General features: G+C 32.7%; 2 protein-coding genes and 1 long non-coding RNA gene across 3 annotated transcripts; 1 reads left to right on the top strand and 2 right to left on the bottom strand.

Annotated features, from left to right (window-relative positions):
• Positions 1–22,885: 22,885 nt before the first annotated feature.
• Positions 22,886–25,249, top strand: LOC110825915 (uncharacterized). The gene is made up of 2 exons (XR_015818426.1): positions 22,886–23,233; positions 24,852–25,249. It is a non-coding gene; the product is annotated as an uncharacterized LOC110825915 (long non-coding RNA).
• Positions 25,250–31,886: 6,637 nt separating this feature from the next.
• Positions 31,887–37,924, bottom strand: LOC110812385 (uncharacterized). The gene is made up of 4 exons (XM_022039153.2): positions 37,651–37,924; positions 35,852–36,027; positions 35,175–35,239; positions 31,887–32,288 (listed from the first exon to the last, which is right to left on the bottom strand). The coding sequence occupies exons 2-4, from the start codon at positions 35,994–35,996 to the stop codon at positions 32,220–32,222; spliced, it is 279 nt and encodes a 92-aa protein (XP_021894845.1). The 5' UTR covers positions 35,997–36,027; positions 37,651–37,924; the 3' UTR covers positions 31,887–32,219.
• Positions 37,925–49,819: 11,895 nt separating this feature from the next.
• On the bottom strand, positions 49,820–50,164 carry LOC110812367 (uncharacterized). Its single transcript, XM_022039132.1, has one exon. The coding sequence runs from the start codon at positions 50,162–50,164 to the stop codon at positions 49,820–49,822; it is 345 nt and encodes a 114-aa protein (XP_021894824.1).
• Positions 50,165–65,475: the final 15,311 nt, after the last annotated feature.

The following is a 65,475-nucleotide window of genomic DNA, read 5'->3' as shown; positions in this document are numbered from 1 at the left end:
GGCCTTTATCATTTTGTACTTAGAGACCATTATATGAGATAACATATATGCATTCTTCCTATTGAGGGCATCGGCTTCCACATTACCTTTGCCCGGGTGGTACAAGATCTTACAATCATAAACTTTAAGGAGTTCTATCCAACACCTCTGACGAATATTGACGTCCTTCTGGGTGAATATATGTTTTAGACTTTTATTATCCGTTTAGATTTTAAATGTCTCTCCACACAAGTAATGACGCCAAATCTCCAAGACATAGATAATCGCGACAAGATTTAAATCGTTGGTGGGGTAATTCTTTTTATGAACTTTTAACTACCTAGACCCATAAGCTATGACATTCTCGTGCTGCATCAAAACATAACCCAACTCTTTGTATGATGTGTTAATGTATGCTATATATCCACCTGTTCCATTTGGCAGAGCCAACACTGGTACGGTATTCAGTTATTCTTTGAGTTCAGTAAATCTTCTTTCACATTCCACATTCCAATCGGACTTGTCATTTTTCGTTGTGAGTCATGTCAGGGGGCTGATATACTTGAAAATTCTTCTAGAAACCTGCAATAATACCTTACTATACCCAAGAAACTTCTAATTTCCTTGACCGAGATCAACTACTTTCAACTCATCACTCCTTCAATCTTTTTGGAATTCACTAACACTCCATCTTTCGATACTACTTGTCCTATCAAAGAAGTCTGCTCAAGCCATAATCTACACTTACTCAACTTTGCATATAGCTTTTTCTTTCTGAGAACCTATATGACTTGAGTCAGATGTTGACTGCGTTCCTCTCTACTCTTAGAGTAAACCAGGATATCATCAATAAAGACTATGAAGAACTAGTCCAAAAATGGCCTGAAAATCCTGTTCATCAAATTCATAAAGATTGCATGTGCGTTAGTCAATCCGAACGGCATAACAAGGAACTCATAATGCTCATACTGGGTCCTAAAGGCTGTCTTAGGAATATTTTCTGCATTGATCATTACTTGATGGTATCCTAAATGTAGGTCGATCTTGGAAAACATCTGAGCACCATGTAACTGATCGAAAAGATCATCTATCATGAGAAGATGGTACTTGTTTTTAATTATGACATTGTTCAATTCTCTGTAGTCTATACATAATCTCAAGGACCCCTCACTCTTTTTTACAAACGTAACTTTGGCACCCCAAGGGGATATGTTGTGTTGGATGAACCTATTATCTTGTAACTCTTTGATCTATTTTCTTAGTTTTTTCATTTCAACACGACTCATTTGGTATGAGGCAACCGAGATGGGTTGAGTGTCAGGCTGAAAATCAATGACGAATTCTACTTCTCGATCTACTAGCAATCCTGGTAGTTCATTAAGGAATACGTCCAAGAAGTTTTGGACAACAGGAATATCTTAAATACAAATCTCTTTCTTGGGTTTGCTTAACGCAGAAAAAGAATAGTTAAATTAAACACATTTGATAAACAATACTACCACCATATGCCAACAATATTTAAGATTTTATTAATTAGTAAAAGACTCTTCGTTAACAATGTTGAATACAAACTTCTTGTGATAACAGTCAACAATAACATGATACGTTACTAACCAGTTCATCTCTAGGATTATATCAAAATTTTTTGTATCTAGTGCTATTAGATCTACGCTCAGTTTCCTACCTGTTATCTCTATGATACAAACTTTATATATAACATTCCCAATAATGTTCCATTCGTAGGTGTAGACACCCATAATACAGAATCAAGACGTTCAAGTAACACATTTAAATTTTGAGTAAAAACATGTGACACGAAAAAATGTGAAACACCAGTATCAATCAAAATATGTGCAAGGTGTTTGCAGATAGTATACGGATCATGTATCAGATTTGGTTTAGCTTCGACATCCGGTTGGGTGAGCGCATAGACTCTGCCATGGATCGCGGGTTTGGTCTGATTCTTATTTTTATTCTTCAGACACTCTCTCGTATAGTGTTGGGCACTCCCACATATGTGACAGGTGTTGTTAAGACGATAACAAGGCTGGTCTCCATGATCATTGCTACAGTGCTGACAAATCTTACCGTGTCTTGCTATCGGGGCCTGGGGAAGAGCTTGAGGTGTGGACCTTGGTCTCTTGTTCTACTGGTTCAATGTAGTATATACTGGTCTGCGATGCAGAATCAGAGGCTTGGAGTTGCCCATTGTTGAGGGGAAGATACAGAGGTTCATTTTTATTAATTGTGCATTGGCTAAGATTACTGAATAAGTGTCAAGCTCAAATACATATAGTTGCTGTATGATCTTAGGGCCAAGACCCCATTCAAACCTTCTTACCTTTCTGCCTCATACTTTCAGGGGAGTACCCGTGTAACTCTAGAAATTTCTGAGCATATTCTAATACTAACAAATTCCTCTAGACCAAGTATGCAAACTCCATTTCTTTCAGATATTGGAGATGTTATGGAAGATACTCAGCATTGAAGGCCGCCAAAAACTATTCCCAGGTGACTGGAGTTGGTAGAGTAGCCTACTTAAGTTGCCACAAATGCCTTGTCTCACCTACAAACATAAAAATGGCAAGGATAACCTTCTGTTCAGGAACTACACCAAGAGTCTCGAATACCTTCTCTGTCTCTGCTAACCAGTACTCAGCTTCTTCAAAATTAGATGGGTTAAGTCTGTTTTACCTCTTGATGTAGTTTGGGTCCATCATAGACAGAGTTAGGTCCTGTTAAAGGAGAAATGGATTATGCTAAGGAGGAACTGTGTGGCTCTGTAGCAGCACCAGATTGTACGGTGGAGGCACCAAATTATACTGCAGCGATGCCAGATGGTGCTGTGGGGGAGCTAGGTTGTATTGTGGGGGTACTGGATCCTTTCAATGTAGAGGTGGCTCACATTGTGGTAGAGGTAGAGGGGGATCGAATAACTCCCTTCTCTCCTCCTTGATCTGCTGGGCAGAAATGAGTCTCTTAAGTATCTTGAATAACCGATCAACATCGTCTCATAGCGATCCCTCCCGGGCGGCTCTATTTAGCGGGGTCTTCATCTCTTCATATTTCTTTACCTACATTTCATAAAAATGGTTTGAAATTTAGGTTGCATTAAATTTACTCTAACCCTATGTGCAATAAATGGTTTTGAGGAACGCGACTTTGATACCAACTGTAAAAGCCCAAACCCCTATCAAGAATGTTGAACGTATAACTCATTAATAGTAAAATGACAATACTGAGATTTATTATTTTACTTAAAATACTCAATAGAATCTATGAGAATGCCTTTGAAACTTAATTAGGGAAAAACATAAAAAGAAAATAAATATGCTAACCTCTACTCGAAACTGACAAAGCGAAATAGGTAATTCCTTAACTGGTCTCTTGTTGTTTATGATCTAGGTCTTGGTCGTCCTGATATGAAATGGTTAATAAGAAATGGGCAAGTTACACTATCTTAATAAGAATATCAACACCTTACCATTGATACGAAAAATCAAATGGGTGTAGAAAATATAAAATAACCAATGAAGCCCATTCTTAATAAAACTCGAATGCTAGTGTATTCATTATTTATTTTATTGAAAACGTTAGCATTTTCTCGACTAACCTTTAACTTCTCAAATGTCATTCATTATGATAAAAATCAGAATAACAATTTAACAGTATACATTCTAAAAGATGTATAACAATTGACCATTTGCTATTTCCCAAAATCAGATTCCTTACTATGTTTATTTCTACTTTATCATTTTATATTTTCTTATACTAGGGGTCCATAGCGATCCCCACTACACGTGGACATGAACATTTTTCTTAAATCAAACGGTCGTCCCCATATCCCATTCGGTAGTGGGCGCCATCATACACAACTGCCTCAATACCACATCCGGTAAGAGCATAATTAAACAAATTCCTAACTTCATCCAGTATGAGACTTTCCAGCCCAGTACGGGTGAGGGTAACGTCCATGATAGGGTTCACCCTATACACCAAGTCTGTACACTCTTTTTTATGATACCCAGTAAGCCTATTTATGCAATACTATTAGTTCACACATATCATTTCTTTTATTTACTATTTAATATTAAATGACACATATATCCTCTTCCTAAATAACACGAGTACGAAATCCATATTACAGAGTATGTGAGTGAAATAAATATGCATTATGCTGACTGAAATGTGTTATGCGCACAATAAAGCAACAAGAAACATTGTAATAGCCAGGTTCAGAATTTGGCCCGATATCAATTTTTGTGTTTATAAAAATAATTAAAAACATTATTTTAATTTTATTTTATTAAATTTTTTGAAAAAAAATAGGTTAGGTATGTAATTGAAAGTAATTTTAGAGAAAATAAGTGAAAATTTGAGTTTGTATGGTGTTTTTGAAAGAAAAAATAGAAATATGGAGTCAAACTACAAAAAACAAATTCAGCCATGTGGGACGGCCTAGTTAGCAGCCCCGACAAATAAGAGCACACCGCGTGGCAAAACACGCTGACGTCAGCACCACGTGGGCGATCCGCGTGCCTAGCGATCCGACGATCTAGATTCAATTACGTGCGCATGAATGGCTCAGATGCATTCACTCCTTAGGTGGGATCATACGAACGAGATCAAACACGATGAACGGTTCAGATTCGCCCACACAATCGGCCTAAACAAGCAACGATTAGATGACTTTCCTCGCTCCACATCAATGCGAATAGACGTGCCAGATCAATGCGATGTGAGTATATAAACATCGCATCGCAGGGGAACCCTAACCATAGCCGCCCTACCCTTGCCGGAGAATAAGGACCAGCTATCGGAAAAGGAGACCCACCCCTAGCCGCCGCTGCACTGGAGCCACCGTCGACTGTCAAAAAAGATAAAATTCTCCCCTAACCACTTGAAATTTAATTTTGAGTCTCCCCATGGCCATATTGGAGTAAAAGAGATGGCGGGTGAACTAAAAACTGCAGGCAAATTTGGACAGAGCCCTCGCGACCGAAACCCTAAAGCCCCTCCGATAAGCCCCTTTCCGTTTTTCGTTTTACAAAATTTTTTGACCATTGTGTTCACCATCCTTTTATGTGCATATTAGATGAAGAAGAAACCTCAGCCGCGAAGGAGAACCAGTAGAGCCACTGCACCCGGAGACCCTCCTTCCCCCCCGCCGATAGGTTTGGTTTTTTATGATTTTCTGGCCAACTGAGGCTCCCTAACGTGTTTTTTTACAAGGATACGTGTAAATTCGGCTAAAATCAGTTAGACTGAGGTAAACTGCTATCGCGGGCTCGGAGCCGGCGTTGGAGCACGGCAGTACTGCCATGCTAGAATCCTAAAATTGGTTGAAAAGGATTTTTTATACCAATTTAGAATTTTTAGGGTATTTTTAGTTGCGTGATGAGTATTTTGGATTTCACAAGAAAATTTAGGAAACCTGAGGCCCATAATAGATAGTACATCATTTCGAAACACTAATATAGTTAAGGATCTCTCATCCTATTCTTAGTTACGATAAATTGAGGATTAATAATTGATAATTGTGTGTTTTGTTAAAAATTAAAAAAACTCTAAAAATATTACATGTCACCAGTGGAGCCAGAACTGGTTAGTTCACATTTGTCCTGATTCCCTGTTTATTTTCCTGTACTGTCTATATTTGTTTACTATTATACTATGCATAATTGAATTGATAGCTTTTAAGATCTCTTCGATTATTTGGTTATTTGGTTCCTCATGCATTGTTTATTCGGTATTCTGATTATTTGATTATTTGACTATACTAAACTATATTGCTTGTTTAAGTGCCCTTAAAATTAATCAATGAATATACAATGAGATGTTGGTATGTTTTTAGTGGTTGTTTGGATTATGAGAATATAAATAAATGAAAGCTTACTGGGCATCCTAGGAAAGGGTAGACGGATCTGGTACATAGGAAATTTTACTGTGAATATTACCTCTATCGGATGTGGCTGAAAAGTCCCATACTGGATGGGTTTTGGAGAGATATGGTTCACTCTTATATCGGACGGGGTATAGAGGTGATGGTGTTTTTGGCATCCATTACCGGACGGGGTATAGGAACAGCTGGGTTAATTGTCAAATCATGATTTTGGGTTCACGAATAGAGGGATATTCCTATGAACCCCACGGGTCTCAGTAAGTAGGGTAAAAAAGAAGGATTACTGATACTATGTATGAAATTGAAATGTTATTTGGTTAATTGTCTTCATAGGTTGATTTTGGAAAAAAATCATAGCAGTAAGTATCGAATAAAATGTTTCAAAGTTAAATGTATTTATTTAAAGCAAATGTTCCATTAGTTATTTTATGATTTTTACCAACCTTCAATTTTTTGTATCAGTGATTAGTGTGATATTCTTATTAAGCTAGTGTAGCTTACTATTTCATTAACCATTTCAAATCAAGAGACTAAGATTCAGATCCTAATCAATAAGAGGGTTGTGAGTAGTCCACCTCCCGGACTCCCTTCAAGTGCTAGTGAAGGTTGTCCTATGATACTTATTCTTTTTTTTTTAATTATCGTTTGTCTTTTATGAACCACATAGAAGAAACATTCCTGTAGTCCTATTGGGTGATTCAATTTATTGTGTAAGGAATGTAAACCCTAACATTATTATTCTCTTCCGCATTTAAAATATAAATTCATTTCCATTTAAGTTTAAGGTCTTTATAAACATAGATTAAGAAAACTGTATTATATTAACCATAGATTTAAATCGAATAAATTGAAATAAATAAAACAGTAAATAGATAAGCACAATATAATGACTGAAGAAATAACTAACACAATTAAACTAATAACAAACATAGATTGATCAGTTATTGACTCCATCAGCAACCTGTACTTAATTAATCAAGGGGTTGCCAATTATCTAAAATTTCTATTTAATATTAATTTAGCTTTAATTTAACCATAATAGAGAAAATAGGTAAGGGATTCTTATTTTGGGTTGGTGTCCAGAACACCTCTTTTTTCACTACGGTTCATGTTTCTTGAATTTCTTGAGTTTTCCTGATAAGATTGAAATGTACATTAACATGGCATGAAAATACGCAAGTAACAGCGAAAAAAAGACAAAAAACTCGCCGGGATTGGGTTGGGCTTCAGGTGCGATAGTGCCGTCGTGCTTCGCCGCCTAATCATCCTTCTATGACGGCTCTTCCTCTTGGTCAGACTAGTTTCAGCCGGTTCTTGGTGAAAATCTATTAAATCATGGTTAGGGGAGGTGTTTCTCGGCGAAAGGAGGGAAAAAATAGGTGTTTACTAGCGATTTTGGTCCTCTAATGCGTTGTCCCTTCCTCACAGTTTGTTGTTTTTCTTGGTTATCCTACACCAAAAACACGTTAGACGGTTAAGGGTGAAGAAACAGGAAGAACATAAAGAATTTTTTGGCTTACTGAGTGTCATAGGAAAGAGTGTACAGGCTTAATGTATAAGGTGAACCCTACCATAAACGTTACCCTCAATCATACGGGGTTAGAAAGTCTCATACCAGACAAGGTTGTGAATTAGTTTAATTACACTCACACCGGACAGAGTATTGAGGCGATTGTATGTTGTAGCGCCCATTACTGGACGGGATGTAGAGACGACCATTTGATTACAAAGAAAATGTTCGTGTCCACATATAATGGGGATCTCTATAGACCCCCAATAACACCAGTAGAAAAAAGGTAAAATGATAGAGTAGAGATAAACATAGTAAGGAATTTGATGTTGAGAAATAACAAATGGTCAATTGTTATACATCTTTTCGAATGTATATTATTAGATTATTATTCTGATTTTTATCTTAATAAATGACATTTGAAAAAATGCTAATGTTTTCAGTAAAATGAATAATGACTGCACTAACATTTGAGTTTTATTAAGAATGAGCTCCATTAGTTGTTTTATGTTTTTTACAACTCTTTGATTTTCCGTATCAATAACAAGGCGTTGATATTCTTAATGAGATAGTGTAGTTCACTCATTTCTCATTAACTATTTCATATCAGAACGAGCAAAATCCGAATCTTGAATAACAAGAGACCAGCTAAAGAATTACCTCTTCCGCTTCGTCAGTTTCGAATAGAGATTAACTATATTCGTTTTCTTTTTATGTTTTTTCCTGTTTAAGTTTCAAAGACATTCCCATATTGAGCATTTTAAGTAAACGTGCAAAGAATGTAACATTCGAACTTTAATTGTTTCCGCTAAAATAATAAATTTCAGTATCGTCATTTTACTATTATTGAGTTATACGCTCGAAACCCCTGATAGTGGTTTGGATTTTTACATATTATATATAAATAATTATAATATAAATTATCATATTGAATATACACAAACTTTAAACTAGATAATTATCATGTGTACAAAATATAAATTTCATAATTATATAGAAATTAATATTAATGTTATTTTACATAAACAAAAATTAAATAGAAGAAAAAAATAATAATTTTTGATGGAAGATCTACATGATAAATTAGGTGCATAAAAAATAATAGGTGATTAAAAATTTATGTAGTGTATAATTTCAGAATTTATAAGCAACTATACAGCAATCACATAATAATATTATCATATTGACATTCTAAACTTATATTTAAAATATTTAAATAAATATCATCATATTAAACGGAAAGATAATTATTATTTATATAATCATATTAATTTAATTTTATATATTTAAACATTATATTTATATTTTAAAATGTTAAATGAATACATATATATATTAATCATATCAATAGGAAAATCACATGTATTAATAAAATATCAGTACACAGTTTTGATTATAGTATAATTTTAATTAAATAATCAATTGAATTATGATAACCTCCCTAATTATTTATTTGCTAACATTAATTTATAATAGATTAGAGAAAATACTTGAATGGTCACCCATAAACATCAAAATTATTTATGAACCCCCTTCGAAGATCAAATCTGCTACCGATCTAAATTTAAAGATGAAGAAGTCCAATAATGAGTTAGAGCCTTATGGCCCGCCCTACCATGCATTTACAGTTGTCATTTGGCTTAGCGCATCACTTTTTCTTTTCTTCCTAATCTTCTATGTTGGAAGAATTAATTCGATTTGATTTTTTTTTTTATTCCATTCAATAAGAGTTTATGGTAAATTGCTGATTTAGGTCCCAATTATAAGTTATGTCGTTTTCTATACAATTACAGAATAAAATAATTTTACAAATTTTAAAAAATAAATTTTTAATAAAAAAATATTTTAAAACATAATTATAAATATCATGAAAAGTTAAGGAATTAAAATTATAATTTAGGAACTTTTGAGTAAAAAGTTGAAGAGGTGTTGTGTTGGGCTTGATCAGATGTGAAAAAAATAGTAGAAGTCAATTGCCAAATACATTCATAGACTTGAAATTAATTGGAGTCAAGCTGGTGTAGTGGAAAAGTAAAAGCGCGTTAATTGGAGTATCATTTTCATGTCATTAGAATTTTAAAGCATACTTTTCAACATGTCTCGTACTTAATTTGATGATATAAAATAAAATTAATGTGATAATATATAAATAATTATTTTTTTTTATTTTTAAATATTATTACTCACTCAGATTATAAAATAAAAAAATGTGTATATTAGTTATCTATTTGATTTTTTAAAAATATAAAACAAAAATTTAATTTTTAATTAATTACAAAATATGCAATATATAAACTCTTAATCACATATTTCTTCATTCACATTCTCATTTAAATTGTAGATATTTCGGAAGTTAAGATATACCATAGCAGAAAATTAAGGTACCTTCTTTATTTGTATCTCACATTTTATCTTCCAGTTATTTGATTATAGTATGTACTTTAAATTTTTTAATTTAATTTAAATAAAAATAAATTTTAATACATTTCTCAATTATTATATAATTAATTCAATATTTTAATAAAATTATAATGTGTATAACATATGATAAAGTTAATAATTTAAACAATATTAAAATATTTTTTTACATGTTATCTTCTTAATTTTGAAATGCTTGTTTACATAATAAATTAGTTTTTAGAAATATTATAATATGTGACTAATGACTTCTTAATTTTTCATCTACAATTGATAAACATCTTAATATATTTATAATTATTATAGTTTAGTACTCAGATAAATAACCATATTATTAAAAAATATATATATATATTTGGTATTGCCATAGTTGTAGGGCATAATACATGTGAGTTAATAGTTGACAAAAACACGATAGTTGGTAGCAAGTTAGCTGAGACACCTATAAAATCACTAATATGAGCTTAGTCACCTTTTTAAGAACAATAATTATCATTTTTTTTGCCATTCAATAACTTCATGTATACATAATGTATGTTTGTGATATTCTTATAGTCATATTCTTTTATGGTTAAAATATTAATTTAGTTTATGTACAATTTTAGAATATTCAAATTGGTTTCTATATTATTTTTTCTTTTTTACTATTTTAGTCCACATTTTTAAAACATTTATGTTTCAGTATCTGATCATTAAGACGTCATGTAACAAAAACTGTAACTCAACTAAAGAGTCATAATGAAAAAAAAATTCAAAAAATACAAAACAAAAACTTACTTGTTCTCTTTAGTTTCTGAAGTGATTTTTACTAGTATCATGGTTTGTGAAACTCCAAAAGAGATATTATATTTGCTTAAAACTGAGTATTTAGGCAATGACAAAACCAGGTTAAGTTTTGAATCTTAAGAGAGAATTTGGAGAGAAGTCCTCCAATAAATTTTTGATGAGAAGTGCATTACATAATTGTAGATTGATAAGAAATGCATCAATAATTAGAGGTTTGTGAGATGTGCATCAACAACTGAAAAGAAATATTTCAAAATATGAAGATTATACAAGAAATATTAGAGAGAAGTACTCTAACAAAATAAATTTAGTGATCATAATTTTTACATTAAGAGAGAGTGTTAAAAATAAATGTAGAAATTATAATTTATTTTATTTATTAGTTTGAATTCAAATAGAATTTATCATTAGTTAGATTTAGAATATATTTATTTTTTAAAAAATTATGTTATTAGTTGAAGTTTATTTTTTAGAAGATTTGATTTATATTTATTTTTTAAATTATGATAGATTATTTTTAGAAAATCTGAATTCGATGTAATCTTATTTAAAGGTACTTTAAGTTGTTAAATGGGGAGAGAGTGAAGTCAATAAAGATTTAAGTTTTCTTCATCCTTAAAAAAATCGCAACAAATGATATCAGAACTTTGTTGGTCAGAGATATGTGAGAAAAAAAAAAATTATAGAGAGAAAACAAACAAGTCTCATACATCAAATACGACTTCAACTACCTTTCCTTTAGCTTTACCTCCCATTTTTACAGGAGAGAATTATCAATTATGAGCTGTGAAAATGCAAATATATCTACAATCTTTTGATTTATGGGATGTGGTTGAAAATGATGGTGAACTCACCATTGCCATCTCATCTAATTGCAGCTCAACTAAAGAATCATAACATAGAAAAATCTTAACATAACACAATCTAGTTGGATCTTTTTCCACGTCAGACGCTACATGTTCGATGATATGGCATAAGACATGACTTATTTTTATTCTTATAACAAATAAATTGGTCCAAGTTAAAAAATAAAGAAAATAAAACCACCATGGCTCTCACTTCCTTCTTCGACCCACAACCTCTCACTACTATGATACTTTCTGCAAGAATTCTTTGCAACAACCCCTCTCATTGGCACTACTAGTTGAGAGTCATTTTCTAGCATGCCTCGATTGAGAGTCATTTTTTGGTGGCACAAAACTCTACAGCATGCCTCGATTGAGTCATTTTTGTTGGTTTTTGTGTCTAGTCCTTAAGGACAAATTACTAAATTAAGAAAAAAAAAATAGGGCTGTAAGTTTTTTAGTGGGAATGGTTTCTTCTCCCGCACACATATATTTTTAGGCTGCATGGAGTTTGAAGAAGGAGAGTAGCACAACAGCACTAGAAAAAGCAAAAAAAAAAAATGGTTCTCTCTCACTCTCACGCACGCAGATTGAGAAGGGGGAGAAATACTTGGTTTGTTTTTTCAAAAAAGAAAAAGGAAAGCAAAAGATATTCATATTTTTCTTCTCTGTGTATAGGTATTAGGGCAGAAAATGAAGGTTGTTTGGTTATCTACACAGAAATCGAGATAGAGATTGTTGACAAAGATTGATAATTTTTCTTTGGTATTTTTGAATCAGTCTTTGGAAAATTATTATTTCTAATTATCTTGGTATGATCATTCAAGATAAATTAAGTTTGGTTAGAGAAGAGTTTGAGTATTTCTCCAGCATATTGTGTATTTAATTTTTGTAATAATAGATTTGATGCAGAATTTATTCAGTGATTTTTTCCTCTACACTGGAGGATTTTTCACACAAATTTTGCGTCTCTTTGTTTTATAGTTATTTATTTGCTTGCATAAATATTGATTTAGAGATTAATTGGCTTGGAATTGATAATTGGACCATCTGAATTAATTTTAGTGATTGTCTTAATTTGCACAAGTGAAAATTAGAATATTTGAAGACCTAACAAGTAGTATCAGAGCTAGGTTGATTGGTTTTTAGTTTGAGATTAATGATGTGAATTAGGATGGAAGAATTTACTGGTACAATAATTAAATTGTCTCTTCAAATTATTCAATTTAGAAGTCAAATATGAAAAATCTTCTTTATTGTAAGGATTTACATGATCCAATCATATTAAGAACTACTGAGCCAATGGAAAAATCATATGATGATTGAGAGTGAATAATAATGTCTAGTCGACAGTGAGTGAATAATAATGTCTATCATTATGTAAACAAATAAGTGAATGCACATGTTTTACGGAATAAATTAAAAAAATATGTATGAGAGAAAAAAATATTCTGAATAAAACTTTTGTCATTTCAAAGCTTGTCACTCTGAAGCTGAGAGATGAAAAATCAATCATAAAATACTTGAGTAAATTTCAAGAGTTAGTAAATGAGTTGAACACAATGAAAATGACTCTAGATGATGAATTGCAGGCATTATTGCTCTTGAATTATTTGTCAAACAGTTGAAAAACCTTGATAATTTCTCTTAGCAATTCTGCTCCAAATGATATTTTATCTCTACTTGTGGTAATAGATAGTTTATACAATAAAAAGACTATAAGAAAATATATGGGCTTTGAAACCTCCCAGACACTTATTACAATAACAAATAGCAGAGGTAGAAGTAAAAGTGAAGATCCTAAGAGCGTTATAAATCTAGAGGTAAAGCATAGTTAAAAGAAAAATTCAATTGTTATCATTGCAGTAAAGAGAGACATGAAAAGAAGCTGCATGGTTTAGAAAAAGAAACAAAATAGAGAGAAAAATTAGAAAAAGATAGATGATCAGAATACCACTTCAATTGTAGCTGATAATAATGAAGAACTAGTTGTATTTTCATTTGTTGAAGATTATAACCATGTCATTGATTCTGATACTAAATGATTGATTCTGTAGTATCATATCATGCTACACCCAAAAGAGATGTCTTTACTATGTACAAAGTAAGAAATTTTGGCAGAGTGAAGATGAGTAATACCAATTACGCAGATATTATGAACATTGGTGATATTGGTGTGCAGACAGATGTTGATTGCAAGTTGACTTTGATGTACAACATGTGCCAGATTCATATCTAATTTCTACTATTGTTATTGACTTAGATAGTTATTATATCTATTTGGTGGTAGTCAATGAAAAACTCACTAAATGTTCAATTGTAGTTGCTAGAGGCAAATTTCATCATACACTTTATAAGACTTAGGTAAATACTATTAAATGTGCAATGAATGCAACTGAATATGATGTTTCACCATATTTATGGCATAAGAGGCTGGCTCACATAAGTGAGAAGGACTTGTAGATTTTGGCAAAAAATTATTTTATTTCTTTTACTAAAGGTATGAGTTTAAACTATTGTGATTATTATGTATGTTAAACAACATATAATTTCTTTTACTAGCTCATATGAAATAAAAAATAATGTTATTAAATTAGTTTACTATGATGTATGTGGTCTTATTGATGTGGAAACTATAAGAGGTAGTAAACATTTTCTTGCTTTTATTGATGATGTTTTATGAAAGGTTTGGGTGTTTTGTTAGAAACAAAAGACAAGGTTTTTCAGTATTTTAAGTAATTTCATACCATGGTAGAAAGAGAGACAAGAACATCCTTAAAGTGTTTTTGCAGGACAATGGTGGTGAATGTATTTCAAAAGAGTTTGAGAATTACTGCCTACGACATGAAATCAGATATGAGAAGATAATGTTTAGTACTTCTCAGCATAATGGTGTAGCCGAAAGAACAAACAAAACCCTTATTGAAAAGGTTAGATGCATGTTGAAAATGACTAATCTAACAAAGTTATTTTGGGAGTAAGCACTCTACACTGCCAGCTACTTGATAAATCAATCTCTATAAGCTCCTTTAGATTTTAATATTTCTCAGAGAGTATAGTATGAGAAGGATGCAAGTTATTCTCATTTGAAGGTATTTGGTTGAAAGACATTTATACATGTATCTAAAGAGGAGAGATAGAAACTTAATGACGTGACAATTCCATGTATTTTTCTAAGTTATGGAGATATAAAGTTTGGGTACAGATTATAGGATCTAGCGAAGAAGAAAGTCATCAAGTCTAGAGATGTGATTTTGATGAGCACAAGGTTAGACTTTGAGACATCATAGAAGATTATAAATGAAGATATTACTCTTCCTGCACTAATTTCTCCTTCAATCAGAGATGCCACAAATAAGGGATAGTTATATGATGATCAAGAGATTGATGATATATCAACACCAGATGATGTTGAATAGGAGGAATAACTCCTTGTACCTCAAGTTACATCATCCTTCTACTAGATATCCTAATTCTGAGTATATTATAGTTACTAAAAAGGGGGAGCTAGAAAGCTTCCAAAAAGCTCATAATTATTAAGAAAAAACTCAGTGGTTGATAGCAATACAAGAAGAGATGAGTTTTTTGAAGAAGAATAATACCTATGAGTTAGTTGTACTTCTAAAAGGTAGAAAATCTTTAAAAAATAAATGGGTATACAAATTTAAGATGGATGGTGAGAAGCTAGTGAAATATTAGGCTCGTTTGGTAGTAAAGAGTTTCAATTAGAAGAAAATGATTGATTTTGATAAGATATATTTTTTTCTATTGTAAAGATGAGCTCCATTCGAGTAATTCTTGGTTTGACTACTAGTGTAGATCTTGAGTTTGAGCAGTTAGATGTGAAGACAACATTCCTTTATGGTGATTTAGAAAGAAATCTACATGGATCAACTAAAGGGATTTAAAGTCAAAGGAAAAGAACATATGGTTTGTAGGTTGAAGAAGTGTCTGTATGGGTTGAAAATGGCTACAGGATAGTGATACACTAGAATAGATGCAAATCATTATGTGTGCTTCAGAATATTCTCAGATGATAAGTTTGTCATTCTATTATTTTATGTAGATGATATGCTGATAATAAGACAAGACATTACAGAGATTAGTGGTTTGAAAAAAGAATTGTTTGACTCTTTTGAGATGAAAAATTTTGGACTAGCATAACAGATTTTGGGTATATGGATTACTCGTGATAAGAAAGCTAAAAGTTATGGTTGTCACAAGAGATGTATGTTAAATAGGTTTTAAATAAATTTTATATGAAGAATGCTAAGCCAATTAGCACACTGCTTGCTAATCACTTCACACTTAGTAAGAAATTATGTCTGCTACTAAAAAAAATGATAGTTATTCCTTACTCTGCAATTAGAAGTTTGATGTATACTATGGTTTGCACTGGACCAGATGTTGCTTATTTTGTTGGTTTAGTAATCATATTTCTTTCTAGTCCTAATAAGAGTAATTGAGAAACAGTAAAATAAATTTTTAGATATTTGAGAGGTACTTTTAAGATATACTTATGTTTTGGAGGCACATAACCAATTCTAGAGAGATTTACATATATAGATATGACAGGTGACCTTAATAGTAGGAAATCTACTTCAGGGTATATGTTTACTTTTGCAGGGAGAGTTGTATCATCGCAGTGTAAATTGTAAAAATGTATTACTTTATCTACGACTGAGGCAGAGTATATAACTTTAACTGCAACAAGTAAAAAAATACTCTGTATGAAAATATTTCTCAAAGAGTTGAGTTTGAAGTAAAATAAATATATGATAAATTGTGATAGTCATAGTACTCTAAATATGAGTAAGAATGTCATATATCATTGTTGAACTAAGTATATTTATGTGAGATACCATTAGATATGAGATGTAATAAATAATAAAAAGATACTATTGAAAAAAATTCACACCGATAAAAATCCAACTGACATGTTGACCGAAGTAGTGATTCGTAATAAACATCAGTCTTGCATCAAGGTGGGACTGGTTAAAAATTGAACAATGTATGGTGGAAATCTCCTTATGGGTTTGAAGGGGAGATTGTTGGTTTTGTGTCCAATCCATAAGGGCAAATTAGTAAATTAAAAGAAATAAAAAGAAAAAAATTAGGGCTGTAAGTTTTTGTGTGAGAACGATTTCTTCTCCCACACACACATATATGTTGCACGGAGTTCGAAGAAGGAGAGCAATACAGCAGCACTAGAAAAGTAGAAAAAAAATTGGTTCTCTCACTCTCACACACGTAGATCGAGAATGTGAGAAAGACTTGGTTTATTTTTTAGAAAAGAAAAAGGAAAGCGAAACATATTCATATTTTTTCTCCTCTGCGCACAAGTATCAAGGCAGAAAAGGAAGTGTTGTTTGGTTATCTACAGAAAAATTGAGACAAAAATTATTGATAAAGATTGGTAATTGTTTTTTGGTATTTTTAAATCAATCTTTCGAGAATTATTATTTTTAATTATTTTGGTATGATCATTCAAGAGAAATTAAGTTTGTTCATAGAAGGATTTGTGATTTCTCTAGAATAATATGTACTCGATTTTCATAATAGTGAATTTGATTCGAAATTTATCTCATGGTTTTTTCCTCTAAATTAGAGAGTTTTTCGTGTAAATCTTGTGTCTTTTTGTTTTATTGTTGTTTATTTATTTGCATAAATATTGATTTGGAGATTAATTAGCTTGGAATTAATAATTGGATTATCTGAATTAATTTTGGTGATTGACTTAATTCACACGAGTGAAAATTAGAATATTTAAAGACCTAAAATTTTCTGGTGACACAATACTCTACGGCAAGACACTAAAGAATATTGGATATGTTCCTTCTACTTTCTCTACACCACCCAATGTCTCCATAACTATATTCTTAACAGTTGCCATCAAGACTGATTGAGTCAATCCCATATATGAGCTCACCAAGGCCGCGAGCAATATCGAGAATCAAATGATGAGCAGGTTAAAAGCTCAAACCATAACTATAATTATCGTTGCAAATTTAATTAGAATAGCCATTTTTGCCATGATCATTGTTTATGTATACCAACTTAAGAAGGAAAAAACTCTTAGAGATAACAACGACAATAACATCCAGAAAAAATCATATCATTCAATTAAAAAATCAATTATTGAATCTAAAAATCCATTAACTAAGATGATATGATCAATACAAGCAAAAATATCTTCATTTTCATGCTTGACCATGAAAGATAGCAACGAACCATTATCATTAGAGGCCAACAGCTTGATAATGACCATGAAAATGAACAGAGTAGAGCTATAATAATCAGTCATGTAAATGAGACAACCAATAAACATAGACACTTATTAGTGATTGTTGACAAAGAGAGCTAGCTAGAGCTACGGTGGTGAGAGAGGTTGTTGAAGAGAGTGTTTATAGAAAGCTATGATGATGATGAGAGGTTGTGCGTCAAAGAAAGAAAGGCATGACACTATTTTATTTTTATATTAGATCTACTATGTGTTATGAGAATAAAAAAATATTACATAAGATGTCATATAATTAAAAGCATGACATTGGATGTAGAAAAAAAAAAAACTAAACCAAATTATGCCACGGATGCAAACTAGGCCCACCTAGTATCTCTACTAACACTGATAACGAATAAGAACTAGAATTTGGTTTTAAGTTATAAAAGCTAAAATTAAAGAAAAAATAGCATATGAATCAATTTGAACATTTTAAAATAGTATAGAAACCAAATTAATATTTTGGTTTTTTCTTTTTAGTATAAAAGTTCAAACTCTAATTTTAATTGTGCTTTCCAAGAGAATAAGGAAATATAATAGTTTTTGTTGATAAATAATTATTTAATTGTTGTGTCATATGTATATTAGACTCCTAGATAATGCTAATTATTTTTTAAATTAATATATTCAGTTATAATTATACATAAACCCAAAGAACCTCATTGCAATTTCCACTAGGATTCATTATAAATGCAATTGTTGGATTAGCGTGAAGGTAAGTTTAGGAAAATGTATAGACTAAATGCCTCTATTCATCTTGACCATTTCAAAGATAGAGACTCACAACTGCTCTGGACCCGTATTGAGGAAGGTGAAAGAGGAGAGTCCTCTTTTGACCCTAAATCACTTTTATTATTGACTCATAATTTTATCAAATTATTAAAAAAATATATATATATATTTCTATTACATTTCTATTTATCAACAAAATTGTGTTTAAAAAATAATAATAATATTAGTGATCAAATTCTAATAAGTATAAAATTTTGGGGCAATTTGGTGATTTAATCCAAATAAAGTAAAAACTCACTTTTGCCCATCATCTCACTCTTGTTCTATATATATGTGTGTATGTGCGTGAATGGATGTAGGCATAAAGCTGCTTCAACTCTCTACTTGTACACCATAGCATAATTTATTATTTGTGTTTCTGTGTTCATATATATTACAGGCTATACTCAAACAATGCTGTCTCCTTTTGTTGGTTGCTTCAGTGGGTTATTGGCTGAAGACGAAATAGTAATGAAGAAACCAAGTGTGATTTACAGATCAGATGATGAGTTAAAGACCGATAAAAATGGAGATTTGTTGCAGACTCAGAAAGAGGAAAGTGTTATAAGAGTGAAAGTTACGATGACAAAAGCTGAGGCTGCTCGGTTACTGTCAAAGTGTAAAGATGGCGGAATTCTTGAGTTCAGAGACGTGGCTCGTGAGATGGTGAATGTTCCATTTAACAGAGTTCATCTTATCGTTCCTTCTTCCGCTATTACTCACACCAAACAAACCCTACTTGATACTGTTCCTGAAGAATAATTATGTTAATTAGATTATTTTCTAATTTATGTACGTAGCTAGAGGTTTCGTTTGCGGCTGTAATCTTGAGGAGGGAACCAGTTTCTTCTTGGGTTTTAAAGTTTTTTTAGCTGCTCTCTTTCTTCATCAGATGCCAAGAAAGCTGCTCAACTTCCCCCCCCCCCCCCCCTTTTGGGTTTTATGCTGGTAGGTTATGACTAGATAGTCACGGTGTTTACCAAGTTTCCCAAACAAATAAATTACTGTTACTATATAAATTATAAATTATATTTACCAACACATTTTTGTTGGATGTCGGACTTTTTTTATTCTTTATTTAAGAGATTATGTTATTATTAATGTATATATGTAAATTATTTTTGTGTTATCATGTTAAAATTAAGAAAATATTTGGCTTTAAATCCTATTTTTCTGATCCCTTTGATGACATTATATAATTTCAATCAATTTCAGTTCCTTAATTAAAAAAATGTTTATTATTATTAAATAATTATTATAATTTAGAAAATATTAAGAGAATTGTGATTTTGGCTATTATGATAAATATTATAAGAACAAAAAATTTGAGATCATCCAGAAAATTGGAGCATATTGGATAATAAATTTTTTTCATTGAAAGAAATAAAGATTTAGAATATTTTTTTGGTTCATGTATTAAATGTACACATTTATGAATTAGGGTATTGCTATTTATTTATATAAAACTTATTTAAGTATTTGGTACAAATAAATAAATTGAATTTATGTATGTCTTCTCACACTGATGGCAACAGAAATGGTCAAAGTTTGTACATAAATTTTGAAAATTTAGTCTCGAAGAGACTTTTGATAAATATGTCTACATCTTGATTGACGAAGAAATAATTAAAAATCCGGCTTCCATTTTGAGATCACAAATTCTTAACCAAAGTAAAATCAATTTCTACATGAAATATTAGACTAGCTAGCTGTAAGGTATCTGATATTCTAACACTGCCGTAAATTTTTTATATTCCGTATCGATAAAAGATCGGATTATTATTATTTGTTTTCTGATTTGTCAAGATATTAAATTATGTTCAAATTAAATTACAAAACCACTTGTTGGTATTATCCAAATTAAAAAAATAATAATAAAGAGTCGTTTAGATAGTGAAAAATGTACAATCCTTAATACATAATGTCTTTTAAATATATTATTACTTTTTTAACTGTTCAATAATAAGTTATTACTGTATAAAAAATTTACGTAATTTTTCGATAAGAATTATAATATAAGATTTTGTAAACGTTTTATAGTATAAGTATTTTATTATCTGTCGGTATAACTCATGAATTGAGAATAAACTAATAAAATTGAGAAGACTTTAAAAAGTCATGGATATATTTGCGTTAAGAGATGAGAAGACTATACTAGTTATAATAACTTTGTTGTCAAGAAAATAACCTAAGAAACTTAGTGATTTGAGAAAAAAACTCGCTTGGTAGCTTTTCTATTATTTAATATTAGGGATGACAATGAATTGTGATTAAATTTTGCAAAAACCTAAAACTCATCTAGTTTTTTAAATATCAAAATCTAAACACACCCCTAACTTAGAGAGCTTTAAACGTTAATTTTATTTTTGGTTGATCGAATTTTTAGGGTTTATTATATATGAATCAAATTAAGAAATATATAATAGATATATATTTTTAATTAATATTAAAATATATCATATAGACCAAATAAAAATACAAAAGTAAATTTTTCTAGTCAAAATTAAAAAAATATATCTATAACTAAATTAATTTTTGATAAATTTTTATATGTCTAATCTGAAAGTGGCATATTATGATTTAAAGAAAAAATAATTTAATTTATATTTAACCTGATTAAATTTTTAAAAAATATAATTTTAATCAATTTTGATTAGTTAGCTAATGTTCACCAGATCTATTCATGTTTTGCTATTTCTATTGAAGATATAACTAAATGCCAATGACCCTATAGTACAAATGTAAATTGGAATATAAACTATTATATCATTTTGTTGAAGGACAAATAACAATGTATCTATCTTGGATAACATCATAATGTATTAAAAAATTGTTTAGTCACTGAAACTAAGCTTGAAGTGTATGTTTTAAGCTACGAAATGACTTATTAAGCTTGCACACAAAGCCAAGATGGTTTTATCAGAGAAAAGAATACGTGATTTATATATATATATATATATATATATATATGAATTTTCATGGCTTTAAAGCGCTGGATACATTATTATATACTCTAATATTTGAAACTACAAATAAAAAACAAGTTTAATTTTTGTAAACTTAACAACCGGACTAGAGGTTTTGTTGCAACTAAGCCATTTTTATAATGATATTTGACACTGCCATATGATTTTCTTTGATTTTATATGTCAATTTATTACGAATAATGTTCTCATGGGTGACAAAGACTAAGTATTATTTTATATCAAAACCAAAAATTTTTTACTAACAATCTTCATGTACGGTTCATACTTGTTGTATTACGTTTGATCAAGCTACCACATTTGACAGTTACTCTAAAGGACATGCCTGCATGAAAATATATTTTTAAACCTAAAGCTAATTCAAAAATAATTATGGATTTGCAAGATAATAAGATGATGAGTAAAGTCAGTCTCGGTCTAAAATGAAAACCTCAAACACAACTCTTTAATTAATTTAATTCTGAGTATCATCTTAACCTAATTACCTGTTATACATGTATTCACACCAAATTCCAAGCATTAATGTGTATTACTCAATTTTTATTAAAAGTTAGTAACAATCTGCACAAATATTATGTAAAATAAAATTATAACTATTCAGATGGGATGTAAGTAGTTTGTATAATAGAGACATGTTCATGTTGTATACTATTTTAATTAATACTGAATTGACCAATAGCAAAGTTTATCATATCTATAATATACATTAAAATAATAGTGAAAAAAACCACATGCCTCTTTCTTATTTTTTCTTAAAATAATGTGTCAATATTAATTCTAATTATATATTCTATCAAGATAAATATCCACATATATTTTCAAATACAAAAATAAAATTAATATAATAAACTATATATTTGAATTTTTTAAATATAAAATAGAATTTAATTTATTAATTACAAATTGTACCCTATATAATTTTTAAGTGAAAAAATTTTGGTGATGTATATATTAGTTATTTATCTAAATTTTATAAATATAGATAAAATTTAAATTTTAAATTACTATAAATTATGCATTATAAAATTAATTTTTAAAATTATGTGTTATGATATTAATATGCACCTCTCATACAAAATAATTTTTGGTGGCTTGTGATCTTAAATATGTACTAGGGAAATGTGTTGTTTAATAAAAATCTTAAAGATAGAAAACCAATATGCACCCATACACAATACTTTTTTCACGATAGTAATCTATACATACACACGTGGGAGCTTTGTTACCTAAGGATTAACTGTCAATGGCAGGAGTCAAAGTTGTAAGGTGGAAAGTTAATTGAACGCGTAAATATGTTGATTACTTTAATCACTTTTAATAATTTCTGGTCAATTATTATTAGTTGCAAGATTATGTGGTATGCCATGAGAAAATCTCAATCAATAAATAAAATTAATTAAATTTCTTGGTCTCAAATTGACTGTACGGATATGAGAAACTATCAAAGATAATTCTATATAACTTAAAGTCTAAGCTATTAATTCTTAAAAATATATACGTATAAATCTAATGGTGAGGATTAGAGGGGGTAGAATGAAGGACTTAGATTAGATGAGAAGAGAAATACAAATATGGGTGGGCTGAGGAAAAAAAAAAAAAGAGAAAAAGAAAAGAAAGGAAACAAGGGAAAAGAAAGAGAGATCAGGCTACAGGGGAGAGCAGAGATTGAGGAAATTTGGAAGGGGATTCGGGAGAGGAAGTCGAAGAGAAGTACGAGTGAAGGCATTCTACAAATCTAGGAGACGATGAAAGCCAGAGGTAAATAAATTCTAAATTTCAGACTTGTGTATGATAATATAGTGTGAATTTCCATCTGGTCGATTCGGTGGTTGATTTATGATTCTGAAAGAGTAGAGCTGCGGAGAACGGTGGATAGAGATTGTTTAGTGGCGGAAGTGAAAGAAGGAGGTCAATCGCATAGAAGGAGTGTGGTGTACGGTGTGTTTAGGTTTGTGTTCGGTGAGGGATGAGATGACGTAGAATGTGTGTGAAGTAGGGGCTGTAGGTGAGAGAGGGAGGGAGTCTATCTGAAACTGGGAACGGCGATGTGCGTTGCCGTTTTGAGGTGTTGAGGTGCCGATATTGGTGCCGTGATTTGGAGTGTTGGTGCGCCGATATTAGCGACGACAAATAGGGAGGTTGATGCGCCGATGCTGGTGCTAGCGAAAATATGTATGTGTGTGGCCAATTGAGGGCCAATGTATGGGAGTGTGCACTGTATGTTGCGAGTTCGGGAGACGTGGCTGGGTGTATATGAGTATATCACCGATTTATGTATGTGGCCGACTGGGGCCGGTGTGCGTGAGTATGGACTGTGTCCCATGAGTTCTGATTTTGTGATTGAATGGAGTGATGTGGTGTGTGTGGTTGGTGTGTGCGTGAGTGGCCGAACTAAGGCTGGTATATATATATATATATATATATATATATATATATATATATATATATATATGTATGAACTGTGCTCATGACTGGTTGTGATGTGGTGGCAGGGACGAAGCTGTGCGTGTATTTTCACTGGGTGGAGTGTGAATATTGCTGAGGTAATTGTGTGTGTGGCCAATTAAAGGTCGGTATGGGTACAGGAAACGTAGGGGATATGTCCTAGAGGTAATGTTGTTGTGATGCTGTTGTGGTGTGGAGGTGTAGGGTGAGTGAGCGTAGCATAGGGGCTGGTATGAATTTGATATGGAAGTTAATGATGGGAGTTGAAGTGGGATAGTTACGAGTGCATAGAGGAATGGATGGGTGGAGGTAATGGGATGGTGGTCTTGTCGTACAGGCGTTACTAAAAGATCATAGGGATGGGTGAGAGTAGTATTGTGTCATAGGTGAAGGAGTATTGTCGGATTAGTTGTTCAAATGTATTTCCATGCTTTGTTTGAAATTTTGAATTTATTTTATTGGAATAGAGTATACTCACTAATGTTATTTACAAATATAATAGGATATGAGTTATTTACAGATATAATAGGATATGAGTCAGAGCTAAAACCCTAAGCGGTGGGATAATACGTAAATGAATCAAGTTAACTGAATAATGACATACAAAATTCACTCTAAATATTCAGACAATTTACTTCTCTATACTAGATATACATTCTTTTTTTTGAATCATTTGTCACTTAGAAACTATTAATTGTAAAGTGAAAGTACTAGGATTGATGTAGGTAACTATTGAATTGAATGCATGTGGTTTATTTGGATTTGAATGAGATCATGAATATAAATGAATGGAGCACAGGTGAAATTTGGGGCCATAGAACACCTAGAGATTTTACAGTTGGTATCAGAGTTAGGTTGCTAAGGTTAAATTATGTGGTAGATTGTAGAAGCATTTTAGGTTGAGTGATTGACGGAGGCTATTGTGATGCAGGTAGACAATGAGAGGGGATGAAGAGAGGCAGAGGTCGTCCTAGGAGGGGATCCACCCCAGCACCCTAGGATCCACCAGCAACGCGGCAGAGGGTGCCTTCCTTTCATCAGGTGCGCCTCCCCTTATCCACCTACGCCACCCACTACTCACCAGAGGCCCACTTCCATCTGTGTAGAGTGGTCAAAAGTCTAGCAGTGATGATCCGAGAGAGGGAATTTCGAGCAGAGGCCTCTTACACCCCACAATATAATGTTAGTCAAGGTGGAGTAGACACGAGTAACATTTGACTTGTCAATTAGTATGATGATCTCAAATTTAAAGAAACTCTTACGTCTAATCAAAATAAGAGAACACTCTATTAATAGTTTAAGGTAATATTAAACATTAAAAATTCGCAATTGGGTCAGTTCAATTATTATATCTCTATATACATCATCTATATATATGATTTAATTAATTAGATCAACTAATCTTTATCTTATAGAAACTATCACATAGATATTAGTCTTACCGGATCATTAATATCCTATTTTGATGATCCAATGACTAAAAATATTATAAATTAAATCATAAAAAGTTTTACTCTCATTATCAAGATCCACATCTTGATGTAAAATCTATAAATTTAATCAAAAATTTTATCACATATATTAAACAATAAGATAATAAATGTGATAATAAATATATTATTGTCATATATTAAAATAAACTATCAAATAATAATGTATTCAATATATTACATGAATAATTGGATCTTTAGCATAATACTTATATCTCTAACACTTTGATCCTCTTGTGGCTCAGAACAAAAAGAAGTTACCTCAGAACAAAAAGTACACCTAGCTACTTTTATATTGAAATGACCAGCGGAGCGATGGTGGAGTTTAAATAGGGGAGCCTTAGTCCCCCCAATAACTTGGGAAATGTTCTTAGAGGTCTTCAATGTAGAGTATTTTCCAGATTTTATTAGATAACGGAAAAAAAATGATTTTGCATAGCTTCAACAAGAAAAATTGTCAGTGGCAGAATATTCGGAGATATATATAAGCTTGGGACAATTTGCTCCAGAGATTATGATGAATGAGTGGAAAGAAGGCTAGGAGGTTTGAGAAGGGATTGAGACCGGAACTATATCATCAGATAGTGTTGTTCGCTTTACCCACATATCAAGCAGTGTTGGAGAAGGCATAACTAGTAGAGACCCTGCTCTAGAGTACAATATAGGGTTTCCTAGCCACAATCAGATGCCACCACAACCTAGTCAGACAAAGAAAAGACAGAAAATAGTGTAAGATTTAGCTACATATCACTAGATAACCCCGAGGAGTTCAGATTGTCCACACTGTGGCAGGAGTCATGGAGATCGCTCGTGTACTACTATTAATCGAGGATGCTACCGATGTGGCAATACCCAACACTTCGTACGGGATTTTCCCCTACCTAGGGAGCCTAGTAAACCGTTGGTACAGGGTCGTGTATTCGCCCTGACTGCTCAAGATGCGGAGGCAATCCCTGAAATGATATAAGGTACACTCTATGTTTCGAGTTTGCCAGCTAAGGTTTTAATTGAGCTGGGAGCCACACACTCATTCACTTCATGCATGTTTGCACCTAAGTTGAGGGTAGACCTGGTAGTGTTAGATTCCATACTTACAGTATCTACTCCCACTAGTGGTGCCTTATATACTAATGTAATATATAACTCATGTGGGGTAGAAATAACCGGGAGAGAATTAAAGCAAATTTGATTCTACTAGACATTAGAAATTTTGATGTAATTTTAGGGATGAATTGACTTGCCACTCATCATGCACATGTAGACTGCTTTCGTAAAGAAGTGGTATTTAGAATCCCGAATGAAGAACCTTTCTCTATATAAACAAAAGACGGACGAATTGTACTGCATAAAAAAAAATTGGGTTAGAGGTGGTAATAAATAGTTGTACTTTCATTTATTGTTTATACCTCATAATGCATGATGTACTGATCGATTCTATGATTGTGGTATGTGACATTTTGAGTTCATATACAGGCAAAGTAACGTTCTTACTAATGTATTTGATAAGTCATGATCGTAAGGGACTCACTCTGCAGGAGATACTTATAATACAAGATTGTATTGATGTATTTTCGGAGGACCTCCCTGGCTTATCACTGGACCGAGAAATTGAGTTCAGAATAGAGTTACAACCGAGAACACAACCTATTTCCAAGGCCCCATACAAGATGGCAAGATCAGAATTGTTGGAATTGAGTAAGTAATTACAGGAGCTGTTGGACAAGAAGTTCATAAGGCCGAGTGTGTCACCATGGGGAACACCAGTATTGTTTGTGAGGAAGAAAGATGGGACTAGCGCATGTGCATAGACTACAAAAACCTGAATCAAGTAACCATAAAAAATACGTATCAACTCCCGAGAATAGATAAACTCTTTGATCAGTTGTAGGGGGCCAAGGTATTTCAAAGATAGACTTACGATCTGGGTATCATCAGTTGAGAATGAGGACTGAGGACATAGCAAAGACGACATTTCACACCAAGTACATACATTATGAATTTCTTGTTATGCTTTTCGGACTAACGAATGCACCTGCAATATTCATGGATCTAATGAATTGAGACTTCACACCTCTCTTCTACCGCTATGTGATAGTGTTTATAGATGATATACTGATATATTTCAGAGATTTAGAAGAACACGCTAAACATTTAGTGATTGTATTAGAGATCCTTTGAAAGGCCAAGTTGTATGCTAAATTTAGTAAGTGTGAATTTTGGCTAGAGCAAATATCATTTCTGGGTCATATTGTGTCATAAAAAGGAGTATCTGTGGATCCTACGAAAGTAAAAGAAGTAGTGAAGTGGGAAAGATCGAGCACTATGGCAGAGGTCATGAGTTTTTTAGGATTAACAAGATATTATCACAAGTTTATCAAAGGCTTTTTGAGTATTGCAGCACTGCTTACTCGGCTGACTAAGAAGAGTGTAAAGTTTAAATGAGATGATGACTGTGAGGCTAGCTTCAATGAACTTAAGCAAAAACTCACTATAACACCAGTATTGATTATTCCGTATGGGGAAAGGAGTTTTGCAATATACAGTGATGCCTTATATTTAGGGTTAGGCTGTGTTCTTATGCAACATGGAAGGTAATTGTTAACAGATCCAGACAGTTGAAAGTACAAGAAAGAAATTATCCAACACATGATTTGGAATTAACGGCAATGATTTATGTATTGAAACTATGGCAGCATTACCTATATAGGGAGACTTTTGAAATTTACACCGATCACAAGAGCTTGCAGTATTTATTCACACAAAGAGAACTGAATATACAACAAAGATGATGAATGGATTTGTTAAAAGACTTTGACTGTAAAATTTGATACCATCCAGGAAAAGGTAATGTAGTAGTAAATGTTCTCAGTCGAAAGAGCACCGGAATGTTAGCATATTTAATGATATTTGAGTGGGAGGTACGTAAGGCAATGCAATGGTTGGAGATTCAGGAATAGTGTCGAGGGAAGTATGGGGCTAGCTTGAGGGCTCAGCTGACTTTGATTCAAAGGATTAAAAAGGGACAATTAGTGGATACCGAGTTACAAGTGATCAAGGAACGGGTCGAAAGAGGGGTACCAGTGGGGTATAGTGTGCATAATGATAGAGTACTCAGGTTTAAAACTCGGATATGGATTCCAAATAATACTGAATTATGACAGAAAATTCTTAAGGAAGCTCGCAATACCAGGTTTATCATTCATCCTGAGAGTACCAAAATGTACCGAAATTTGCCAAGGCATTATTAGTGGAGGGGAATGAAACGAGACATTACAGTGTTTGTGTCAAAATGTTTAACGTGTTAGCAAGTGAAGGTAGAACATTAGAAGCTTGGGGGGTTACTACAACCCTTGCTAGTGGAAATGAGAACACATATTTATGGACTTTGTGACTGGATTGCCAAGGACTCGCAAAAACCATGATAGTATTTGGATAGTTATGGATCGCCTAACCAAGTCATCACACTTCCTAGTTATGAAGGTATCAGATGCAGTTGATCAGTTGGGTATGTTATACATCAAGGAGATCGTCAGACTACATGGAATTTCGGTTTCTATTGTTTCAGATAGAGACCTCAGATTTATTTATAGATTTTGATGAAGTTTGCAACAGGATGTGAGTACTAACTTAAACTTTAGCACAACTTTTCATCTACAAACGGATGGACAAAATGGAGAGAACCATACAAGTATTGAAAGATATGCTGAGGGCATGTATTGTAGACATTGGGGGAAATTGGAAAGAGATACTGCCTCTAATGGAATTCACATATAATAATATTTACCATGCTAGCATCAGAATGGCTCCTTATAAGACTCTATATGGAGGACCCTACAGGTCACCCATTTGTTGGGATGAAATCGGAGAAATGCAATTATTGTGGCCGAAATTGGTAAAGGAGACCACTGCAAAGGTGGAGGTAATATGAAGGAATCTACAGACGGCATAGAGTAGACAAAAGGGATATGCAGATAACTGGAGGTGAGATTGACTTTTGAGGTAGGGGCCATGTATTTTTGAAGATATCTCCCATTAAAGGCTTGTTGAGATTTGGAAATAAAAAAAAATCAAGCCCCCAGTTTATAGGTCCTTTTGAGGTTCTTGAAAAAGTGGGTACAGTGGCGTATTAGATCGTACTTCCTCTGAGGTATGCTGGAGTTCATAATGTATTTCATGTGTCGATGTGCGGAAGTATCAACTCGACCTAACGCATATCATATGAGTTGAGTAACTTCTATTGGAAAGGGATCTAACTTACGAAGAGAAACTGATCAGAATCTTAGTGAGACAAGAAAGGAAATTGAGAAGTCAGGTAGTGTCTATGGTGAAAGTATTGTGGCAGCATCATAATAACAAGGAGGCAACTTCAGAACAAGAGGACGAAATGAAAATTAACTATCCGCAGTTATTTGAGATAATGTGACGAAATTTGAGGGTTCAAATTTCTTTTAGGGGGGAGGGGGGATTGTAATGTCCTGGTTGGTTAGGTGAACGGTGAGGATTAGAGGAGTAGAATGAAGGGCTGAGATTATATGAGAAGGGAAATATAAAAAGGGGTGGGCTGAGAAAAAAAGAAAGAAAGAAAAGGAAACATGGGAAAAAGGAAGAGAGATCGGACTATAGAGGAGATGAGAGATTAAAGAAATTTGGAAGGGGATTCGGGAGAGAGAGTCAAAGAGAAATACGAGTGAAGGCATTCTACAAATCTAGGAGATTATGGAAGCCAGAGGTAAATAAATTCTAAATTTCAGACTTGTGTATGACAATATAGTGTGAATTTCCATATGGTCGATTTGGTGGTTAATTTATGATTATAAAGGAATAGAGCGGCGAAGAACGGTGGATAGAGATTGTTTAGTGGTGGAAGTGAAAGAAGGAGCTCAATCACAGAAAATGAGTGTGGTGTATGGTGCGTTTAGGTTTGTGTTCAGTAAAGGAGGAGATGAGTTAGAATGTCTGTGAAGTAGGGGCTATAGGTGAAAGAAGGAGTCTACGTAAAATTGAGAACGGTGATGTGCATTGTCATTTCGAGGTGTTGATGTGCCGATATTAGTGCCGTGATTTAGAGTGTTGGTATGCCGATATTAGCATGTGTGTGTGGCCGATTGAGGGCCGATGTGTGCGAGTGTGCATTATATGTTGCGAGCTCAGGAGATGTGGTTAGGTGTATATATGTATATCACCAATATATGTGTGTGGCCAACTGGGGCCAGTGTGCGTGAGTATGGACTGTGTTCCATGAGTTCTAATTTGGCGATTGGATGGAGTGATGTGGTGTGTGTACATGTGTATGACTAGTGTGTGCGTGAGTGGCTGAACTAGGGCCTATATATATATATGTATGAATTGTGCTCATGACTTGTTGTGATGTAGTGGCAGGGACGAGGTTGTGTGTATATTTTCACTATGTGGAGTGTAAATATTGCTGAGGTAGTTGTATGTGTGGCCAATTAAAGGTCGGTATCGGTACAAAAAATGTAGGGGATTTGTCCTAGAAGTAATTTTGTTGTGGTGCCGTTGTGATGTGGAGTTGTAGGGTGAGTGAACATAGCGTAGGAGATGGTATGAATTTGATATGGTAGTTAATGATGGGAGTTGAAGTGGGATAGTTGAATGTGCATAGAGGAATGGATGGGTGGAGGTAATGGAATGGTGGTTTTGTCGTATAGGCGTTTACTAAAAAATCATAGGGAAGGGTGAGAGTAGTATTGTGTTATAGGTATAGGGGTATTGCCGGATTAGAGGTTCAAATGTATTTCCATACTATGTTTGAAACTCTAAAGTTATTTTACTGAAATAAAGTATCATCACTTTATATCATTTACAGATACAATAAGTCATGAGTCGGACTTAAAACCACAAGCGGTGGGACAATATGTAGAGGAATCAAGTTAACTAAACACTGACATACAAAATTCTCACTAGATATTCATACAATTTACTTCTCTATACTAGATATACATTCTTTTCTTTTTTAGATCATTTGTTACTCGAAACTATTAGTTGTAAAGTACAACTATTAGGATTGATGTAGGTAACTATTGAATGGAATGCACGTTACTTATTTAGATTTTAATGAGATCATGAATATAAATAAATGGAGTACAAGAAAATTTTGGGGACAGAGAACACCCGGGGGTGTTACATCTAAACTATTAGTCTTAAGCCAAAAAAAAAAAAACTACAGAAAATGTTTCTACCAGCAGATAATCTAATTGATTCAATTTTGTATTTTTGCACATTTAAAAAAATACTTGATTTGAATTAAACATAAATTAACTTATAATATTTTAAATTTTATTTATAATGATAGTTTAATATTACTTTAGATTTTATTTGGGAGAACAGTCCCATGCCAGAAAAACATACCTCTTAAGAAAAGAACAAAAATACAACGTCTCAGTACCCATTTCAATGAAATTAATCTTCTTGAGGAACCCATATATCAGGATACTGGGTAAATTAGACCTTCAGTGTTAGCAGAATAAGATAAGCAAAGGATTTATTATATAGAGTTTCCTACCCGGTGAACACCATAAGAACATTTACCTACCTTTGAATGATAAGGATCGTGAATCAATATCCAATAGTTTTGACACCCTATAGATTACCCTCAAATATCTCAAGGAGCTAATTCAAACATATCACAACTAAGAACTAAACAAGGAATCATTCGAACAGATCGCAACTAACTAAATGGGGACAAAATCGAGCAGTGCTAACTTCACTCAGCTAGCCTAATTACATGCCAAATCAAAGAAACTCAAGATCATGGCAGACAGGCAGCAGAAGCAATTATCTCCATTTGATTATTTAGCAGATTCTGGAGCCTCAGCAGTTTTGACTTCTATTGGGCATTGGGACACATAGGGCTTAAGCTGCAAACCATAAATCAGCAATGTGTAAACATGATATGGAAGTAAACCATATAGGAACAGATTAATCCAGTTCACAGTGCAAACAATTAATCCAGTTCACAGTGCAAACAATTCAAGTGACAATGCTATTATGGGAACGAATAATATTCTTTTTTTTTTTTTATAAAATTCATTTGGAATTGTCTAGAAACTTAATTTTTACCATTTAGAGAGGAATCTTTACCGCCTCAGTTAAAATAAACGTACATGTCTAAGTGAATTCCACAAATAAAATTCATTTGTTCTAAGCATAACTTAAATGACTAATTTCAGAGCTAGAAATTTTAGCTACAACGAGTAGTAAGTATCCATTATTCAGTGCATGATCACAGCTGTCCAAAGGATATTATGCAGTAGCAGCAACATTTGACTTCAATCCTCAGAATAAGCAAATTGATTGCAGATGATGAAATCATATCAAACACCAGCAATTAGGAATATTAAATGATCCAAGCAATTATTTGAACCTTTGAATGTCAAGACATAAATGCAGTGGAGAAAAAGCCAATGACAAAAGAGATAGCTTTCTTTTTTGGTGAGAAAAATCTTATTAAACTTGTTACAATCCCATCCCTTCCTTCACTTTGCTGGTGGCAGTTCAATTTTTTAGTAGGAGGCAAAGAAGTTTTATCTTTCATAAAGAGGGCATGCTGAAGTCAAAGATGAGGGCAGCAACAAGGCACAAGAATATACCTCACTTGTAAGCATAAGCCTCAATGATTCAATCATCTTGACCAGGAGGCACTTTACTGATTTCTTCACTAGAGGGCTAACAACAGTCTTTTATGAAGAACTTACAGCAGTCTTAAAATATTTTTTCGCAGCTCAGGTGAGATTCGAGGATTTTTATTCAACAATCCACTCGGTCCCCCACCTTCTACTATCAGAAAAACGTGAATATGTGTAAATATGTAAATATGTTATTTTTATCATGAACCTAAGATCTCTCTTCTCATTGCCTTAGAAGGCAATATAAAAGGGTCAAATCTCGTATCTAATAACTGGGAGAAAGTTATTATAATGCTTGGGATGAATTCTGACGGTACCCTTGCCAAAGAACTCGGATGCAAATCTGCCCAACTCCCTATAAAATATTTGGGTGTTCCTCTTGGTGCCAAACATAAAGACAGCAAAAGTTGGGAGCTGGTCATTGATGCTTTTCAAAACAAACTGGCATGCTGGAAAAGTAAATAGATATCTTTCCAAAGGTGGGAGACTTACTTTAATCAATAGCACCCTGTCTAACCTCCCTATCTACTATTTCTCGATGCTTGCTATACCTAAGAAAATTGCTAAGCAACTAGAGGCCATTCAATATCGTTTTCTTTGGGGTGATGGTGACTCTAACAGAAAGATCCACCTGGTTAAATGGGAGCAACTGAAAAAATCAAAGAGAGATGCGGATTAAGCATTAAATCCATCTCCAGCCTCAATAAAGCTTTACATAGTGAATTTGGAGGTTTTGGAATGAAAATAACAGTTTTTGGAAGAAAGTTATTTCGTGCAAATGGTTTGGCAACATGTATGACCCTACTATTTTGGAGAAGTTCAAGTTTGGTCTTAGCCTACGGAAGAGTATTTGGAGTTCTAGTAAAATGATCCTAAATAATTCCAAATGAATTGTTGGAAAGAGTGACAAAATTTGGTTTTGGCATGATACTTGGTGTGGACAAATGAGCCTCCAATGCCAATTTCTTCACATATTTGCTATCGCAAGAAACAAAGATATTCTTATGGAAAATGCTTATGGAATCAGCTCCCCTCTGGCTTGGAATGTGGCTGTCACCAGAAATTTGAAAGACTGGTTGTTGAAGAATATGAAAATCTTATCCAAATCCTTGCAAATGTTAAAATGGACACTGAAGCTGATAAATTAAGTTGGAATCTAAGCAAAAATGGCTCTTTTACTGTCAAATCTCTATACAGAAACTTGATTGACAAAAATCACTCTACTACTGTCTTCCCTTACAAAATCATATGGAATAACTCTATTCCACCCAGAATTTCGGTGTTTGCATGGAAAGCAGCTATGAACTCTATCCTCACGCTTGACAACCTTATGAGAAGAGATTTTATGTTGGCTAACTGGTGTGTCTTAGGCAAGCAGAATACGGAATCTTGCAACCATCTTCTTCTTTTCTGCCCAGCATCCTACAAACTATGGATTATGGTATACAAGCTGCTTGGTGTCTCTTGGGCTATGGCCAGTTCGGTCAAAGGTGAATTGTTAGCTTGGGAAGGACTCACTTCGGGTAAAAAGTGGCATAAGGTCATTCCTTTAACAATTCTTCGGATTATTTCAAAAGAAAGAAACTGTAGGATTTTTGAAGGCAAAGAAACAAATTGTCTTTATTAAGGATAGATGGCTTTCACTTTTTTGGCTCCATCATCTTTGGTCGTAACCCCTAACTCTTTTGATGATCTTGGACATATTGTAGATATATTCACTGATCTGTAAATACTCTCTTTATACATGGATTCGCCCCTTCGGCATTCTTTTTAATATTTTTACTCACTTTTATCTCAAAAAAAATCTTGTATCTAAAAACTCCACCATGGAATACTTCTCCATTGGACCAAGTTATTTTGGACATGAATTTGATCTTAATTTCAACTTCATCGTCTCTGACACATTTATGCTTTTGGTGTAATAGATTGAAGATGCAATATGGGCTAACAGTTAAACCCTTCATTCTTATCTTTTCCACATAAAGGGAAAACAAAATAAGGGAACGTGTGCCTGATTCTTATAAAAAAAATTATGCACCTGATTATAAGTTGCAGAATTCTAACATCCATCAGAAATTTGAAAAAGGAAAATAAAAAATATTTATGAGATATACATACCTTGAAGTCAGTTAAATCAGGGACAACATAATTAGGCAATTTCTCTTGCACCACAACATACCCACCTGCACCAACATTTTCCAATAAGTGTTAGAAGATAAATCCTTTATTTTTTAAGATAAGAAGATAAGCATGTAAGTGCCTTTAGCCATTGAACTTGTAACTTCCATGTCAGGATGTTCTACTTATTTTCAAATTGATCCAAAGTAAAAGAAATAAAAAAAAAATCATAGGCTTGTCTTTGAAGAGATTTAGTTGTCATCACCTCAAACAAGTAAAGTGTTAAATCTGCAAAGCTTGTAAATACAATTCGAAGACTTTAAAATTTTCCTATGTTGATTAGCTTCTTATGCCACTATTCACGAATAAGAATATTCAAAATTGTAACTAACTTCACACTAAACGATCTATGAGATAACCACACAAGCAAAAAGAAGAAAAACTTAATTTAACATCCACCACAGGTTCAATAATATTAACAACATATGCCAACATGCAACAGCAAACATATATCTAAAGCTCATACAGTGTCAATCAGCTACAGTTAAAAAGTTTGTTGAAAAATGATTCCTCGATATCCAGAATTCCAAGGTATGACAACTACAAGTATGATTGATAATAAACACCAAAACATAAGAAATACAATTAAAAGTAAAGTTGACGGCAAGTCATGGAACCTTTTCGTGTATGGAAACCCGTGGGTTTGCAATTCTTCCCTTTGTAGTAATCTCTAGGCGCTCGTTTAGATGAGAGAATGTCAAGAGAAGATGTGCGCTTTCTTCGCATAGCCCTTCCTATCCCTAGTATGAGTCCCAACGGCATTGTTCCCTCTTTCTCGCAAAAAGAATCAAACCTTAAAAACAAAAATAAGGCAATAACTCTTTAGCATCAGACTGTTGCAAGTTTTCCAGCGAAAGAGCACTTTTCTTTGTGAAAAGGAAATTAGGAAACCATTCAGCTAAGTGTGGAGAAGAGGGTTTTGAGGGGTTTTATGCTACTTCTCTATGCACCAAGGTCTTCATGAGTCCAAAATTGACAGGACTGGCAAAGACCAGAATCCCAGCACATACCAGAAAATAGACCAGACGGATGTGAAAAGGATCATAATGAATTTGTTTCCTTCCAAAGAACAAAATATATATATATATATATTTGTAGAATGCTGAAACAAATTACATACAAACTCATCATTCACTCTACTTTCTTAGCAGCCAAAAACACAGTACCCTTAGTGGAATGGAAAAACCTTACAACCAAATTAATTCTTCACCACATACTATCTCTATAAACCAATTGCATTCCTCTTTTTATTCCATTTTCATTGCATATGTCACAATGGAAGTAACACGAGACAAAAAGAACCCCATAAAAATAGATTTTTAAATTTTAAAGATTTTCAAATCACCATTGATCCTATTGGAAGAGGTAACAGATGCAAGAAAATTTACTAATCTAATTGTAGAGATGTTTTGGTTGAGGGTCAATACGGGGTAAGAAGATAGGATACGCAAACCATGTGATGAAACTAATTAATTTACAAAAATTAATTCAAAATCCTACTAATGGTGCATGTGTGTTAGTGACATTCATTCAAAAGTCATCCCACTAATAAATATTTATTTTCCATGAGGGAATGGGAAATTGAAATATATCTAAAGAGAAATTTAAATAAAAGTGAACAAAGCAAACGAAAATCTCATGAATAATTAATTCCTCCGCATTCCTTTTTTTCGTGCTATTCATGGTTTTTGCACTTTGTTAATCCATGACCAACAAGCTAAATTTATCCTTTACTTTTTGTTGTTATTTTATTTCTTCTACATTTTTCATATGAACTAATATGTTTTATGGCCATTAAGGAATAGAAAAGGAAAAAGGTAGGTGAGTTATCTGTGAAATCATGAGGCAAAAGCTATAGAGCAAGCATTTCCAAAGATCTAATGTTATGCTTCCAATCAATTACATGCCATAATGCTGAAAGGAAAATCAGACTCATTTAAAAGGAAATAGTCTACCAAAAGAAACATCAAATGGTGTTTAACTTGATCATCGAACTTAAACAAACTTCGTATTCACCTTTTATTTAACTACAATGTAAGACAAAACATAATTAGAAAAAAACAAGGGCCAAGCATAAATAGTAGTGTAATTTCTAAACTAGACTTGAAATATCAACAGACCTAAAGTATCTCATTTTCCTAATCAAACAAACCATTAGATGACTAATATCAGGAATCATACTCTCTTAATTTACATGATATCATTTACAAATCCACTATGTACTAGCAAACAATTATGCTGTGAAATGAATACTAATGCTTTGAATGAGGACCTAAAAAAAACAATTTTCGATAAGCATTCAAGAAGAGTAATCTTTTTGAAATATCCAACAAAGATACAATATACCATTTATTAATAAACTGCATTGTTAAGAAAGCCTAACTGAGATCAGAAAAGTTAAGGGGTTCAGGCACACCTACGGCTGGAGCGATTGGGTTCCAAACCTTTCTTTTCCTTTCCCTTTTTTTGCTTTCGTTCACCTTCGCTTGCTGTTTTCCTATCTGTACAAACGCAGAAATCCCTTTTTCTTCTCGATTCCCTTAAGATCCAAAATCGAAATCTCCCTTTCCTCACTGAATTCTAACCTACTCAGCGCCTTTCGGTTTGTCAGCTCTATTTTCTTCTCCCCCGCCGCACCTGCAAGCCTCTCTGTCGAACCGTCTGGCTCTGGAAGCAAAGCCACAAAACTCCTGAATCGCTTGACGTCGTCGTTTCGGTTGTTAGTAGTTTGAAATAAACGGCGTCGTTTTGGCAGAACTTAGAAAGGGTTTGGATTCTGGGCCAGCAAAACTGTGTTTGTTAATTTTGAACGGATTTTGGGCTGGTTGGATTAGGCTTTTAGGGTTTCATTCATTTTTCATGTCTTTTACTTCTTTCTCTTTTTACTTTATAACTTTTTTTTTTTTTTTTTGTTCTTTGATTCTTTTTCTTCTTAATTACATAATAATAATCTAAATTAAAATTTACTTAAAAATGAAAAAATTATTCAAATAAAATTAGAATGTTACAACATCTTAAAATACATTACATTAAAATCAAATTACTCCCTGAAATTCTTTTGATATTTTGGGGCTAAACAAAAACGTTTTGTTTGGTACAATATATTTCATTTTTTTCTGTTTGCTAATGATATTATTGTAAAAACTCTTATATCTATATAAAATGCATTTTAATATAAGGACATTGAGAGTTATATAATAACTAGTGCAAGTTTGAAAATTATGTACATAGTGTAGCAAGTAACAGTTTGGGCACAACCAAATTAGAGAAAAATCTTTACAGCTTTTTTGAACTCTATGAACGAATAAAATATGAATACACGTCTTAACGCTTATTATTATCATTTATACAATTTTGAAAATAAATTTATTTTTTTATGTTTATTAAAGAAATTTTCAATTTTTATAATTTTTAAACCCTTTATAGGATAATTTAATCATTTTCTACCAAAATTTCACAATTATATAAAAAAATCACGAATTAAAATAAATATGAAGATGAAATCTTAAAGAAATCTTTTTTGAGATTTAGTGTAACATGAGGAATAATTCATATCCAAAAATAATAACTTTTTAGTTTCTAATTATGATATAAATTATATCATCATAATTACTTAACATTTTTTGATAAATTGTTTCAAATGTAGGGATTAAGTTTTAATTCGACAAACCAGAACTGGATTGAATCATTCGTAGTTTAGTTAGTTTAGTTTAGTTCTTGCCCCTTCACAAGATCCAAAACCAATAACTTATAACCAAGCTATTAAAATCCCATGCTGGAAAAAGGCAACGGTCACTGAGATAAAAGCACTCGAAGCAAACCAAACCTGAGATCTTGTTACTCTACTTTTTGATAAGCGACCCATTAGTTTAAACAGGTCGACAAAATCAAAAGACAATAGAATGGCTATATTGAAAGATATAAAACTAGGTTAGTTTCAAAATGATATACCTAGAAATTCAGAATTGATTTTTTGGACACTTTCTCCCCTATTGCTAAATTAACTATCACTCAAACCCTATTGGCGGTCATTGTTGTAAAAGGCTAGTATCTTCATCAACTTGATATTAATAATACCTTTTTATATAGTGATTATGTTAAAAATAATAATTTACAAGTTAATGAGACTTTTTGTCTTTTAAGGAGTTAAAGATAATAATTTAAAAATTAATAAGATTTAATTAAAGAGTTTAAAATAATAATTGAGGACTTTTTATCTTATATAGAGTTAAGAATATAAATATGTGTCTTTTAATTTTTGTAGGTTATGGTTAATGAATTAGACTTTAATATAAGTCGTTTGAGTTTTCCTGTTTATGGTTCATAATTATCATTCATGTGTTTGAAAATTTAAGAGTTGTATTAGTACCCATATATACCAATGTATTTGAAAGTTTTTAGTATCAACCACAAATAAAAGCTTGAATCTTTCTATTAGTCTCATTTACTTCTTTCTCCTATTTTCAACAAAGTATTATATTGAGTTATTCTATCTCTTCAATTTTTTTCAATAAAGTGATATCAGAGCTTAAAATTCTAGGGAGATAACTAATAATAATCTATTTTTCTTCCAATTTTTTCTTCTTACAAAAGAAAATTATGAGAGTTTGTGTCTACCTATGAAAGTCATGTTTGACTCATAAGATATATAACATATTATAGATAAAAATTTTCCCCTATCTAAAGATAAAACATTATTGACTCAAAATGAGAAAGATTTTTTGGCGAAAACAACGAAGAGTTATTAACAAGCCCTTATACTTATCCATCAAAGTTTGGATGAATCTATGTTTTTTAAGGTGACTGATGCTACTAATGCAAAACAAGCTTGAGAGCTTTTGAATAATTCCCTCTAAGTGGTTGAAAATGTGAAGAATGTATGACTCCAAACTTTACGAGACAAATTTAAAGCTTTGCAAATGAAAAATGTTGTATCTATTTTAGATTTTTTTTCTCAAGGGTAAAGGTTATAATGGGCCAAATGAGGAAATATGGTGAGACGATGGAAGATGTTCACATGGTGTAGAAAATTCTTCGATCTTTACCACCAAAAATTGATTATGCGGTGTGTGTCATTGAAGAGTCGAAGGATCTAGATACTTTGACGTTTAAACAATTAGAGGAATCACTACAAACTCATGAAAATAAAATAAAGAGAAAACAAGAAGAGCTTTTGGAGCAAATTCTCAAATCAAATGCCTCTTTAAATGATGGTGGAAGATAAAGAGGATAAAGATAAGGTAGAGGACATAGTTGTGATCGAGGTCAAGTGTTTAAAAAAATGGCACTTAAGATGATGTCAAAAATGAAGATAAAAGCCAACAGTCAAGTAGAGTTCATAGAAGAAGAAAATAAAGAAGTAATTACAGAAATTCTAACAAGTCCAATATTGAATATTACAACTGTCATAGATATGACCATTATACTTGAAAATGTCGTAACCCTTCAAACGAAAAGGTGGAGTAAGTCAATTTTATAAATGATAAACAAGAAGATGAGGAAATAACTTTGTTGGTAGCATGTAAAGATGGAGATAATGATAACCATAATTGGTGGTACTTAGATATTGGAGCAAGCAATCACATGTGTAACTATATAAAAATTTATGGAGCCTGATGAGAAGATCAATGGCAATGTTTCTTTTAGAGACTCTCCAAAAGTCCAAATTCAAGTGAGATGTGTAATTCTAATTTCTTTTAAAAATGGTAGGCATGTACTCATTACTAATGTTTATTATGTGCTAAAGTTGAAAATTAATATTTTGAATGTGGGCCAACTTTTTTAAAAGTGATATGAAATTTACATGAAAGATTGTTGTCTTTGGCTTAGAGATTAAGATGTTAATTTGATTGTTAAAGTGCATACATCAAAGAATAAAATATTTGTCTTGAATTTCAAGACTATTGAAGTAAAATGTTTGAAGGCTAATATGGAAGATGAAACATGGTGTTAGCATATAAGATTTGGCCATTTGAACTTTTGTGCACTCAAGGTAATGAGAGAAGAAAAGATGGTGAAAAGAATGCCTTTGATCAACCATCATAATCAATTATGTGAAGTATGTCTACTTGGGAAACATTCAAGGAGTTTTCTAAAAGAAGCCACTACAAGAGCAACTAAACAACTTTAACTTGTACATATTGATGTATATGGACCAATCAATCCACCTTTATTTAGTAAAAACAAATACTTTCTACTATTTATTGATGATTTTAGTAGAAAGACTTAATTGTACTTTTTAAAGCAAAAATCAAATGCTTTTGCTACTTTTAAAACTTTCAAAACTCTTGTAAAAAAAAATTGTAGTTGTGAAATATAATCTTTAAAAATTGATAAAGGAGGTGAATTCACTTCTAAATAATTTTATAATTTTTGTGAATATAATAGAATTCATTGCCTTTTAGTAGTTCTAAAATCACCATAAAGTTGCGGAGAGAAAGAATAAAATTATTCTTAATATGACTAAAAACATGTTGAAAACCAAAAGGATGTCCAAAGAATTTTGGGCCGAAGTAATTTCTTATGCAATATATTTATCCAACAGATCTCCAACACCAAGTATGAAAGACAAAACTCCCCAAGAAGGATGGAGCGGAATAAAGCCTAGTGTTAATCATCTGTGAGTTTTTACAAGCATTGCATATGTTCATGTTCCACAATAAGAGAGATTTAAACTTGATGATCGAAGTGCCAAACATGTTTTCATTGGTTATGATGCAAATTCAAAAAATTACAAATTGTACAATCCAAGCAATGGTAAAATTATGGTGAGTAGAAATGTTGAATTTGATGAAAAGCTGACTTAGAATTGGGAGAAGTAAAAAGAAAATATTTATGAATTCTTCCTATATTTTGAAGAGGCAGGCCAAAAGACCATGGTGCCTTTGCAAGAGATAATTCCACTCACTTCTCCAACTCATGTTGAATCACCTAATTCTTAAGGAAGCTTAAGTAAAAGGCAACAAAAGATGAAGATCATTCAAGATCCATATGATTAAACTGAAGAGATTATTAACTTTGACATAAATAATTTTGATGAAGCCATGAACGATGCAAGATAGAGACAAGCCATGGAGGAAGAGATCAAATCCATAGAAAAAAACAACAGATGTGAGTTATTAACTTTTCTCAAAGGACACAAAACTATTAGCATTAAATGGGTGTACAAATAAAAAAAGGATTATCAAGAAAATGTGAAAAGATACAAGACAAGACTTGTGGCTAAAGGATATAAACAGAAGCATGAAGTTGATTATGACGAGGTTTTTGCACTAGTTGTTTGCATGGAGACTGTTTGCTTGTGATTAACTATTTCAACTCAAATGAAGTGGAGAATTTTTCAACTTGATATGAATTCTACATTTCTTAATGGTTATTTTAACAAGGATGTTTATGTAGAGTAACTATTGGGTTTTGTGATTGAATGACATAAAGATAAGTGTTAAAATTGAAGAAAGCTTTGTATCAACTAAAACAAACGCTAAGGGCATGGAATAGCTGTATAAATAAGATAATGGATTTGTTCATTGTCTTCATGGATATACTCTTTATATGAAGTATCATGCTAATGATAATATTCTATTTATGTGTTTGTATGTGGATGATCTCATCTTCACTAGCAATAACCCAAGCTTGTTTGAAGAATTCAAGAAAACCATATTATTTGAATTTAAAATAATTGATATTGGGATGTCTTACTATTTGGGTCTTGAGGTAAAGTAAATGAAGATGACATATTTATTTCTCAAGAAGGCTACGCAATAAAGGTCTTAGAGAAATTCCAAATGTTTTATTACAATTCTGTGAACACACTTATAGAATATGAAGTCAAGTTATCAAAGTCTGATAATGGAAAAAAGATCGATCTCACTATCTTTAAAAGTCTTATGAGAAGTTTGAGATACTTAACTTTTACAAAACCCAATATTCTTTTTACAGTTAGACTAATAAGCCATTTTATGGAAGCTCCTACCACTTCTCACATGAATGTTACTAAAAGAATTCTATATTACCTTAAAGGTAATACTAATTTTGGGTTTTTTTATTCACCATTTAATGATTTTAAGCTTGTAGGATTTTATGATAATGATTCTGCTAGAGATCTTGATGATAAAAAAGTACTTCTAGCTTTGTATTTTTTTGTGGGTGATTGTGCAATTGCATAGAGTTTTAAGAAGCAAGCTATCATTACATTGTCAACTTGTGGATCTGAATATATAGCAGTAACTTCTTGCACTTGTCATGCCATATGGCTTATAAAGTTTTTGAAGGAACTTCATTTGATATAAGAAGAAACTACTAAAATTTTTATTGACAATAAATTTGCGTAAGCATTATCTAAGAATGTGGTATTTTATACATGAAGTAAGCACATAGATACAATGTATCATTTCATTAAGGATTGTATTGCTAAAAGGAAATTGAGCTCAAGAATTTCAAGGCTCAAGATTAAGTTACAGATATTTTTACCAAGCCACTCAAGTTTGAAGTTTTTCAAAGACTACGTGCTAACTTTGAAGTGAAAATGAAATTTGTAAATTAAAGAGGAGTGTTAGAAATAATAATTTTGATGTTAATGAGACTTTTTGTCTTCTAAGGAGTTAAATATAATAATTTAGAAATTAAAACAACTTAATTAAAAAGTTTAAAATAATAAATGGGGACTTTTTATCTTACATGGAGTTAAAAATATAAATATGTGTCTTTTGATTTTGTAGGTTATGATTAATGAATTAGATTTCAATATAAGTCCTTTAAGTTTTTATAGATGGTTATAGTTCATAATTATCATTTATATATTTAAAAGTTTAAGAGTTGTATAGTATATATATATACTCATATACTTAAAGGTCTTTAGTATCAATGACAAATGAAAGCTTGAGTCCTTCTATTAGCCTCTCTTACTTATTCCTCCTTTTTTAACAATGTATTATATTGAGTTATCATATCTCTTCAAATTTTTCCAACAGATTTGAATAAGTAAGTGTATATGACTCTTCCCTTGGGGGTTTAAGGCGTACAACCTAATCAAGTGTGTAACTTAAAAAAGAGTTTGTATAGTCTTAAATAAGCTAGATGATAATGGATTTGTGCAAGCCCATTTGAATTCGTCACTATTTCGTAAGCATTTTGATTTTTGTAATATTTCACTTAAGATAATGCGTTTTTTGTAAGAATCAATGTCTATGAGCGTAAATACACTCTGGATTTACTCTGTGACACTGGATTTTTGGGGTATAAACTGATTTCAACACTTATGGTTCCTTCTACAAAGTTGATAAAATAAGATGATGGTCTCTTGAGGATGCTACTATGTACATGCAACTTATTAGTAAGCTATTTTACCTTACCAATACTAGGCCTAACATTTGTAATTATATCAAACAACTGTCTCAATTCTCATATTCTTATACTCAAGCACAGTTACAAGCTCCAAATTGGGTTTTAAGGTAATTAAAATGAACACTAGGCCAAAGATTTTTTTATCTTGCATAGAATTCTCTCCATCTCAAGGCTTTTAGTGACTTAAATTGGGTAGCTTGTAGTGATTTTCGCAAATCTCTTACTGGATTTTGTGTTTTTCTTAGAGATGCACTCATATCTTGGAAGATCAAGAAGTAATAAATAGTTTTTTGGTCTTCCTTTGAAGCTGAACACAAGGCCTTTATTATGGTGACTTGTGAGTTGCAATGACTATCTTATCTACTTCATGATTTGTAAATTTATCTCCAATTATTGCCTTGTACTTTGACAATCTCTCAACTATAAAAATTGCTGAAAATTCAGTGTTTCACTAGCGCACAAAGCACATTAAAATCGATCATCATTTTGTTAGATAAAAGATTTTTGAAGGGCTTCTGCATCTGATGCCAGTTTCCTCTTCCCATAAACTTTCTGACTTCTTCATTAAGCCTCTTCTTACTCCTTAGTTTTAACATGCTATTGTCAAGTTAGGTATTTAAAATTTATATGCTCCAGCTTGAGGGAAGTAATTAGAGTTACTTGTAATTAAATGGTCATAAATGTAATTATTTATAAATACAAGGTCTGGTTTATAATTAGTTGTAAGTTAAATAAGCTCTCTGACTGCTTCATTAAGCCTCTTACTGCTCCTTAGTTTTAATATGCTATTATTGTAGTAACTGAAGAAAGAAAAAAAAAGGAAAAAAAGAAAAGAAAAAAAAGGAGGGGGGGGGGACGACTTTGTTTTGAAAGGGGAGAAAACGACATCGTTTTGATGAGGTAGGTGAGGTATAAATAAGAGATGGGAAAGAAAAGAAAGAAGGAAGGAAAAAAAGAAAAAAAAAAGAAAGAAAAGAGAAAACAGAGAAGGGAGAGAGCGGGAAGAAGAAAGAAAGAGAAAAGAATGTTCGAGAAAGAGAGAGAGGGGAGTCAGAGCGGAGAGGAACGAGAAGGGAGAGAGAAGAAGAAAGAGGACGGTGACAGTGCGATCAGCGGGAGGAAGGAAGATGGAAATGGGAGGTACGGTAATTTTAAGTTTTCTATTAGTTGATGTAGATTTGAGATTTTGCTGTAGGTGGAGGAGCTGTGGAAACGTGAGTGGAGGCGTATGGAGGAGGTTAGACTGCGGAAGGAAAGAGAGGAAAAAAATGTGGCGTAGAAGGGAGGTCTGTGAGGGAAAGGTGAGGTCGTGCGTGAGAGAGGGCGTATGGAAGAGGTTAGGCCGTGGGAGGAGAGAAAGGAAGGAGTGCGGTGTGTGTGAGTGCGGTATGTGAGGGAGAGGAGTTATTGTGTGTGCGTGAGGGTGAATTGAGGAGGTTAGGCCGTGGGAGGAGGAAAAGAAAGGAGTGCGGTGTGTGTGAGTGCGGTTTGTGAGGGAGAAGAGTTGTTGTGTGTGCGTGAGAGTGAATGGAGGTGGTTAGGTCGCAAGAGGAGGAAAAGGACGAAGTATGGTGTGTGTGAGTGCGGTCTGTGAGGGAGAGGAGCTATTGTGGGTGAGTGAGGGCGTATGGAGGAGGTTAGGCCGTGGGAGGAGAGAAAGGAAGGAGTGCGGTCTGTGAGGGAGAGGACCTGTTGTGTGTGGGTGAGGGTATATGGAGGAGGCTAGGCAGCGAAAGAAGGGAAATGAAGATGTATAAGGTGTGAGTGAGGTGATTTGGGGATTTGAGGGTGGAGTATCTAGAGTAAGCAAATATGTGTAAGGGAGGAAGTAGGGTGTGTGGATGTAGAAAGTTTGGGAGGAGGAAAGAGAGGCCGTAGACCGTGGAAATGAAGTGTTGATATGGAGGTGTGGGGGTGTCTCTGTGTAGGACGAGGGGATGTGTGGGGTAGCTGTGTGGTGTGAGGGTATGGGTCGTGTATAGATTGGTATAGCTGCTATAAATTTGGTAGTTAGCAAAGAAACATTACAGGTGTGGGTATGTTGAGTGTTAGTGCGTGCTTTATGGGGAGATGGATGTAGTTTAGGTACACAGGTTAAAAGTATAAGAAAGCTTCAAGATAAGGTAGGGGAGTAAGGACAGGATGATGTTGTGTTGGGTCGGTAGCATCAGGGGACGCCGATATTGGTTGTCACTACCTAAGAAAAGTAAGTTGATCACCGATGGTGGTGATGGTCGGGAGACTCCGAAGAGAATGGATTTGGTCGCCGATATTGGTGACGGTAAAAGATGGTATTTCTATGTGTGAGTGGCCTATTTGGGGTTGAGAGATAGGCGATTTATTGGTGGTCGCCAATATTGGTGACGGGTGTGAATATTTGTACGCTTGGGGTGACGTTGGGGGGTGGTCACACATGGTGTGCATGGTATTTAGGATATCGGGGTACGTTTTAGTCCTGCATAGTCCCATAGTGATGACAAGGTAGGCTTAGGTTGGGTGATGGGGTACATATAGAAATACTAGATTTTATATTTGATGCATATCATAATTGTAACTTAATTTTTACTGTACTGAGTTATATGAACTCACCCTCTAATGTTCACAGACGATGTAGGAATGGAGTCGGGATTGGAGTTGCTGGTTTCCGAGCCTAGTGTATAGAGCAACAGAGTAAGGATCTTTATGGACAGATTGAATATGTAAAAGTTGGTAGTAGAGTTGATAGTATGTTTGTTGATAGTGTATACGGCTGTATTTCACGTGATATTATATTTGTGATTACTGATCTATCTTAACTCTGAACAATAGATTGTGATGGTGTTTCTATGTGCATGTCTGACTTGAAACGAAATTTCTGTATTTGATCATGAATTTGCTGTAAACTACGTCATTAGAAATTAAAAAAAAAACGAGGCGTTACAATTATCAAGTTGGATATTTAAAATTTATATAGCTTGAGGGAAGCTATTAGAATTACTTGTAATTACTTGTACATAATGATCACAAATGTAATTCCTTATAAATACAAGGTCTGGTTTGTAATTAGGGGTAAGTTAAATCAAGTGTAACTGGGGATATAAAATGCCTCTTTAACCTCAATTAATGACAGTTCATTACTTTCCAATAATTTTACAAACTCGAGTTCTCTTTTTCTTCTCGTTTTTTTTTGCTTCCTGAGGAAGATTTAGTAGGCAGATATGGTAATTTGAGAAGTAAGCAACCATATTACAACAAGTGGCTAATGAAAATATTATTTTATATAATAGATATTTATTAATATAATAGATAAATATTTTAATTAATTATTTAGAAGTAATCTGAAATAACCAATAAAATTTATAAAATAATATTTCCATCATGTTATTAAAAAAATATGATATAATATTAATATGTATCTATTATACAAAGTAACTTTTTGCGATTTATTAACTAATATGTACGAGGAAACAAATGCGTTACTTAAGAAAAAAACGTGATGATAGAAAATCAATAGGCACCATATTATCCATGAAAAGTTGTGTGTGCCTGCCTGTAAGGGTAAGCGTGAATCAGAGAAGTAGATTGGACCGGCAAATTTGGTTTGGATCACAAAGCTCAGTCTACGCCCAAATTGGAATTGCGTAATGTTCGGTACAATTTTTGGTCCAAAAAACTACCCATCTCTTCTATTCCAAACCAATCAATTTCTTTAATATTAAAAATTAAAATAAAAAACATATATATATAATGCGTATTTATATATTACGGATAAAATATTAAATATGTAAATAATAAATATTTTTAATTATTCAAAATTAAACTATTAATATATATATCAATAACATATTTTAAAAAATTAAAATTTGGTCCAAAAAATCTTTTTTTTCTCTCAATTTCAATCTTTAGTCCGTTAACAGTGTCGTCGTGTTTTGTGGGTTATTTAAGAAAAAAAAGAAATTTGTGTTTCCATGGTAAGTATAATTATAATAGCCACAATCAAAGTCCAAGTTGGAGAGTTAATCAAACTCTTAAATTACTTTAATTACTTTTAACATACACTCTCAGGTTAATTATGATTAGTTACAAGATTATGAGCTCAAAATCTCCGGGACATAACATAAAAGAGTCAATTCCAGTGAAAGAAAATCAAACAATCTCAACCAGTAAATACAAATTCTTAGTTTGAAATTGAACGAACGTGTACGTCAAACTCTACATCATTGAAATTCTAAACTATTAGTCTTAACCAAAGAAAAGACAACTCCAAGCTATGGAAAATGATTCTATCAACAAAGTCTCTGCACGTTTACTTTTACCTCTTCTACTCATATAGTTTTTATATATTTATATACGTAATTTTCTTTCAAATTTCGTATTTCTATCTTCTTTTAGGCAAAAATAAAAAAATATAAGAAAATTCAGCATATCATGTGGAGGTTTTACTTAGAAGCTGCATGCTAGCTATGGAGTTGTGTCAAGTGTCAGAGATTTTCAAACTATATGCTGGAAGCATTTTTTTTTTTCAATAACGTTGAAAAAAGCCTTGAAAATGAATTAACTAGAATCAAACATCCTTGTCCCATATTTAATAAATAAATTTACCCAAAATTGAAATCTGACTATTTAAAGAGGTAATTAACTAACAACTAGTGAGAATATCTGTTTGTATTTGAGCCTACATAAAAATGCTTCTCTAGTATACATTTATATTGTTTATAATACATTAATAATTAATATATTTATTTTTTAAATAAAAATTTGTAAGTTTGAATAAGATTGTTCTTCTGTTTCTGTTTGTTCTCATTATTTTTTATTATTTCATAATTTAATGTTTATATATTATCGAATTAATAAATACATAAATTTTAGTAAGGATTTTAGTTTACGAGTCAATTGCATGTATAGAGGAGCGTGTTATCTGCGTGTGCGGAATTAATATATGTTCAATGTTGAGAAGTGATAGAGCTGGAGTTGTTACAAATAAGAAGAGTGTTAGACATTTATTTTTATAATTTGCTAAGATGAGGATTGAGGATTTAAAATCTTAACGACCCAAAGTTTGAGTGATCACTCAAACCAAAAAAATACAGAAGATCTAAGAAGAATAGCAAGCAAATCGCCTTTAAAAATCCCTCATCATCTCTCACACTAACCTAATAATTACCCATTTCCCCATCTGCAAATCATCTGCAAACCAGAAGAAAAGATCGACAAAAGAGAGAATATGTAGATATGTATACACGTTCAAGTGAAGATGAAGATAGTCATGAGGATGATCGATCCATCTCAAGACACTCGGGAGACTCCATTATGCTTTCCAGAGAAGGTTTCCATGGTTGATTTTTCCCCGATAATCTTCCTTTCTGTAAATCTTCCAAAACGTCTTGAAATCTCATTCCGTCATTAATATTCTCCAGTTGAAGCAACAATAACTCCAACTCCTCCCTCGACAACACTATCTTCACCTTCATTCCAACTTTCCCAAACCCTTGATCGTCACCTTTTGACTTTTCTTCACTTATCTCTGCTTGGATCTGCTGCCTAATAACTTCCTGCTCCTCCGTATGATCATGATATCTTTCTCTGCATGATTGCATGCAATTTCCCATGATTCTATCTTACTATTATGCCCAGAAAGCAATTAAAACAGGTCTGATTTCAAATGGGTAAAACTAAAAGGAATCCCAAAAGATGGGTAATGGTGATATATATATATATATGTATAATATATAAAATTATATCATCAGAACAAGTAGTTAATTTTGGTACGAAGGGGAGTGAGAGAAGTTGGTATTTATAGGCGTTAGGTGGTAATTAAATCTTTAGGTCAGATTCGTTTTGTTCACGGGTATTGAATTTTCTATCTACTTGAGCAATTATTTAATACATATATAATTAATATATATGACAATAACTAGGAACACTATTATTTAATTTAATGTCGAAGATTAATGTATTAAATATTACAGTGTTGAGTGATTAAAGGTGAAAAACTTAAATTCTGATTTTTAATTAAAAAAGATTGTGAATTTAAGAACCCTATAATATTATTATTATTTTTTTCTCAAAAAAAATCATAATCATAATATATGTAGGTTGGAGTTGTCTTTATTCTATATACACGTAATGTTATTGGTAATGTGTATGTATAATTGACATATATTGTTAAATTCTCTATTCTAATTTAATCCAAATTAAACATGCAGCATGTACATTATTAATGAATAATGGTGACACCACTTGGCATCAATTTATGGGGTGGTAATAATTTCTTGTTTATTCAAATAGGTAATTTGATTTGTTCTAAAGAACACTTTAGTCTACTTTGACTATTGTGGAAATTGATGACTAAAATTAAGAAGGGACCAGCTTTTTGTTTTGGTTGAATGTTTAATATAAGAAGTAATAATAAATGCAAACAAATTGTTAGGTTAATGTCAATTTTGTAACCAGCCACCTGCACTGTCATGGCCATCCTACTTAAAAACAAACATATAAATTAAAAGTTTACAACAGTATGACTAGTGACATACATATATATATATATATATATCACAATTTGCAACAGATTCCCTCGCATTAATATACAAAGAAATAAAATATTGAGATGTACTAACTTTTGATTTAATATATATATATATATAATAATGTTTCCTTAAATTAAGCCCTCCAATATTTAATTTATTCAAGTAGCTATTTGTCTGCATTGTTTTGTGGCATAATTTAAGTAGACTGGACTTGCTTTCAACCACTACTTCCCATCCTTCCATTTTCTTTCGGGAATTTGGATGATTTTAGTAATCTGATAATTTATATATTTAGCTTAGCACAAAGTAAATTATAGGGGAAATCTTACTTTCAACTTTTAACTTTGAACATTGGATTGCTTTTGGTTAATTTTATAAGCTTTTCAGTGTCATCTAATGGAGGGCATTCGAGAGATAAGAAATATATTCAAAAGCAACAAAACAAAAAATGAAAACTATATATATATATATATTATATGTTAATATGCGTTGATTTTGGAAATATTTTTTAAGATATTTTATATTTATTTTGAAGAGATATTTTATATATATCTTTAAAAATTTTGTAGGAAAAAAATTATGGTAATTTTTTCTATCTAAAAGTTTATAATCCTATTGGTGAAGTCGATCATAATAAAAAAATATACGCATATTTATTAAACTATATTAAATTATATATTTTTTATTTTATTATAATTGTGCGTGATTTAGAAATTAATTTTGGCATCATTATATGTAATCTTTTTTCTATTTCTTTCTCTTTGCTGGAATATATTAATTTTTATTTAGCCGAAAAACACTTATATTTAGACTTAATCTTTTGATTTTTTGTTAATTATTTCAAATGCCCACATTTTCTGCTTTTCTTGAACTTTCTAGCTTTTTGTTTGCTAATTGAATTAAAAGCTTCGAATAAGTTATGGAGAGAAATAGCATTAAACAGATTGAACAAAATTGGAATTCTAACAAGAGTAGAACATATATATATATATATATATAAAAGTAATCTTATAAATCTGAAATTAAAAACAGTAAATTATGAATTTAAAAATCAAAGTTATAATTTAATTCACAAGTCAATAAAATTTTAAAATTAAAAATAATTTTAGTAAAAAAAAAAAAAAAGAAAAAAAAGGCAATCACAAGGGTAGTTATACTTAGTATAAGTAAAGTAATACTAAAAATAAGACCATGGAGGTAGATTGGGAAACCCAATATTATTATTATTATTATTATTATTATTTTTAAACTTAAGAAATATAGTCTATATTTTCTAATACGGTAGGTTTGGTTTTCTAGTCATTCTTCTCCACTTACCATATAGATTTTTCAACCTCCCCTTGTCAAAATTCTGTCTTCCTGGTCAGCATAACGTGTGAACATAAATTAAATTTTATGAACACAAAATATATTCCAGTCCCAGCTCTAATTTGGTTATTTTTTTTTTCGAAAATGTGACTTTTAATGCTCCAAAAAAGTTGTAAACGTCTAGAAAATTTTTCTGGTATTTATATCTTTATAGGGAGTGGTAGAAATTCAACCATGCAACTTGTCTGCTTGTGACATACTACTATTCACAAGTTATAAAATTATAATATAATGATATAATTTGTTTATGAATAAAAACAGTCTTTTTCCTTACTCGATTTAATGTTCGTATATGACGTAAACTTTTTAGTTCATATTACATAAATCAATTCAATTAAAAAAACTTGACCAAGTTAAACAAAAAGAAAAAAAAAAAATCAGTCCACTAATTTTAATTCTAAAACTACAGAATTCCAAGTTCACCGTATCTGCCTCTTCGCAATATTTGGTTTTGTCATTCTTCCTTTTTATATATGTTTTAAGAGCTCATGGCTAAGCATATGACTTAGAAGGCTTCTTTAATTCTTAGCTAACTTAATTTATATATTTATTCCAATATACAAAAAGAATAAGGTTTAAACGAGCTCTACTTTTTACTCAGTTAAGATGTATCTCTTTTTATATTTTTAATATATGGTTTGTCTATTTGTAAGATGTTTATTTATGTTAGTTTATTGTGACAACTTGCGTACTGTACTCAGATATTAGTTGTCATTCTTATTTTCATAGAATTTGTTGTAAAACATTTTTATTCCAAAGTTGTATCTTATCCATGAGTAAACTGTTTCTTTTCCTCTATATGCTACTTCTTCATCATATAACTATTGTCTCCACTTTAGTATTGGGATGCTGCATAAACCAATAAACAGAAAAATTTATATAGGCTATTAAAAATAACATCTAGAATCTGTAATGCTGCATTTCCTTGTGTTTTAGTGCCGATAGTCATATCCCCACAGCAGACCTATACGAAATCTGCATATCTAACTCGAAATGCCTCCGATCACCCCCTCTCTCTGTCTCTCATGATCGACCCTCTCTCCCTCTCCCTCCTTTCCACCTCTCCATTCTCTCTCTCGGGTTTTTCCTTCAACAGATGCAATGTCTTTGCAATTTAGAGGGGGTGATTTTGGATTTTGGGGTTAAGTTCTGGATTTTGAAATTTTCCTTCATTTAAGTCCCTAAGCCCTTTTAAATTTATAAAAAGCCCCTGAACTATCTAGAAATTCTTATAGAACACCCCAAAAATTAAACTTTAAATTATAAGGGATGTTACATTTATACTTTTGAAATGTACTTGAAATTAAAAATATAGTTTCTAACTAGATTTTCAATTAGCGTCCTTGATGTTATGCTATTGCAAGATATATCAATGACTCCATTAGCAAATGAAATAAATTGGAAATGAACAAGAAGGAGCCAAAGTAAAAAAGGAATGAAATTGAAGTTACCCTCATCAATGCATAAAATGCTTAATATAATCTCAAATAAAATGTTGAAATGTAACAAAGAGTACTTTATTACATTTTATGTGTGTATATTCAAAATTGATAATTATTTAATTATAAAGTATTACAGTATTGATAAAGTTGTGTCCATGAATGAGGAGAGAGCAAGAGAGGGAGGGGAAGAAAACCTAAGAAGATATGGATATATCAAAAGGCGTATGGTATTTTTAACTATTAGCAATTATAATGAACTTAGTAGTAAACTATACTTACAAGATAGTAGTTTATTTAAAGGTGTTAGACAAGTATTTTTTATTCATTGTTTGTGGTTAAAGGAAAATGATATTCCTATATTGTTACATACTCATCAAATTGTTGTTTCATTACAATTGTAGTGTTCTACCTTTAATTAGTTTTGCAAAGTTTATTTATCTTATGCTTATCAAATTTTTATTTTCTAAAGCTTAATGTTTTTTTTTTTTTTAATCTATGGCCTTTTTTTCTTTTCAAATGACTAAGAAATCTCAAGATATCTTTCTTCTTTTTTTTTTGCCTCTCACTAAATGGTTATCATAGATTAAAGTTTACAAGGTAAGCATATAATCATTACAAAAGTTGCTTCTAATGTATTGCTACCCACCCTTGAAGATATGTTTTTCTCCATAGCTAATGGATATGGGGCCACCTAAATAAACTTAATGATATAAGTCATCTATGTTTCTATGCTAGTGTGCTCTTAGATTTTTCTATTTATTCACTATTCTTTTCTTATCTTCCTTCTAAATACTGAGAAAATAACAAGTCTAAGTAATTATCTTATGTTTTAGGTTAACCTATTCGATTTGATTCTTAATATTTTTGAAATAATCTGTACAAGCATATATACGTATATCTCTGAATTATTTTTTTAATTGAATCAGTATATGTAATATGAATTAAAAAGTCTGCATCAGATGCTACGACATCAGACATATGACACTTGACATGGACAAGACTCACTCATAATGTGTTATGTTGCTAACTTGGATCCACGTAATAGTGTTAAAGGGTATAATTGAAATATAAATTCTTTAAAAATACAATAACCAAAATAACAAATAAAAAAAGTTTTATACACTTTGGCCCTCTTTCAAATATTAACTTTTACAATTATATATAATTTTATTAATTATTGAGACTCTAAAACTAAGTCTGGCTGTCAAATTTTAATTTAAATAAAAATATCATTTTTCATCATTTGGAAAATACACAAATTTATATGAATTTATAAGATAAAAACTCAACGTAATTAGAAGGATTTGAGATTGATCAATAAGTTTATTTCTTTTGCTTAATCGTCCGCCATAATAAAGACTCGTGAGACACTACTTATATATATAGGCATATATGTAATATAATTTATAAATAAAATAAATAATAAAATTAAACAATAAAGAAGATGTCCACGTTTACGTGGTTCAGCTAGAATAACATTGAAAAAATTAACTATATATATAAAAAAATTATATTATTCGAACCTAAGGCTTCTAAATAAAATATTCAAACCTAAATAAATAAAATAAACTATTTTTATAATGAATAAAGAAATATATATATATATAGAAATCTGAAGAAAACTTTTTTTCTTTTCATCTGAAATTAACTATACGAACATCACCCACCTCTTTTTTGTCCCTACTTGTTTAATTTATACAAGCTGACAATCTTTATAATCAATCTACAAATTATATGATTTTTATTTTTGTGATTAGTATTAAAGATAACATGTTAGAATTAGACTGTACATTTCAGTGTATTTTTATTAAAAAAATATATATTATAATTACTATGTATGCGATTCTTTTATTTAATGAAATTTATTAATTTTTATTAAAAAAATATAAACTTAATTTCTTATCTACCTTCCAATCCACAATAAAAATGAAAAATCATATGATGCAAAGCAAAACAAAAGGGCATCTCGTGATCTTATTTTAACACACGCACACACACGTATAGTATAGTAGATAAACATAAGAGAAGACACAAACATCACAAGAAGTAGGCCAAACGCAATTGTTGTTGGGACTTTAATTATTTATGTATAAATTGAAATGCTATTCACAAGATTCACTTATCAACCAAACAATACCAGAGTTATTTTACTAAATTTTATTGTAAATAATTGATCACTAATTAGTTAAATATTTACGGATTTAAAATTGAATTGTATTCTCGTTTATAAATTACGTTTATATTTGTATATTCTCAGTAAATAAATATATTAAAAAAAATATTAGAAATCTCCTCTTACAAATCCTAGCTTTCCCCCGGATCAGAGAGCTTCCGGCTCTCTTCCTCTTCTGCGCGTTCCCTTCATTTTTCTGTGCTCTCAACAGTAGATCATTCTCGGACCGAACAAGCTGCTGTTTCAAACGACGTCGTTCGCATAGAACAGAAAATCGTTTCTACTGGGCCTTCAAACTGGTACAAGCCCAAGATAAGGTGTAGATTGTGAAGAAAATGGGTTGGGCTACGTGGAGGTAAAATTTCACTTCCTAAATTATTTAATCTCAAAAAATTACGATTACGAGCCCAAGTTAATTTAATTATTATATTTGCTTTTTTCATCCATGTTATGATATTGAAAGCAATTTTTTTCAATTGTTATAATGTATTAGATTTTATCAGAAAATATTATTGTACAGTCAAATTCCAATTATATAACTTTTTTTTAGAAAATAAATGATATAATTCGTCCCTGAGTTGTACAACATACATTATTTCTGCTTTAATAAATTTAGTATTTGAAATAATTTCATATATTTCTAAAAATTTATTCCCAAATTTGGCTTAATTCAATTATGAAAAATATAAATTTTATTAGGAGATTAAAAAAATTGATCTCATATCAATTAACAAAAAATCAAATCCTTTTTAGAAAAAAAAAAATAAATTACATTAATTTTGTATTCAAAACTTAAGTGTTAAGGGTTTTTTTGAAGGTCCAATATCACTACCCAGATTGACCTCATCCCTATCTTAGTTCCCTCTCTCGACCTCTCTCTTAAGCTCATATCCTCCTTCAACTTTAGCTCTAAAAACCTCACAAACTCCTACCTAAATATAAAATCCGCTCATTCCATGATTCCAAATTAGCATAAATCGAGTTCTAACATGGACCCCGACACTTTATTTGAGATTAAAAAATTCACACTGGACTAAAGTAAGAGCTCGTTAAGAACGATTGTGACAGAATATTTGCTACACAGTGTTGAGGAAGCTGGAGATGATCAGAACGTTAGGCCACCCGATAAGGCTGCACTTTGAGAATTTATTGATATAAAGGAACTCTGTTAAGTTTTGTTACATAAGCTAGACCTTCAAAAAAATGTTTTAAGGGATCATGTCATTATTTATTACACTTTTCTTCAATAATTTTGTAACCCACAAAAAAATATATCAACTAACATAAAATTTTAATTATTATATCATAACGATGTCGTTTAATGGCAAATAGTGAAAAGAAAAATCAATAAATTTGCATCACTATATATCATAATTTAATAATAGATATATTAAAAGAATTTTTAATTTAATTTTAATATATTTACATCATTTATCAACTAAACTAAAAATAATTTTACAAAAATGCTTAAGTTATTTTAATTTTTTTAAAAAACGCTATGCTTAACTTTATTTTCAATTTCTAAATGCCATTTTTATTGTGACTTGTACCGTATATACATATTATGTTACATATAAACATGTATGGATTGAAGAAATGATCAAAACTAAACCCAAGTATAGTTTTTCAATTCTTTTTCTAATTTTTTTTAAATTATTATGGTTTACGTTGGAAAATTCTCAATCTCAAAGTCAGTAGTCTTCTCTTCTAGCCAGAATAGTTACTTAGACAAAGAAATTGAAATTATAATATTACCACAGAAATCCCAAAATGTAGCTGCTACATTGCACTTATTTATATGCTAGTCAAGCGACACTTATTTATATGAAGTTCCCATCTCTAAATCTATAAAACAAAATTTATAAACTCTTCCATTCTAGATATGGAGTATCAAGTATAAATCTGCTTAGCAATTTTAATTTTTAATTAAAAATTTATAAATTTTATTAACTATTTAATATATACACACATCAATCATAATATAATTTTATAATAAAAATATATGAATTTATAATTTTTTTTAAAGAAAATAAAATATTAATGTAACACTCAATTATTTTTATTAATTCTATATAAATATAAATATGTATTAATTTAATTTAATTTATTTTAATAAAAATAATAATAATAATAAAAAGGTAAAAATTGGTTAGGAATTTAATTGAAAATAATTTTGGAAAAAAGGCGTGAAAATTTAGGTTATGTGGGTATTTTTGAAAGAAAAATTAGAAACCGGAGTCAAAACGCAATTTAGAAAAGTTACGCGACATCAGCTGTCTGGTCAGCAACCCCGACTAACCAGGACGCGCTAGGTGGCAGAGACGTTGACGCGGGAGGCCACGTGGGTGATCCGCGTGCGCGCGATCAAACAGCTGAGATTCGTTCCCGCGCGCATGGACGACCCAGATCAAAAACGCGCACGGACGACCCAGATTGCATCGCGCATTGACGGCTCAGATTGAATCGCGCACGGACATTCCAAATTGAATCGCGATGAACGGTCCAGATTCACTTCCTATTTAATTGCGATCGGACGGTCCAGATTAAAAGCGATGGACGGCCCAGATCAAAAGCGGATGGGTATAAATAACCCCATCCGCACCTAAACCCTAACCTTAGCCGCCAGAGCCCCTCGCCGGAGAAGACAGCCCAGCCACCAAGGAGCCGATCGCCGCCACTCGTCGCCACAACGGAGCAATTTTCGACCGCCAAACGAGGTAAAAATTATATCCTTAGCTCAGAATTTGATTCCAAACCCATCCATGGCCAAATTGGAGTGAAAGTGTAACAGCCCCGGTAATTCATAATGAAATGTATATTAAAAATATCAAATGCGGAAGCGAAGTCAAAATTTGAATAACATCCCTTACACTAAAACCAAAAACGTGCTCACAAAATATAAAAGATCAAACTACCTAAAGGAGAAACTTGAAAGTAAAAGCTACGAATGTGACTATGGAGTCTTTAGGCGTCCCCTTCGTCGTCCTCATGCGGAACCGGCTCGGGAACGATGTCCTCTTGATCTGAAATGATTAAATAAGGAATGAGCCTCACTAGCCCAGTAAAGACATCACGATATCTCACCGTCACGGAGGTAAAGGTGGGTAGAAAACACGAAAAGACCAATGGAGCATAATTTACAACAAATCCTTTTATTAATAATAAAACCTTTACCATTCACTTACCTCGGTAAAATTTATAAAACAATATACGAAAGCAATAACATCATCATCATCATGAAATCATATATAAACTGTATAACGTAATACTTATCAAGCCTTTCGTAATTCAATCGTTACACAATATATTTTCCTCATTTACCAGCCCACTAGTATCCATGGGGATCCATAGGGGTCCCGCTACCCGTTAACCCATAACACTTGAAATCATATTCCAGGGCCGTCCCCATACCCCGTCCGGTATGGGCGCCAAACCATAGACCTCATTACCCCGTCCGGTATGAGGGTGAAACGGGCCGTCCCCATACCCCGTCCGGTATGGGCGCCAAAACACATAAGATCTCCATACCCCGTCCGGTATGGGAGACCACAATCCCGGTAGGGTTCCCTACGGACCCGGTCCGTCCACCATCTCCCAAGATATCTAGTCAGGCTGACCACATTATACAATTTCCATTTACATAATCTTTCATTCTCCTTTTTCCCTCAGTCAGCATTATCAATCCACATACAAACAAGCAAATGATAATTTATGCTAAACAGACAACATACAGCATCAATATCCCAGTCATTCAATCCATAATCAGTAAAACAGTAAAATATGCACACGAAACTATAAAATGAAAACATCAAACCTCATGCTGCATTTAAAACTGTAAAACAGGCCAAATAACAGTTAACCGACAAACACACTAGACTCGGGCTCCATTAGCGACCTTAAGCAATTTCACACATTCGTTGATTCATGAAATACCGTTTTATCATTTATTGAACTTTAATACCGTGATAGGAAATAAGGTGAGGGGTCCTTACACGTTTCGGAGTCCGAACACGGCTTCACAGTGCGCTTGCAGGCTGTCCCTAATTTTTCCTGAATTTTTTTCGGGGAACTGAAACGCACTACTGGTACCTGCACGTGTTCCAAAAAAATTCCAAATTAGGCCCAGGGCCCCTTTCGGCCAATATCGCAACTCCGGCACGGCGGCTCCGCCGTGCTCCGGCGACGGCGGTTTGCCTCGAGTTAGCCGTTTTCGGCCAAATTCGGCCACACTCGCATTGGTTCCTGCGATAAAACAACCCTACGGCCCTCGGGGGGCTAAAAATTTACGAAAAACCGAAGCTTACCGGCGGCGGTGCTCTCGGGTGCGGCGGCTCTCCGGTGAAGTTTGTGTTTTGGTGATTCGGCTCCGATCAACCTGTAGAGAAAAGAATGGTGATCACGGTGATATAAAAATTGCATTAAACGGAGGCCGGGAAGGGCCTCATCGGAGGCAAAAACCGAGAAGGGGCGCGGCGGCGCCGCTGGCTTTCGGCCGTGTTTTTCGGCCGTTTGGCCGGGATTTTGGCTCCGATTTGGCCACTGGGGAAATCAGCGTGGAAAAACGAGTCGGGGGTATGAAATTTACCTCGATCGGCGGTCAGAAATCCCTCCGGTGCGGCGGCGGGTGGCGGCGGCCGGCTTCTGGTTCGTCTTCTCCGGCGAGGGCAGGCAGCTAGGGTTTGGGGTCTGGTGTGGGGGTCTTATTTATACCCTTTTGCCTTTTGATCTCAGCCGTCCATTTTGTTTTAATCTGGGCCGTCCGTTTTTGATTAAATCTGGGCCGTCCGTGTGATTAAATCTGGACCGTCCGTGCGCGCGATTGATCTGGACCGTCCGATCGTGCGCACTCGGATCGCCAACGTGGCCTGTCCTCGGTCGACGTAGTTTTGCCACGTGGCAGGTCCTAGTTGGCCAGGACTGCTGACTGGGTCTGCTGACGTGGCTGCTGACGTGGCACGCGTGTTTTTTTTTTTTCCTTCAATTTCTTCAATTTCCTCGGGCGCTACAGAAAGAACTGGCCAATTGGCCAAAAAACGCCGCCAAAGCTCAGCGGCACAGCCGCAGGGTGCTTCTATTTTCACCTCTGATGAGGCCCTTTCCAATTTCCGTTCGATGTGATTTTTCCACCGTTGTGATCACTATTTCCTCCTCTGTAGGTTGACCGGAGCAAAACACTAAACTGCAACGTGAACCGGAGGAGTTGTCGCACCGGAGAGCCCCACCGTTGATGAGTTTCGGTTTTCTATATTTTTTCGGTCCACCGAGGGCCCTAAGTGTGTTTTCTCACAGGAACCGATGCAAGTTTGGCTAAATTCAGCTGAAAACGGCCGAAAACAGCCAACCTGAGGTGAATCGCTGCCACAGGTGGCGGCGCCGTCGTCAGAGCACAGCGGAGCCACCTTGCCAAAATTTAAAAATTGGCTGAGTAGGTTTTGGGTCTGATTTTTGGGTTATTTGGGATATATGTAGGTATTGTAAGTGCGTTTTAGTTCCCAAGAAAAAATTTAAGGAACCGAGGGACCACTTGTAGACGCAGTAACAATCTAGTTTTCGGCGTCGAATCAAGTAAGGACCCATCACCATATTTCCTATCATGGAATTAAAGTTCGAATAGATGGTAATACTGTATTTTGTGCAAATTAATAGATATGCATAATTAATTAAGCTTGCTAATGGAGCCCGAACCGGACATTATTCTCTGTCGATCCCTGCTTGATTTATTTTACAGTTTAAATGCATTATGATATCTGGTCTATCTATTCTATGATTTTAAATGATTACTGTCTTACTTGACTACTGTGTGATTTTAGAATTTACGATATGATTGTATTACCGGGTGTATGTTTATTGTTTATGTGTTTATGTTCAACTTGGTAACGGAGACTAAGGAAAAACAGATAAGGTGACAGCCTTACTTGATATCCTGGGAGATGGTAGACGGACCGGGTTCATAGGGAACCCTACTGTGAACGTCGTCTCATACCGGATGGGGTATGGAGACTTAGTAATTTGGCGCTCATACCGGACGGGGTATGGGGACGGCCTGCTTCACCCTCATACCGGACGTGGTATTGAGGTTTAATGTCTTAGCGCTCATACCGGACGGGGTATGGGAACGACCTGCTTTACCCTCATACCGGATATGGTATTAAGGTTTAATGTCTTGGTGCTCATACCGGACGGGGTATGGGGACGGGCCTGGAATTAAAACTGTTAAGAAGAATGGTTCACGTGTAGCGGGGACACCCCTACGGATCCCCATGAATATTAGTAGGCTGGTGAAAATGAGAAACGGTGATAATCAGTTATTGTTAATGAATACGGATTTATAATATATTTTATGTTACTTAATATGCATGAAATTGTAATCTGTATGATGTTATTATCTTTATAGATTGTTTTCACAGATTCTCCAAAGGTAAGAAAAAAGGTAAATGGTTTTATTTTAAATAAATGTATTGCTTTAAAATTTGTACTCTATTGGTTATTTTTTATTTTTATTTTCTACCAACCTTTACTTCTGTGACGGTGATATAGTATGATGTCTTTACTGGGGTAATGTAACTCATTCCTTATTTAATCATTTCAGATCAGGAGGACCTGGTTCCCTATCCCGATCTACAAGGAGACTGCGAGTAGATGCTAGATGCTTTATAATTTTCTTTATTTTTCTTATTTCTCGTATTTTTTTTAGAGAACTTATTCCGTGATATTGTTTAGTACTTTTAAGTTATTGTGTAAGAGATGTTAACCTTAATTTTTTATTTCGCTTCCGCACTCAAATTATTATATGTATTTCTTTTTGAATTTTTGGGACCGTTACAATTAATAATTTAAATAAAATTACAATATGAGATATATTTGATTGGGTTACATAATAAAGAAAATAAAGTATGAATCATCTGCATAAACTTAAAATTTTTTAACTTTTTATAAATTACCAGCAACTTAAATAAAAAATAAATAAACTCCTAACAAACAAACGTATACATTGGAGTTGCCTTTAATTATTATTCCGTATGATCTCATGCATGACTTAAGCCCATGTATTCTTTATAAAGAAGACATGACTTGAACTCCTTCTAATGAGAACGGTCAAGAATGCATGACATTATTATGGTTATTAAATAATTAATACTGGATTTTTATTGGTTTGACATGTAACGATCTCTTGCATATATATTATATATATATATATTTATTTACGTATACATGTACATGTTTGGTGGTCCTTGCAATCGTACTAAATTGTATCAGTATATTATAATTAATATTATTTTAGTTTATTTAATATTTTCATTTAATATATTCATTACATACAATGTATTCAACTATAAGATGTCTTAAATAAATTCTTCTAAGTAATAATATTTTAATTTATGTTATATTTTTTTTAATAAAAAATGTGTATTTGAACATATAATTTAGTCATTTGAGTAGATATATATATTTTTTTAATACAATTTTTTTTAAAAGTATATATTTAAATCTTTCGTAACATGAAATTATTTGAAAATTTTGCAGAATGCGCCTTTGAGCATTAATGCAACCATAATAAGTTAAAATATTTAAAATTTTTCTTTAAACTATTTTTTTATTTAAAAATTTTCTTGTATTCTTAAAAAATAGTCAAAAATTTTCCTCTCCATTATATACAGCAAATACTATTTGAGAATAGCTAATAGCAGATAACCCCTCATCATGCTTAAATTTGACGATGTGGATACCACGTTAGCAACTCATTAGCACCTAAGTCAATAGTTTTTTTATTTTTTTATTTTTTTTTATCCTTCTTCCTTTATATGAGCATGAGCTTCTTCATCCCCATCTTCCTCTCAATCTTCTTTTTCCAAAAAAAAAAAAATAAATATATTTTTCTATTACAAGAAAAAAAAACTATAAAAATTTAAAAAACCTAAAAATAGCTAATGCTCTCTGTTCCGCCCAACCAAACACAGTATCCTTTGACTCCGACAACATTGACTTTAAACCAGGAGCTCTCAATCGTCACCACCACATGTAATGCCCAATTTTAATTTAATTTATGCAATTTTTTAATTTTTTAATTTTAATTTAGTGTAAAAATAAAGAAAATTTGATGGATGATGAAATTAAAAATAATTTTGGAGAAAAAAGGTGAAAATTTGAGTTTTCGGAATATTTTTGAAAGAAAAATCGAAAAATAAGGGTCAAAATATAATTTAAAAAATTTGTGCCGCATAAGATGCCCGGTCAGCAGCCCCGACGAATCAAAATGCATCGCGTGACAACGGACACTAATGCGATGCCACGCGGGAGGCCACCATGCGATCTGCGTGCCTGCGATCGAACGGCCCAGATACGTTCCCGCGCGCCCGGACGGCCTGGATGCATTTCCTCCCCAAATGCGATCGGACGATCCAGATTAGATCACGATGAATGGTCCAAATTAGATTGCGATGAACGGTATATATTCACTTCCTATTTAATCGCGATCGGACAGTCAAGATCAATCGCGATGGACGACTCATATTAAATGAAGATGAATATAAATAACCCTCTTCACACCAAATCCTAACCCTAGCCGCCAGACACCCTTGCTGGAGAAGAAGACCCAACCGCCGGGAAGGAGAGCCGTCACCACTCGCCACCGCACCGGAGCTACTTCTGACTGCTGAAAGAGGTAAAAAAAATTTTCTTCGCTCAGAATTCAATTTTGGACACCCCCATGACCAAATTGGAGTAAAAGAACTGGCTGATTGGCCGAAAACCGCGGGTAAAACCTGGCGGCACCGCCGCGAGAAATTTCACAAAATGCCTCCGATTAGGCCCTTCCCGATTCTCGTTCGGTGTAATTTTTTCACCATTGTGATCACCATTTCCTTCTCTACAGGTTGACTGGAGCAAAACGCCCAACCGCAATATGAGCCAAAGGAGCCACTGCACCGGAGAGCCCCACCACCAGTGAGTTTTAGTTTTTTGTATTTTTTCGGCCAACCGATGTCTCTTAACGTGTTTTCTTGTAGGAATTGATGCAAAATCGACCAAAAATAGTCGACCCGAGGCGGACCGCCGCCGCGGACGGTTGCACCGTCGTCAGAGCACGGCGAAACCGCCATGCCGGATTTCAGAATTGGCCAAAATTGGGTCTTGAGACTGATTTTGGATTTTTTGGGGACATTTATAGGTACTTATAGCGCGTTTTAATTCCCGAATAAAAATTCATGGAACCCGGGGACCGCCAATAGGTGCAGTTAATAGTTTAGCCTTTCGGGCATCAAATTGAGTAAGAATCCCTCACCTCATTTCATGTTATAGAATTGAAGTTTAATTAATATTAATACGGTATTTTGTATAAATTAGAAAATATTTGTAATTAATTACATGTTACTAATGGAGCCGGAACCAGTTACTTATTATTGTTTACTATG

The sequence above is a fragment of the Carica papaya genome, chromosome 4 (genome assembly GCF_054855325.1).
Source record: "Carica papaya isolate Zhongbai chromosome 4, ASM5485532v1, whole genome shotgun sequence".
Classification (NCBI taxonomy): Eukaryota; Viridiplantae; Streptophyta; class Magnoliopsida; order Brassicales; family Caricaceae; genus Carica; species Carica papaya.
This window is presented reverse-complemented; position numbering and strand designations above follow the sequence as displayed.

Excerpts from the sequence above, each read along its gene's own strand:
- LOC110812385 (XM_022039153.2), bottom strand. The coding sequence starts at position 35,996 with ATGCCGTTGGGACTCATACTAGGGATAGGAAGGGCTATGCGAAGAAAG. Across the intron at positions 35,240-35,851 it reads GGGTTTCCATACACGAAAAG|GTGGGTATGTTGTGGTGCAA; the intron begins GTTCCATGACTT and ends ATGTTGGTGCAG. Across the intron at positions 32,289-35,174 it reads CTGATTTAACTGACTTCAAG|CTTAAGCCCTATGTGTCCCA; the intron begins GTATGTATATCT and ends TATGGTTTGCAG.
- LOC110812367 (XM_022039132.1), bottom strand. The coding sequence starts at position 50,164 with ATGGGAAATTGCATGCAATCATGCAGAGAAAGATATCATGATCATACG.